General features: G+C 33.2%; 1 protein-coding gene across 1 annotated transcript; it reads left to right on the top strand.

Annotated features, from left to right (window-relative positions):
- The first annotated feature begins 31,218 nt into the window (after window positions 1–31,218).
- Window positions 31,219–71,266, top strand: LOC143067585 (leukotriene-B4 omega-hydroxylase 3-like). Its single transcript, XM_076240933.1, has 11 exons — window positions 31,219–31,446; window positions 48,317–48,464; window positions 49,629–49,810; window positions 58,882–59,006; window positions 63,487–63,549; window positions 64,157–64,280; window positions 64,956–65,085; window positions 67,282–67,408; window positions 68,303–68,581; window positions 68,794–68,859; window positions 71,042–71,266. The coding sequence occupies exons 1-11, from the start codon at window positions 31,264–31,266 to the stop codon at window positions 71,148–71,150; spliced, it is 1,536 nt and encodes a 511-aa protein (XP_076097048.1). The 5' UTR covers window positions 31,219–31,263; the 3' UTR covers window positions 71,151–71,266.
- Window positions 71,267–72,089: the final 823 nt, after the last annotated feature.

Below are 72,089 nucleotides of genomic sequence, written 5' to 3'. Positions count from 1 at the left end.
TTGAATCTGCCCTCCTCATAACTTTGTTGGAGCAAACAAAATTAAAAAAAACACATTCATTGTTTCAGTTCTGTCATCTTTTATTATTAACATAATTAAGATATATCTATTTTTGAAAAAAATGTAGTTTTTATTAATAACAATTTGGTTAAGGCAAAGATTTTGGTTTATCATTCAATATGTGTTGCTTTACATGAATTTGGTTAACGCAATTGTATAGGTCATGTGACACATGTTTTATTGTATATCATTGTAGTCTCTGTTAATTTAATGCTTGACTATTACTATTAAGGTAAGACATTGCTCTGAAATTATAAAGTTTTGTTTATCTAGAGAAAGGGCAAAGTTTTTACTACGATATATATTTCTCATAAATATTAGTTGGTTAACGCAAATAACATTTGTAACATGAACGTTTTAAAAAGTTATATTCAATTATTCGATAGTTTTTTGTAATGTTATAAGTCGTACTTTGTTCTATTTGTCCCAAAGGCATTCCCATTGTGTATTATCCTTATTTGTGTTTTAACTCTCCGATGTATCTACAAATACAGGCTTATTATTCACTAAACATGAAAGCAAGTGGTGCAGCTTCAATAATGTTTATTATTTTTATTATTAATATGATTAAGATACAATTATCTATTTTGAAAACAAAAATGTAGTTTTTATTAATAACAATTTGGTTAAGACAAAGTTTAGTGTTATCATTCAATACTTGTTGGGTAACATGAATTTGGTTAACGCAAACTCATACGTCATACGACACGTGTTTATTGTATATTATTGTAGTCTCTATTCATTATTAGCTTGATTACTAAGGTAAGACATTGCTCTTAGAATATGATATTGTTTTTTCATATTAAGGATAATCTTTGTCAAATATTGTAAATTGAATTAATTTACTTTGCCTATAATAACATTTTGATTTTGATACTGCAATTTTGGTAATTCTCAACGATGAATAGTTTTGTTGTGCAAAGTATGATATTTTCAAAGCTTAGTTTAATTTTAAAAATTTGGTTTTAAATGAAAGATCCTTTTATTCTGTTGGTTGCTTCTTGAATTAAAACTCCACCAGCAGTGGCATCGACCAAGTGGTTGTAATAGACTCATCATAGATATCAGGATTACATTTTGTATTCACGCCAGACGCGCGTTTCGTCTACAAAAGGCTCATCAGTGCCGCTCGAACCCAAAAAAGTTAAAAAGACCAAATAAAGTACGAAACAATATTACTTTATTTTCGAGTATCAGTTGGTTAACGCAATAATATATAAATATGTGCCACGTGATATATTGTAAGCTACTATATAATTTTAACTTTGTCAAATTGACAATAAAGGGAAACATTGATCCTTGTTTTTGTCAGTAGTCCTGTTGATAAGCGGGTGAACTGTGCTGGTCTGGTCTGGAAAGGGAAGAGGATGGATTGTGATCACCTTAAACTCTAACCCAACCACATGTTTCCTGTTTCCGTCTTTGTTTGTATATTGTTGGGGTTTTTTTTTCGGGTAATTTTTAATTAATATAGGTTATGAATATATATTTCTTTAAAAAACTTGACTATAATATTCGTAAATTGTAAAAGCACAGTAACTGCTACATAACTGATGATGAAGTATTTGCTGCATCAGACTAACACGATTGAATATGACATCTTTCGGTTTAAAACACGCGCAGTTGATAATAATTATCTCAAGCTATATCATTTTGGTTTTATCATAAAGTTGGTTAACGCAAAATGTTTCCAATGGTATATATTTATCATAAAGTTGGTTAACGCAAAATTTTTCAAATGGTATATATTTATCATAAAGTTGGTTAACGCAAAGTATTTCCTATGGTATAGATTTATCATAAAGTTGGTTAACGCAAATAGATTTGTCATATGATCATTTCTAAAAAAATATATTTGTGAATTATTCTGGTTTTTTTTTTCTATTGATCAATGACATGATAAAAATAATTCCAAAAATAAAAACCGTCCATATGGTAAAATGGAAATATCTCAGAAACTGCAATTTTGTATTTTTAGTTGATTGTTTTTAATCATATGCAAATGATTAGATTTTTATCAAGACTAAATGAAAACGGGAAGTAAATATATTATGTAGTTCATTGATCACTGAGTTTAAATATAGACAAACAGTTGAATATGTTGGTTAACGCAAATGAAGTATTGAAGAAATATAAGTTTAAATACCCCGCACAAACTGTTTGTTTATAATGAAGATATGCATATTCAAGAGAAGATAAAGAATACATTATATGATAGATTTTTTTTCGTCATGAAACAGCCTGAAAAGAACAAATGCAACACTTAAAATCTAATTTATCTGTATTCATGTTAAATTAATAGTAATTGAAATACTGAAATGCATAGACCATGTAAATGTGTATTATATGGTAACTATCTAATAACAATTTTGAAAGTTAAAGCGGTATGATTATCATTGAATTTTTCTTTTCTCTCTAATCAGGGTACTTTTCTAAATACAACTATTTAAACGTGGATAAAAATTGTTCAACAGCCTGAAAGAGTTATCATTTAAATTAAAACTTAACATTTCTTTTCACGTGGAAATCATTTCTTTTTCATTGTTTTTTTTTCAGGATAAAGATAGAAAATGAACTGGGCTACTGTTTTCATTTTATTATGGATCTTTGCACCGGCATTATTCGTAAGTATAATGTAATACATCCTGTATGTAGTATTCATAGGATACATTTTTTCTTATATCTCTCTCCCTCTCTCTCTTCTCATATAAATACATGGATTCTTCATACGCGTTATAAGTATAAATAAAGGTAACAGTAGTAACTTTATACCGCTGTTCAAATTCATAATCGATTGAGAAATAACAAATCCAGTTACAAACTAAAACTGTGGGAAACACATCAAATATAAGAGAACAACGACACAACAGAAACACTTAAATGCAACACACACAGAAACTTACAATACAATAAGAATATCAATTTCCATGACTATTACATACATAGATTTTCAATCTTTACTCCAGGATAAAACCTTTGCCGAGGAGACTTTTTCCAAATGTCCGTTTGGTAAACAATTTGACATTGAAGCAGAACTGACTTGTCCTGAAAACAAAGAACACTTCCACTGCTTACCTGTACTACCAAACTTCAATGCTGTTATACGTATCTGCAAAAGGCCAAAATGGTTTGTGAAAGGTAAGATAATATAAATTGAATTATTTTCGAAGCTTCAAATGTAGTTCATGCTTCATTAAGTAGTGTTTTATGAAAATGATATACATATTAAATAAATGACAAGAGCAGCTTTCAACAATAACAAAAACACATGTTGAAAAGCAAGTTCAAGTTTAAGATTATGTCTTGGAATCGAAGTCATTCATGGTAATCCATCATTATATGACAGGCCCAGAAGTCGTATTCTCAGTGTTCAATTTGCAATCCGTTCAAACTTTAAAAATTGAGGAATTATGTATAAGTTCATCCGTGAGACTAAAGAAATAGAGTAAACCAAAGAGGGGACAGTCAACATACGTGAGGAGTTAATTGGTGAAAAATATTTTTCCTAGCGAGAAGGATAACTATAGACTAAAATAGAGTCACAATAGCGGCACATTTTTCGTGTCGTGCAAAAAACACAACAAACAAAACAAAGCCACATGGAATACAATTGTTGTACTGGTTTCATATAGTATATGGCAGTACAACAGTAGTTATCTGACAGTCTCGATAACTAGGGTGACATATAAAAGCTGGACATATTTTTCCTATGTGATACTTTTATTAGTGTTGATCTAGTTTTTTGGTCATTTCAGTATGTCGTCATATGTCCTTTTCAAGTTTCAAGTGTCAAACGTTTAAAACATAAAACATTTTAATACCTTTTGTACGTACTAGAACGTAATAAGATTTATCAAAAAGAAGATTGTCACGTAAAATGTGGGAGTATTTAGTATATCATTGAAGAAACCACATAGATGTATGTTGCCATGGACAAAATGTACATCGTCTTAATCTTCGAAAGTCGTCAATGACAAAACGAATAGCAAATGGAAATTTCGTAAACACGTCTTGTGATACTCGATAAGCTAATCATTTAAATTAAAGAAAATTTTCGTATCAATTTTTTCTATTCACACTCCCAGTGTTATATGAGAAAATATGTAGTTATGCAAGAAATAAATAACAGGCCACAACCAAATGAGAATATATTTTTCAATTTGTATCTCACATAATTTACCTGCATATAATCATCATCATCTTTTTAAAGGAACATTCCCTGTGTGGTCTCCGAAATACAAGAAAATTACGTCAGTCCCATGTGCATCCAGAAGGTATCAAGATTATTCCTACAAATCAAACAACATATCCGTATTCAAATGTTCCAGAGAAAAAACCCTTTGCACCGAAAAGGGACAAGTCACTTTTTCGTAACCATTCTACGGAAAACAATCTGTGCTTTTGTATGGATGGTTACGCGTTTCTGAAAGAATCAAAGAATGGCACATACTGTAACCCAGATTTTGAAAACTGCAGTTGCATTTGGATGAGAACATGCAAGTACACTTGTTAGCGTATCTGCTTTAAATTTTGTTAACCCATGTTGATCACAATATCTGTCAACAGCTTACAAACCTACTTAATTGGTTAAAAAAGCTATTCAGATTGTCTTCTGTATAATAAAATATTTGCCTTTGAATCATTTCTGTCAAAAATTAGTATTTGTATTAGTATTTTCCAACACAACCTTATTTGAATTGCATACGTATGAATATCTTTATCAGAGTCATTTTAGTACCTAAATGAAGTATGTATTCTAAATAAACTCAATAATGAAATGAAATAATAACATCTAAAAGATCACAATCATTACGATGATTACAATATGTCTAAGATGGCTGGTCATAATTATTATCTGTGTTTTCAGTTGTCTCTCTTTCATCATGCATAAATGCTATCGTTATACATTTATAGATCAGGGCACTAAAAAAAAATACACATTAAGATCCGTTTCCAAATGTCTGTTCTATACAATCTATAAAGTAGGTGAAACTCGATCATATGCATTCCCCAAGCAAACAATACAGTGAAATGACGTACTAGCAATTCATAATGTGCAGGGGGTCACCATGATGTTCAATCTTCCAATCTAAAAATTACATCTTTGTGAAGTGTTATGATGTAACAATATCTTTTAATGTAAAAAGTATTAGATTTACAAGTAAGATATATTTTAAATCAACTGACTCTTTTTCAGATCAGAAATCAGAAATTACGACAAAAAGTAATTTTCCAAAAAGGGAAACAGAAAAAGGCGCAATCATGTAAGGCATTTTACAGATATAGATTGTATATTATTTTCATAAACCATGTTATTCTGAAAGTAATTTACAATATTTATGTTTATCTTTTTCTCTTCAATTTTATTATACGCGAATGCTCTGTACCGATTGTATTGTTTTGTTTTATTGTGAAATTTTGACTGAGTCTAGAATCTCATTGCGGTTGGGTTTGATGGAATGCGTGTACATTCCAAGCAGACGTTTTATCTGTTTCGTTCATTTTCCAGTTCATGCGATCCACTAACATAAAAAAAAATGCATAATCTTAATTAATTCACGAGATTTTGATATCGGTAAACTATTGTTGCCTATAATTCATTACCGATACGCTTTACTTTACTCATTTTTGTTGATACGCTTTACTTTACTCATTTTTGTTGTAACAGATTTTTGTAAAATATGGTTTTAAAATAATATAGTTTTAATTATCAAAATCGAGAATATTCGGAATCAATATGGGCCTTGTTCCGTTTTTTTTTTTTTGGTTTTTTTTTAATATGTTTAGTTCTTTTCATATGAATAGCAATTGTCACGTATATATTATATAAAACAAGAATGTGTACATAGTAATCCGCAATTATCCGCACAGATCAGAAAACATAATGCCCATAAATGGGGAATAAAAATATTTTGGACACATACTTTTAATCAATTACAAAACACTTGTATATTCCAGTCGAAAGTATAAAGGAGAAGAATCAACTGATAATTTAGGTGAGTCGAATTTAAATAGCATTTGTCTAATGTATCTTTATTTTGAAAAAATAATTCTGATACAAAGGTATGAAGTTAACGTAAAAATTAAATTGGTCAACGTAATACATACTTTCCTCGACGATGAAATGATGGATAACGTATCACCAGTTCTATGCCATCCGGAATTTATTTTCGATAAAGATTATAATAAATTTGAGTCGAATTTTCTAAATGTCTTTCACTACAAAATTTCATTTTGAATTCACATAGGGTTTGTATTTAAAAAGCGTCTGAGCTTTAGTTCAATATCATTCTTATTTGTATATTTACAGAATATAAGCCACAAAGTACTTATAGAAGTGTGTTAGCTGTTCTACTGTGTACCGTTATATTATATTGTAAGTTGAATATCACATGTCATATGATTATTTTCGTGTAGTTTGAACTTGGTGATGTTTTGGTCAATTTCACAGTTGTTCGATTCACATATTTTACAATTTCAAAGAACTTACAAATTAATTAAGTAAAGTGTAACATGTGAAGTCGTTTGAAGGTCATCCATCGTACTGAAAACTAGATATTTATGACTAATTTGGAAAGTGCTTATTGTGTTTTTGTTCTCTGTTCGAAAGTGCTCTCATTGGCAATCATACCACATCATACCATATCTTCTTATTTGTATATCAAACACAAATTTGATTGAACGTTTAAAGGAAATCCAAGTATTATTAAACAAAATGTAATGGATATAATGATGACCGTCTTTATCTAAGAAGCCAATATCCTTTTTTGTGAAATTGTTCATAATCATTTGTTATCCATAAATACATTTATCAAAGAATGAATCTAAAGTATTCAAGCACTTTCAACGTACATATCAATTAATGGGTTAATGCCATCATCGAGTGCCATTGTCGGGCCTTGTGCAGACAAAAAGCTAACCCATACGACTAGTACCGCCTACGATGTTGTAAAGTTGTAGAGTAGAACAAAACAAAAATAGAAATGAAAAAAACACTTTCGCGAGAAATAAAATATTGAGCTGATACATGATTTCGAACGAGAAAACTATCAATTATAGACCAAAAGGAAAGAGATAAATATAAAAAAGGAAGATGTGGTATGCCAATGAAACAACTATTCACAAGAGACCAACCAACGTAGATGTTATCATCAATGGATCATCGTACGTCCTTCAACGATGAGCAAAATTAAACCACAATGTAATGTATAAAATGTCCCGACCTGACCAGATGTTAAACAAACCAAACGATTAAGCAAAAACGACATGTAAAACAATCGTAGTAAGTATTATATTAAAACTGTTATCAAATAAATGAATGCGATTCTACTTTACATTAAAGACGACTGTAGTTCTTTCTCTTTTTCAGCATTGGTTATTTTAATTATAGCAATTTTAAAAGGCTGAAATTTAAAGAAGACATGTATTTGCCACTAGTAAAATGACAAATGGTAATGAGGAATATGGCAGTCTTGATGTAGTCACCTGAACTCAACAAGATAATTCCTTTGCTGTCACAGAAAATATGTGACCCAATCACTCGTCGAAATCAAAGGACAGAACTGTGTTACTAAAGTTAAAGCACACTGATTGTTAAAACCATTAAAAATCAGAACAAAGATAAAGACGTTTTAGTTACTGAAGACTGTGAATTATAATCATAAGTTTAGATGATAAGGCAATACAGTTCATGACCATGCTAAGGGTATTGATAAGTAGAATGATGAGGTAAAGTCCGTGTACACACGAATATAAGATTTAGTAAAAGTACTGGGAAGTCGGCAGGAGTGCTACAGATGATATGGTCTCCTGTTCTACAAAATACATCAAACTGACCTTATATAACATAATGAAATACGCATAACGTGTACAAAATATATAACAAATAATCTTTGTTCATAATTAACGTCAATGAACCAAAATATGTATAACTGCTCTTTGCGTTCACATACACTATCTACAACTATTCTACTTTAAATATATAAAATTGGTACAAATTTGTACTATTACAAATTTGTCCTGGGTCAGGAACAAACTTGTTTTCCTGGCACAATTATGTACCTTACAAGTTGGTCACACAGACTCACACTTGTCCTTGTTCTCTTGGAACTATTTTGCACCTTACAAGTTGGTCACACAGATCCATACTTGTCCTATACATGTTGGTACCCTTCAAGCTACGACTTGTCTTAATGGTACATTGTGGTACCCTACAAGTTGGTCACACAAATCCATACTTGTCCTGTACGGTTAACTTCCTACTTGACAAACTACAGTTGAACAAGTCTAAAGAACAGGCACCAACCTTATTCTTTGTTGCATTACATCATGAATGCAATTCTATATATTAGAGAATATTAACAGGCACCAACTTGTACTTTATTACACTTAGTATTAGATTTTTATAAGAGACAACGATCTCAAATATCCTTTCTCTTATCATTACGTACCGTACATATCATGGCCATCGTCTTCGTAGCATCAGCCGAATGACAAAGAGTTAGGATTCGCTCCTGTTTATATACCCCAATGATAGCCGTACTATTCTAGAATGGGGGGGGGGGGGGGGATTCTACCAAAGTGTCTCGTTACTCATTTGGACAGTTTTCATGGAACACCCCTTCACATTTGACCTGACCCAAAGTTTACCCGCGAAACATCCTATTCTTTTATACGTTTATTAAAGTGTTATACAAATATATAACATAAGGCTTCTGCAGAACAGTAACTAAAATAAACAATCTAGCCTTAGATACAAAATCACCACATACGAATATTTGGTATCGTTTTCTATATAAAATAAGTTCACAATATTTTCACTATTTTGCAAATTACAAGCTTTGAACTATTGGACCGGTAAAAAATTTCCAACTATTTGACCGCAAGCGTCATTATATTTCGCGGAATTTTAAATGCAGCTACCCGATTGGAGGATTTTGAAATTAACGCGGGAGTAACGACGTCGTGTTTTATCTATTGTATCTAGTATAAGGTTGGCGCAAGTGAATGACGTAGCCTTAGCATTTGAACATATCTATGAAGTAAACGTTATAGTTTGGTTTCTTCTTTTTAATATTACGATAGTTAATTTATCACCGCCATTTTTTGTCTGTTGTCTTTTTCGATATAATAAAACACTTACTTACTGGATATTCGTGGAATAGTAAAGTTTATTGTACCTCGGATACAACTATTGCCCTCGGCTACGCCTCGGGACAATAAACTTACTATTCCACTAATACCCAGTCAATAAGTATACATTATGTTGATCTACTAATGAGCAGCATAAGACAATAGTGTACAATGAAATATTTTATGTTTTATTTGTAAGTCGTTCATTGTGTACATGGTAATGTTTTATTTCATGGGGATAATTTATTTTATTATATGAAAGCAATATGTAAAAAATACATTTTGTAGATGGGTATTAATCTTTATGAAACAATTGGAATTTTTGTAATTGATATGGTGGTCTAACTTCGAGCACTTGTTTTATGATTCAGTCTCCTTTCCGAATAGCTGCTCAGGGAAGAACATACGGAATTTTGGTGACAGTCAATTTTGTAATGAACCGTATACCAGCCTTCTCTTAGGTGTTATACCACCAATTACTCCCTAAAATTTAGAACGTATGAAGTAGGCCTTCTCGGACAAAAAATAGTGCATTTGATGTCATTGTTCACCTAAACTAACCAACAAATTTGCAGCAATGAAGCTTTTGTTGAAAGAGAAATATATTAAGACCATTTGAGCCAAATTTTACCTGTCTATGAGTTTGCATTTAAAATTGAGGATTAATGCGCTCCATGGTATACTTATTTAAGATTTCCAGAAAACCAGGGGTTATTTTTAGTGGTACCTCCTTTCGGGAGCTCTTTTCTTTCTTATATGATTTTGAATGTATGTTGAAAATTGGCATGCAGAAAGTTGACACCTGTACAATTCAGGATATACCTAGTTTCTATGAAGTTAAACTTAAGGTAAAATAGTTAGAAAGCTGTGAAAATTGCAAAATTTGGTTGAACAGATAGGGACTTTTAATTGGTGGTGTGACAACTCTTATGGATTACTTGATATACTGAATGTAATGTTTATTAAAATTCACAACTGGTAGTTATAATTGTATTGAATGCTTGATTTTGTAAATGTATATTTTGATATCATGAAATTTAAATTTGTCTTAGACATCACTTTATTTAAAAAGTATCGGCTCAATTTCGCCGTTTCATAATCTAATGCATTCTTGGTAATATTTCCAAAAGCGTACACCAAAACGTTGTGATTGGTTTAAAACGTGATAAACAATAGAAAAGCAACCAATGACGTAACTTTATTTTCATTTTGGTGTACGAACAATGAGATTACCCATAGTCCTCTAGTCTTCACTTCTCTGTATGCGCCAGTGACAGTTTGTAATGAAACATGATTTCCAGGACAAAGGAGAGACTTTTTTTATTGATGCACAGACAACTACATTTAAAATTAAAATAGGACATTAACATGAATAAAGGCAACAGTAGTGTACCGCTGTTCTAAATTGATAAATCGATTTAGGAAAAAACATGAACAATTTATACAATGTTAGTCCCCATCATATGAATTTGGCGTAAACCTTTGTCTCTATCCAAAATATTTAGGAAGTGAAATACCGTTCATCCAAATTTAATAATCAAATCTGACGTGTGTTTCTATGAAATAATTATTAAAAAGACATATAAATCATCTAATTAGCATTGCATTTAAAAAAAAAGGGGAGAAACCATATCGAGAGGTCGATGAAAACGTAGAACAGAATGGTCAACAAAAAAGATTACTGCGATAAGCAGTAAACTCCAATGCTCCTGAAAAATCAGCAGCTCATGATCGTCTAGTTACTACTACCTTGTTAATTAATCATGCAATACAATGATGCTTTCTATTGGCCGTTAATACTTTATAGCATACCAGATTACTCCTTGGTCACGGTCGACACTCGGCTAACCGAGAGATTGGTCGGTTAATCTATATTGAGTATGCGGCTATATCGGCGGTTGGTCTGTTAATCGGGTTGGCTAAAGTCTGTTAATCAGGTGTTATCGAGAAAATTATTGAAAGTTCAGGATGTTTCATTGTATAACTTTTTAAATATATGTTTATCATAAAAATTATTCATGTCTAACAAAACAATTCAATGTACTGAATCCAGTGGTGTAATTATTATTTTTCTAGCTTCGATGCACGATCTATAAAATGAAAAGGCGGGTTACTCATCAATAAATTTATACACATTTTACACCCACAAAATGTACACAAAATGACACGTTGGTTGAGTTTACTTGCATGCAATATTTTGAACATCGAAAAAAGACAGGCATTATGTTTGTTAACCATATTGATATCATTGTGTGAAAAATCTACACGAAAATCTGTCTTTTGGTGACATAAATCAATATTTTTTTAATACCTGGTCTGTTAATGGGTCGGATGTATAAAACCAGGTCTGTTAATTGGTCTGTTAAGAGTTAAGAATGGTAATAAAAGTATAATTTTATTGCAATATGGGGTGTTATCGGAACAAATGGGTAGGCTCAAGACGAGCGGCTAAAATATACGGAAACCACACATGAGCAATGAAACATAAAATATACGGAAACAACACATGAGCAATGAACAAATTAGACAATGGAAATTGAAAATTGATAAAATTGGTTTCAAAAAGTGTAATATGAAAGTAATATTGATTTCATCTAAGAATGGTCGCATATATCATGTGGATTCTGTTTAATTGTCATGGATGACACCAATTTGTCATCTACATTGGTAACCAGTATATAAATCAGAGATAAACGTCGTAATGTAACTAAACATCAGTAAGTAAAATATATTGGGATGCTAAAATATAAAGAATAGAGAAAGAAAAATGAGTAAGAGAAATAAAATGTAGAGAAAAGTTACATAACAATTTAAAGAATACAGAAATAAATAACACCCCAATCCGGACCCTCATGGTATACACGAGAATCTGGATGGAGACGCAGAATATAGAATAATAGATAAGTACAGTAGAGAGTGATGCATTGCTAAAAAAAGAGAGAAAAAAAATTATAATTGTTTAAGAATACTATAGTGTTATGAACTGGCTGTTTCTGTATTAGCACTGATATATTTATTAACTGGCTGTTTCTGTATTAGCACTGGTATATACCAGTGCTAATACAGAAACAGCCAGTTCATAACACTTTTATTAAAATGATTATTATAGTATTAATGAATGGGTGTTTTTATAATGGCCCAGTTATATATCCAAAGTCTGTAATAATGGTCAAGGAAGTCTGTTATGGCCCGAGGCAACGCCGAGGTCATTATTACTGACCGAGGACATATAACAGGGCCATTATAAAAACACCCATTTCTTATATAATTAATACATTTATTAACCAACTGAACAAAAGTGTATGTGTTGCTGCCAACTTGATGTACTCTACTCTTTTAATGACAGTTTAGTTTGAAAAAAAAATGTTTGTGCTTCATCATCATAAAGCTTATAATAACCAAATATCCAAGATATTAAGTTGACAGAAGTTATGTGTTGAAAAACAGGATGAACAGTGATCCCTATATTTGAAAATCGGCGGCCATGTTAAATTTATTATATTTAATATTAACACTGTTTTTCTGTAATGGCCCCGTTTTTCTGTAATGGCCCTCTTTTTTCTGTAATTGCCCTGTTTTTTTGTAATGGCCCTGTTTTTCTGTAATGGCCCTGTATTTATGCCCAGTTTCTCTGTATTAAGCCCAGTTAGGGTTTATAATAAACAGTCTTTTTTGGCAATAATGTACTTAGTTGGTTAATCAAAGAAAATTAAAAACCGTTATCAATACAGGGTCAATACGTTTTTTTTCCCCGCTTTTTTCTGTACTGGCCCTGTTTTAAAAAAAACCGTAATCAATACAGGGCCAATACACTTTGTAGAAAGTAACTAAACGGAATAAAATGAATTAAAACTTAAGATAACCAAATCGCTGCATTCGCTCCTTTCCATTTACCTCTTTAGAATTATTTGTAAACGACAAATGGAAAGTAATGGAAGAAAAGAACCAATTGGATGATGCTGACGAATTAAGGTTTAACGTTCAGTGACCAATATCATGTGTATATGAGAACGACAATATTAGATTATTACATGGCATTTTTCATATCGCATGATTTATCAGCCCTAGGTTTAATATCTGCCCAAGAGCCGCATGGCTCGAGGGCTGATATTGACCGAGGGCTGATAATACATGCGATATGAAAAATGACATGTTATGATCTTTTTATCATATGCTTCAACAATGGATAAAAATAAAAAATAGTTGAGTTTTTGGGGTAGCAGATATTTATATGGGGGCTCTTATATCGTTGTATTCCTTTTGTTTGTGTTAACCAATTGTCGTTCGGAATTATTTTTTATACGTCATTTATTTATCTTGCAATTTCTTGTAATTTAGTTTGCGTCTTATTTCTTTGGTGTCATGTTCACCGTACAGCGTCAACAATTAGCAAAGCCCATACCGCATAGTCGGCTATGAAAGGCCCTGATAAAACAAAGTAAAACAATTCAAACGAGAAAACTAACGGCCTTATTTATATAAAAAAAAATGAACGAAAAACAAATATGTAACACATAAACAAACAACAACCACTGAATAACAGGCTCCTGAATTGGGACAGGCACATACATAAATAATGTGGCGGGGTTAAACATGTTAGCGGGATCTATGTTTGTGTTCGATCATACAGTATAATAAGTCGGTAGTTGCCCGCGAATGGATTTTTTCTTTCTTTGCGTCTTATTTGTTGATTGCAGTTGGTTTTTGTTTTGTGTCATGTGGAGATATGGTGTGATTTTGTTTTTCTTTTGATGTGTTCACTTTGCATCTTAAATTGGGATTGCACCGAGTTATATTTCATGATTTCTTTTGTGCTTTATTTTCGATACATTTTTAGTCTATCTTATAGCATCTTACAATTGTCCGGCGACATGATGTGATACTTTTTTTGTTCGCCAATATTATTCATACGAGTCGATTTGAATTTACTATTTATATCTTTTTCTTTTCTTATTAATTTACCTACAGTCGAAAATTTGCAAGACATTAAGAGTCTTTACTTATTTAACCGTTTTACATTAGACTCAATTTTATTATAGTTTATCACATTAAGACTCGATTGTATTATAGTAATTTACTTGAATATGTATGTTAGTTCTTCACAACTCAGAAACAGAGTTTCACTCTATTTTTCTCATACTTGCTCACTATTACAAGTCAAGTACTATAGAAGTACACCGGTGCACCGGTGCACCCCCCCCCCCCCCCCCCCCGGGGCCTATATTCTTGAAAACGATGTTCTTATACATACTTATCTCCATGTTATTGTCTCAAGTCTTCACCGAACTCTTACAATCAACCAAGTCGTTGCTAAGACGGTGCTTAAAACAGCAGCGGCTTGGGTTAAATTTGTACTTACTAGACAGTCTTTGATAATCTGTTACAGTTTTGTACAAGAGTAATGTTTGGGATGCTTAAACCTTTGGCATATTTTGTAAGTTGAAAAATGAATATACTAAAGACCTTTTTTGGGTGTTAACATTTGCGGTTGACTGGCATATTTTATGTAGAATTTACAACCTGTTTTATTTAAAAAAAAAAAAAAAAGATTCTAAAAGATAACGAAAATTAAGCATATGCTCTTTTAACTGTTCTTGAACAGGGCTCCAATTTAAAAAAAAAAAAAAGAGTTCAGAGTGATCAAGTTCTTTGAAGAAAGAGAAAGGGGAAACCAATAGCACTGCTATGTCATCTCAGAAATTATATAAATTATAATTTACCATTAGTATAACAAGACTATGAAGGATGCATTCACATCTCTTCTGTTATGGAGACGTTTGACAAATTCTGTACAAGATAAGGATAAAGAACTAATAAACGATAGTCCTATAATGTAAGGCTTCAGAGTTTCAAATCTTTAAGATTCAACATGTTTATCGGATTGTTTTTTACTATCAATGTTGAACCGTTAATTTTTATCGTATTTTTTTAACTACCAATGTTGAACCGTTGATAGTTAATAACAAAAATTCGATAAAAAATGTTAAATGTAAATGATATGAACCTCCGGTCTTATATTAAAGGACAATATATAACACTTCTGAGGTTCATATCATTTACATTCAACGGTTTTATCGGATTTTTTTTTACTATGAACCGTTCAACATCAATAGTAAAAAAAATCCGATATAAAAACGTTGAATATAAGTGATATGAACCTCCGAAGTTTATATAATAGCATTACGGTAAATAGAATAATTGAAATTCAGTTAATTTAGTGTGGGAGGCTATTTTAATCCACTTTCTGAGTGTGTATTATATAATGTTACAATGTAACAAACCTATCAAACACACCGTGAAAAATAACATTATCTCCCCTAGATATGCTTAACAACCAGACACAAAAAACTGCTACCTTTTTTTGCTCTATATCACATAATTATGAAAACACATTACATAGATAGGGAATATTGTGCTTGTGTACACGTTTGAATGTGTAGGTGGCACACTCAAAACGATCGTCTCTAGATTTTTTTTTAAATTCGTCCCGGCCTTTCCGGGTTCACGTAGCAACACGTTTCTTTCCTTTCCAGCTATTTCTGATTATCAATTAATCCAAAACATGCATTTATCACAAAGCAACAACTATTAAACAACTCACCTATACCAATGGTGATCGTCTAATTCCTAGCTGATTCCTTTAATCGTACCTTTTTTTGACGACACCCATCGTTGTAGCGTCTACCATTGGAGGTAGCGAAATTACATGATTTGACAGGAGAGCGAAATAAACAAGGGGAGCAATTTTATCGAACCGCATTCCGGACTAAGGGTAAACATTTCGGATCTTTCTAGACAATTTTGTCATTTCATTTGGAAAAAAATAAAACAGTTTAGAATTAAATTTCAAGTTGAGATCGCTCTCAGACGAAACACGCGTCTGGCGTACAAATTGTAAACCTGGTATCTATGATAAGTTTATGTCAAATAAATTAAACTGCATGTTAAATGTCTAGATATACTTGATATGATACAATCTATGTGCATATCCTATTTTTCTGTTACTAAAATTACTAAATTCTATGTCAAGGACGTATACTTTTCAAATATATTATCTATCATAAAATCACTAACAGATATATATCGTTCCAAAAGTTTTAAAAAAAGGCAAATTAAAGGCTACTAAAACGTCTACCATCCAAACCAAACTCTGTGAAAGGACATCATGCTACCAACAGACGCAATATTACTGAGATAGCTAGGATGACTTTTTTTTTTAAAAGCAGATCTAGAATTGTCAGAAAAATAATGGAGACACAAGACACAAGTATTTAGTTCTGAAATATGACTAGTATGTTACATTTTTATAAAAGGAAACGGTGTGGACATACAACAATAATTGCGCTGACAGAAATTCGTTCAACGTAGAAATCTTGTATTATAGCTACATATGGATCTTAAATACATGGATACCTATATTTTTATCCAAATTGAAAAAAATCATATGTATCACATTTTTTTCCCATTTTTTGACCTTGAATAGCTGTCAATGTGGTATTCAATTTGCTTATTGTTGAGAGCCGTACAGTGATCTTTAAATGCTTAAATCCAATTCATTTGGATATTCTTCATTGGCAGTCATTGGATATATAAGGTTGATGATTCTTATTGGCGAATTTTTATAATTAGGTGAACAAAGATCGATTCTGAAGAGTTATTTCAGGAATTCACAAAATACCATATCCGCTAGACAAAGGTTACAACTCAGTCCCCTCCTCAACTGGATCGTAACTTGGCTTGCGAAAATGAAAAAAAAACACATTAACAATGTCGGTCAATTGAATAAGAATTACTGGACATTTACCATGACTGATGTGGTTCTGTAAATATTGTGCATATTGAAATATTGAACAATGAAATATGAATTAAAATGCGAGAAAAATGTGTTTTAACTGAAGAACACCAAAGAGCATTTTTGACAATGTTACTGAATTTGCAATGTATAAATCAAAAGTATGTGTTTGGCCTTTTGAAATTCGTCCAATTTACACTGTTTAAAATTTATTTATTTGGACTGGAACTATTACACTGTCAATTATGTTTTTGAAAGAAAAAAATCACATAGCCTATATATATATAAAAAAAAATCAATTTATAAATGTAGAAGTTTTTATGGAAATATTGAATTACTCAACTGATAGGTTTGTATGCAAAGTAGGATACTCCAATGAGTGAAATTGATTGTACATGAATATTTTTGTAACATATTCTTCGTTCTCATTGCTTGTTTTCCTAATGATTAAATTGCCTCAATCCGTATTAAAAGGTATTCAACATGTTTGAACCAGGAGAATTCCACGGAAGAAAAATATATTTAGTTACCATAATAAGACATGTTAAACCCCGCCACAAGTAACGCGTGTGCAAGTCCAAAGTTAGGAGTAAGGAATTCAGTGGTTGTCATGGGTTTCTGTCTGTGATATTTGTTTTTAGTAAGAAAATGTATTTGTCATAATGTCATGCTGTTTATTTTTCTGGTTTGGATTTTTACATTTTGTGTTGTAAAGTGATTTATATAAATATAGGAATATATGGTATGAGTGCCAATGAAACAACTCTCCATCTAAATAACAATTTATAAAAGTAAACCATTATAAGTCAAGGTACGGCCTTCAGTACGGAGCCTTGGCTCACACCGAACAACAAGCTATAAAGGGCAAAAAAATGCTTGAATAAAAAAGCAAAAGATGGCATATAAAATATGAAATTGAAAAGCATTGACGATACAAAATTTAAGAAAGGTTTTGCAAAATATATAGTAGGTTAGGGCGCCTACTCTTTGCAACAATGGATTTAGTATATCAAACGAAGATATCAAGACATTCACACAAGATACATGAGTCGGCAGGCAACTGGATGCCTATTCCGTGGCAACAACACTACTAGGGAATTCACAAACGAATACCTTCGGAAAACAGTGTAAATTATATCAATCAAGTTACATTGAACCGTTCAGCTAGAGTAAGGAGACACAATCTCAAAAACGATTACACTCCGGAAATAGAAATATTATCTATACGCAAACGACGGAAACGAGAACTTAAATCGAGTTCTACAAAACGGAGAGACATGCAACGACTGCATTGCTTTAAAGGGAGAAAACATTTCGTTTCAGTTTTATCTTTCAACGAAATTAGTAACAATGAGCTTAGAAACATTTATCCCTCGAAATTTTACCAGACCTTGGAAATTCAAAGGAACAAACAAGAAAATATTAACCTAAAACAACTAATCAAAGACAAGAAAAAGGATACAGACATGAAAGACTTGGAAGTCAAACGAATCACGAATGAGCTGCTGCCGCATAAAGAAATCGTGAATCAATATAAAGTTTATGCTTCGGACATGGACAAATTTACTTCCAGCTTAATACAGGAACAAAATCAAGAACTATTTTTTCCTTCGGAACATTCTCCATACCAAAATCAGCAGATTCAAAATGAGCAAGAGACTTTAAAAATTGAACTTAATGATTCTAATCGTATGAACAACTATAGGGAAGATCAAACACACATAAATTTTAGGGAATGCAATGAAAAGTACGCTGAAATAGATGGATTAGAACAACAAATAAAACAATTACAGAGGGACAATTTTGGATTGATCAATAACCTGATTGGTTGATATCTTTGGCGGAAGTACATGTGATACATTCTCATTCTTTCAATATCCAAGTTGTGGGAAGGTCGTGCTCCACGTGTTGTCGGCAAAGTAACTATATTCTTTAACTTTTACTTACATTTGCCATGGTGGCAATATAGCCTTGGTGTCTTTAAGACCTTGGTGGTCATTTATATATGCCTTGGTGGCAATAGACCTAGGTGGTCATTTATATATGCCTTGGTGGCAAAATGTTCTAGGATTTAGACCTTTGGTATTTATTATCAACCCAGGTGGTCAGATATTTGTTATACCGTGTGCCGGTTGAAGGCAGGGCAAAGTGCTATCGCTATATAAAATATACGTGGAAGTGGGGGCTCTGGCCATTTTGGAAACCTGTAGTTGAATGGAAAATTATAAATTGTTTATAGGGTAAATAGTTTCTTTTGTTACTTTTGAGTGTTGTGGACTTTTCATTGAGTATTACATCGTACTTACTGATGCTCTTTAAAGACTTTGTTAGAAAAGAAAAGAATTATTGAGAAAGTGGAATAATTAAGTGTGACATGTCACTTGATATTAATGTTGTTTACCGGAGTGATGTGTATTGAATTATAAGGTGTCTTCGTCGAAGTCCGCGTTCTGCGGTCTGTTTGATTGTACATATAATTGAATAGTATGTTTTTGTTTTCAGATGGTGTTACCTACAGCTTGGACAGGCTGATGAATGAAGGAGAAGAAAAATGACATTGCACGATTATTCATGTCAATAGAGTTCAAACAAAATTAAAAAAAATTAAAAAAAAAATCTGTGATGGAAGCAGCTTTATGTTCAAATGAACCTATTTAAAAGTAATTCTAATAATTTGTCCGTAATTTCATGAGGTTTACTATTGGATGTGTATATAATTTCATAGATCTGTTGAAATATGTAATAAAAATCTTTTGGTTTTGGGAGATTAAATAATGGTTACAATATTTTTGTTTTGATTCATTTAATAAATAAAATGTTGAATGATTTTGTATACTAGTACAAATGTATACTTAAAGTTTATGTATGGTTAAATTGTTTAATTTAAATTTCTTTATCTACAGTTCGAGGGACACTGATTCCCTAGTGGTTTTCCACGTGGATTGTAGGCAAAGGGATTTTTCCTTTTCAAAGTGTGACTAATGCTGTCTTAAGTACAAATAAACAATTTGTTATCGGTTATTATATTTTCAGCAGACATGTGAAGAATCAAGTGGAAATACAACTATCAATGTTCCTGATTAGGAAGTAAAGAGTGTGTTTGATTCAACAACGTAAAGAAAGAGACAAGCCAGCATAGTTTACACTTGGAGGTGAAGTCCCTTTGCTTACAAGCTTAACCTCATTGGTTGATATCTTTGCCGGAAGTACATGTGATACATTCTCATTCTTTCAATAGCCAAGTGGTGGTTGGTTTAAGGGCTATGTTTGGTCAGGCAATATTAGGTTCTTGATAAGTTCCCCCTCTCCCACCCATAAGTACCAAAATGTGGACATGTTTTTATATTTATATTTTAATATTGGTATTACATGTATGCAAACGTTATTGGATTCAATGACTATATGGTGCGTCAACAATAAAATGACAGTGAATGGAAACAAGTCAAATGTCTTACATTTCCGTCTTCTTCACCAAGATCTGCAGCAAATTTTAAATGTGGAAATATAACTTTCAAAACAGTCAATAAGTATACATATCTTGGACTCGTATTAACAGAACATTTGGACTACCAGATCATGGCTAAACATGTTGCAGCTGCCGCCAACAGAGCTTTAGGACTTTTAATTTCGAAACATAAATCGTTTGGAGGTTTTCTGTTTCGAACATTTTCTAAACTATACGATTCAACAGTTTGGAGCACTATCAGCTATGGAGCAGCAGTATGGGGAGACAAAAACTTTTCCTGTGTAAACGCGGTTCAGAATAAAGCGATTCGCTTTTTTATGGGTGTTGGACGATATACACCAAACACGGCGATAATCGGTGACTCGGGATGGATACCAGCTAATATAAAACAATGGAACAGTGTCAATAACCAGTGGTGTAGGCTAAAAAACATGGACCGTAATAGACTTAACTACAAAATGTTTAAGTGGTCAGAAGTTTGTAGCTTGAACGGACGTAAATGTAAAAACTGGAACTATAGAATCCGTCAACAATTTTTATCAGCAGACATGATGATCCTGTATAACACCGAAAATGTGGATAAAGCCTTGGTTAAGAATGTACTGTATGACAAACTTTTATCTCAATTGTACAATGAATGGTCAAACAATCTCAATAAAACTGTATCTCAAAGGAATGGTAACGGTGGAAATAAGTTGAGGACATTTAGAACTTTTAAAACGTCATTACACACCGAGGAATACATGCACAAAGTTATAGTTCCATCGCATAGAAGAGCATACGCGCAGTTTCGATGTAGTGTTGCACCGACCCGCCTAGAGACTGGACGATTTGAGAGGCTACCTGTGCAACAACGGACTTGCGAAACTTGTAAAACCATTGTTGAAACTGAGGAACATGTCTTGTTAGAGTGTCCGTTGTACGATGATCTGCGAAATGAACTTTTTAAAATCATTTTGTCAGAACACTCAAACTTTTTAAATTTTTCCAAGCTGGATAAATTGTCTATTGTTCTAGCCAGTAACTGTGATAGTATTATTATTTATAGTGCCAAAATCTGCAAATTTATTTTAGATAGAAGACGTCGATTTTTATATCGTTAAACCTCTTTTTTTTCCCTTTTTTTAACTGTAAATAAAAATATTTAAAGGAAAATTTTTAATCTAGCTGTACAGTCGTCTGTGATATTTATAATTATTAATTTTCAATATATATACATATATATATTTTAATCCCGTCTGTCATAATTCTTTTTAGAATGGCATTAATATTTTATATTATTGTATGTATTCGTGTATTATGTTATGTATTGTAATATTAATGGTGAGACGTAAATAAACTACTGTATTGTATATCAATCACTGAGGATATGTGTATACTATAAGGGAAATTGAAAACAAAATCAGATGACATTACAACAGCAAAGACATACCAATCACAGAACTTTTTACACTAGAAACAGACAATCTCGGCGATATTGAACATTTATTAGTAATTGTTGTTTGACCTCCAATTCAATGCTGTTGTGTTTTTTTAAGTTCGGGACGAATTTTCTTAAAAAAGGGAATAGTTGTCACACATAACTTTGGTACTAAATTTTATATTTCAAACTGTCTAATTATATTGACTTCTTTTGTGTACATTTCGTATGCAGCAGGCATATTTAATTTATTCAATACTAATAATGATCTCAAAATTCTCTATGAATTCACATGTCCGAAATATTTGTTTACATCTGAAACATGTAAGATTATAAATTTCTATTTGTCAATAACCTTTTAAACTCTAAGCTAATGTAAGTATTTTACAAGTTCGTTATGCAACTTTTTATTCGGTCATATCAAATACACACATAATTCAATTGATTGATGGATTGATCACCTATCGTAATTCTCTTTGATAAATTAAATCAAATTATTATATAATTTCTGTTTACAACATGACCCCAACAAACTGTGTTGTTATAGCAACTTTATTTGGTATTTAAAGAAAGATAAATTTATATTCAGGAACTCCGTTTGGATATGCCAACGAGAGCACATGAACTGCGTTCGGATTTTCCATCGCAATCATATATATTGTTTTTGGTTGAAAATAACTAATTTGTAACACTGATATTTTATATTTGGACTTTATTAAATGAATTTGGACTTTACCAATTTGTTTATGTTTACTGTATTGAACTGCCGACTTGTGTGTGAATAAAGAGCTAGTACCCCGCATTGTGAATCGTTCCCAAAGACGGAATCCCACTCAAAGCCATTTGGCAATATTTATACGGAAAGTACAAAATCTTTCTTCATAGTGAACTAAATATTCATATTTGGTCTTTATATACGTGCATAAATGTAACATTTAAATTGACCACAAATTTCTTGATCAACGTTAACAAACTTTCGCGACGTACCAAAGGGGTCATATGCACTTTTAACGAGTCGCACATTTCATGTGGCAGGATAACAAATCAAAAGATCGGGCATTTAAAATTTAAAATTTTGAAGATGCAATTAACCGTTTCATTTTAACTTTTAGAATATATATATTTGCATTTTGCAAGTTGTATTTATGCACTTTGCAATTTGAAAAAATCAGAGCTGTGTGTTTCTTTTTTTTAACAGTATAGTTGTAAATTTGTTTGTCTTTATTACCATCCAGTGTATGTCCCCTGCCTTCACTGGAAGGGGCATTAAGTGTTACCTTTGCCCGTCCGTACGTCCCACAATTTGTAAATCCATTCTGTAACTTTATGTTGCTTCAACCAAATGTTATGACATTAATACACAATGTTTTTTTTTAGCATAACACAATGAGCAAATTAGAATTCGGGTGGCGTCATTTTTATCGTTCTCGAGTTATGCCCTTTGTAATATTAAATGCTAGCGGAGGCATCATCTGTGTCCCATTGACACATTCTCCATTTATTTACGATTAAACTCATATATTTTAATACGCATTAAGATAAGTTATTAATTTAATTAAAATTCAATTATAATAAAACATTTATGATGACCTTTGTATTTCTTCCGTTGCAGCACATAATTGATTTAATAAAAACTGCTATGTAATATTGTCCTATTGGATGACACTGTAAAATTATATTCACTTATAAGGCAAAATTTCATGGCAATGGATTCTACTTCGTCAAAATTATCTCCCCATTACACCAGTTCATTTTTACAGTCATAGAAATGGAAGCCATTGTAGGGATGACGCGCGGCCAATTTAGCTCGTGCAAACCGATAAATTTATCCACATAGCACCATTACGATCCTTATATGTCAGTTGTATTTTAAAAGACAAATGTATCTACTAGCTAATGAGCATCAGTTAATGTTCTTGTCTGCATTGGGTCAACTTAAAATTATTGTCTGATCGGTTGCCAGCTGGAATTTTCAAAAATTCATAAACATTTAAAAAAAAAAATATAATTAAATATTTCGTGGAAGGACAGACTAAATGTTTTCCGTGGAAGAAGACTATAAACCATAATCATCACACACAAACAAAACAAAAAATTTCTCGAAAATATGCATTTTTAAGATCCAACTTAAAGACTGTCGTCCAGTACTTTTAGTAAAAATTTGCTATTCGAACACACTTACTCTATTTTTGTGATTCATTAGAAGGGATCCATCTTTTAGTACTGTGAATTTCTTATGTTATAAAGTGAACCTGTAGCCTTGATATATAAAAATGCAGGGCCGTAAATTGCCTGCCCTGTAAGGGGAGGCAGTTTATTATCGCCGAGCGGAGAGAGGCAAAAAAAATTTTTGGACCCATTCCATGCAGAAAAGGATATTTTTTCAGGCCTTTTCCTTGTATGCAATGTACCTCCCAAGAATACACGACTTGTCAATTTTTTGTTACATTTCAATAAATATGCGCCTGGAATATATTAAAAATAGTTATAAACCAGAGTTAGATTACGTGTCCCGGTAGAGTAAGATTTGTTTTCGCTTTATCCTGCTTTATGACTCTTTACAAGCTATTTTTACTTAAGTTTAGGGAAAATTTTGCAAAGACTTAAAATGAAAGCCCTCTGAAGTTGGTCATTTTTTGTAGTTTATCCGGCTTATTTGGCTGTCCAATTTTAATTTCATAAATTAAAAACCTACCTGACATATGTCCGTTAGGATTTCTTTCTCTCGTTGGTATTTAACTCGCTCCCCACCGGAAGTTAAAAACTAGTACTCAGGTGTACTGTTATGACTTCCGGTCCAGGTAAACGAGATCAGTTTTCTTTCTCGGCGCTTGAAAGACGGTCGTGTTTTTCAGCGTGGTATAAAAACTTTTGTAAACTGTAGTTATAATGAATAGCGACAGTACTAGTGAGCACGTGGATGAACCACGAGATGAGAGCAGTGTTAATGGCGCGGGAACCGCCATTGGCATTAGAAAAACCACTTCTTCAAGTTCAAAGACGAAGAAAAAGCGGAGAAGCAGATATGACATTCTTGAAGAGAAAATGAACAGTAAGTTGGACAATATTAATGATAAATTTGATACTTTGATAACATTGTTTCAAGCCAAGAATTGTGCCGAAAATGGCGACAAAAATTCTGAGGCAAAAGGTTTGTCACAAAGACAACCTGAAGGTCGTGAGCGTGAGCAAACACAAAGTTTGCGCCGGGAATTGTCAGAAAATGAAAATTCTGATGACAATGTTTCAATCAGACCAAGGGACGATGAAATATTAGGTGAAAGTGACAATGAGTGGGACACAAAGTCCTCTGATGAAGAACACTTGTCCGTAGAGACAAAAAAGTGTTTGTTTGATCTCTTTGGGGATGATGCCTTGACAAAAAAGTCTGAAAAGAAAATGGGCATTGAAATTGACGAGGCACAAATGCAGGTTTTGTTAAATAGTTGGAGAGCTGAACATCCTAATTTAGTCTCTGCTTTTGCTGAAGAAAGCAAAGATGATTTTCCAGTAAATGAAGATACTGAAAAATTTTTACTCGTTCCTACTATTGATGATTTGATAAGTAGATGTTTGATTAAAAAACATGGCAAGAAAGCTTCAGTTACAAAAGGTGGTAAATGTTTATTCAGTCAACCTAGTAAAATGATTGAAAAAATAGCTTACAGAGGTCAACAAGCTGCCTACATGGGTATTGTTATGCATATGTACATGCAACAAGGTTTGGGTGCGCTAATGCAAACTTTACAGTCAGACAATGTAGATTCTGATAAATACAACAGGTTAGAGATGTATTTGCCATGTCCACTAAAAGCTTAGATCAAGTGGGGCGTACAGGTACTTTTCATCACATTGTACGAAGGCAAGTAGCTATGACTGATACAGGTTTATATGAAATTGATGAGGCTAGAGACTTGTCTGATTTACCATTATCAGCAGATGGTGTCTTTGGATCTGACTTTGAAAAATTTCTCAAGACTCGTAAAGAGAAAAATAAAGCTCTGGACGACTTACTACCAGACATTAGTGTTAAAAAATCCTATTTGGGTAAGAGAAAGACTGTGTCTTCTTCAGAAGCCTCTGGTTCTAAGAAACCTTATGTGGCAAAGGACAAAACAGAGTCATCAGATCGTTCTGGTTATTCAAATAAGCCAAATTTTAATAGTAGACAGTTTGAGAAAAAAGTTGGGCATAGTGAGACTAAAAATGAAGTTCCACATTTTTGGATCCCTAAGTTTAAAAGAGGGGCTAGTAACAGTAGAGGAGGAAAAACCTCAGGATACTCTAGATGACAAGGTGAGAAAAGTGAAGTTTCCGAAGATACACATACCGGTCGGGGGGCGGTTAACACATTTTTTACAAGAATGGGAGCAGATAACTTAGGATCAGTGGGTTCTGTCAATAATCAAAGACGGTTACAAACTGGAGTTTCTGCAAAAACCTCCTTTTCAGGGATTAAAAAAGACAGTAGTCAGTACAAAAAATTTGGATATTTTAAATTTAGAAATAAATTCTCTTTTGGAAAAAAGGGGCTATAGAAAAAGTACCAGTCAAAGAACGAATGACAGGTTTTTACAGTACATTATTCCTGGTTCCAAAAAAGAATGGACAAATGAGACCGGTTATAAATTTGAAACCACTAAATCAGTATCTTCGGAAGCAACACTTCAAAATGGACACAATTTCAAAGGTGTTAAACTTAGTAAAACAAGGAGATTGGGCAATGAGTCTGAACTTAAAAGACGCTTATTTTCATATAAAAGTATTCAAAAATCACAGGAAATACCTCAGATTTTCTGTTCAAGGTCAAGTTTACCAGTTCAAAGCCCTTTGTTTTGGCCCAACATCATCACCACGAGTTTTTACGAAGGTGGTGTCAGTAGTTGCTGCCCATTTAAGAAAACAAAACATACGTCTAGCAGTATATCTAGACGATTGGATGTGTGTCAATCAGTTTCAACAAAAACTTGTAATAGATCGAGAAATAATGTTGAATCTCCTTGTTCGACTAGGCTTTTTAATCAATCACGAAAAGTCCAGTTTAATACCAAATCAAACAATCACTTATTTGGGAGCGGTGTTCAAGTTCGATCAAGGTTTGGTATTACCAACTCAGGACAGGATACAGAGTCTATTTTTATCAGTACAAAAAGTAATGAATGGCATGGTAACAGCCAGACATTACATGGAAGTATTGGGGAAAATGGCATCTTGTCTAGAGTTGATTCCGAATGCCAGGTTATTTATGAGGCCTGTCCAATTACATTTACTGCGAAATTGGACCCCATCAAAAATGAGTTTAGATTTTCAAATTCAATGTACTCCAAATCTAAAAATTCATTTGAAATGGTGGTTGTCTTTAGCAAACATTATGCAGGGAAGATCTTTAAAACAAAATCAGACCTCAGTTACAATCACGACGGATGCCTCCAAGTCGGGTTGGGTGGTCACATGAACAATCTAACAGCTCAGGGTCTTTGGACAGAGGAGCAAAAACTGTTACATATAAACAATCTAGAATTTGAAGCCGTTTTTCTGACTGAGAAGAAATTTCAGAAATTTTTGAAAAACAAACTAGTTTTGATTCGGTCAGACAATGTTACGGTAGTCCAATACATAAACAAGCAAGGAGGGACTCGGTCACTTCAGCTATGTCAAAGGACTTGGGATTTATGGATGTTTGCCCTAGAAAACAAAATTTATCTGAAAGCAGCACACATTGCAGGAGTAAACAATGTGTTAGCAGATCAATTGAGTCGGATAAAAATTCAGGCAACAGAGTGGGAATTAGACAATTCAGTTGTGCATCAAATTTTTCAAAATTGGGGGCATCCAACAATCGATCTTTTTGCGACAAACGAAAACAAAAAAGCAGTTGTGTTTTGCTCATGGATGAATCACCCACAAGCATTAGCAGTGGATGCTCTATCCATAGAATGGAACAACATGTTTGCCTATGCATTTCCCCCCTTTGCACTTATTCCAAAAATTTTACAGCACATGCAAAAATTTCAGTGCGAGATAATACTGATAGCTCCACATTGGCCAAGACAACATTGGTATCCCCAGTTGTTACAACTACTAGTAGCTTGTCCTCTAAAACTTCCACTAGTAGAAAATCTGCTGGTTCAGGGCAAGAGAAAAGTGGCACATCCGAACCCAGAAGTGTTTCAGTTAACTGCATGGCTACTATCGAGCAGCAGCTCAAAACAAAAGGTTTTTCTGAAAACGCTAGGAAACTCTTGTCAGCATCTTGGCGGGCAGGTACTCAAAAGGATTACAAAGCTAAATTTAGAAAATACAATAGCTGGTGTTCTGAACGGGATATCGATCCCTATACAGCTTCTTTAGAAAATTGTGCAAATTTTTTAACACATTTATTTGACAAAGGTTTACAGTATAGGACAATTGCAGGTTACAGGTCTATGCTGTCTTCAGTATTATCTCCTATTGAAAAAATCCCTGTTGGTCAACATCCTTACATTATAAGATTACTGAAAGGGGTTTTTAATACGAGACCGCCTAAACGAAAACTTGTACCCGAGTGGGATTTACCTTTAGTCTTAGACTTACTAAAGAAAGAACCTTATGAACCAATGAAAAAAGCTAGTTTGAAATATATAACTTGGAAAACAATTTTTCTTATTGCAATTACTACTTTTAGAAGATGTGGGGATTTGCAATCTTTGAGAATTGGTGAAGGTTCAGTTAATGTTCAGAAAAAAGGGGTAACTTTTTTACGTCATGGTTTGTCAAAACAAGATAGAATTTCTCATCAAAGTCCAACTATTTTTGTTCCAGCTTTTGAGAACAACAGATTGTTAGATCCTAAGAGGGCTTTGACACATTATTTGAGGAATACAAAGGATTTAAGAGACAAGAATGGCAAAGATGAACTGAAATTGTTTTTAACTGTAAATAAACCACATAGACCAGTGTCTTCACAAACTATTTCAAGTTGGTTAGTTAAGGTGATTAAGCATGCCTATAAGAAACAGAAGAAAGATATTCCTTCAGTGAAAGGACATTCTACTAGGTCAATTGGACCTTCCTGGGCTCTTTTCAAAGGAGCAAAAATGAAAGACATTTTAGATAGTGCAGATTGGAGTCAAGCCAACACTTTTGTGAATTTTTACTTAAAAGATGTACAGGTGGATTTTTTAAACATTTGAATACTTTCCCGACGAGTTTGGTGGAGAGAATGTTTTTAGTTTGGTGTGTAAATATTGACAGTGGTATATTTTAACTGTATATAGAAAATACTTATAACTTGAAGTTGTGGGAAACATTTTTATAAAAAATGCAGAAAAATATTTAAAAAAATCATAAAACTTTAAAAACTACAAAAAGATGTTTGTACATATATATATATATAAAATGAACTGATGTGAAGAAGAGGAAAATGATTCTAGATCTATAGAGGCAAACTTCTATTTATCCACATCCAGAAAGGGATTGCTTTGGAATCAGAGATAATCCTAACGGACATATGTCAGGTAGGTTTTTAATTTATGAAATTAAAATTCAAAAATTTGTAAACAAGTTAAAATTTTATGAATAAATTATACCTACCCGACATATGTCAGACCACCCTACCTCCCCGTAAATGAGAAGTTTGATACGAGGTGTCTTTCAAGCGCCGAGTGAAAACTGATCTCGTTTACCTGGACCGGAAGTCATAACAGTACACCTGAGTACTAGTTTTTAACTTCCGGTGGGGAGCGAGTTAAATACCAACGAGAGAAAGAAATCCTAACGGACATATGTCAGGTAGGTATAATTTATTCATAAAATTTTAAATTGTTTACAAATTTTTGAAATTGAACTAATTTTGACTTCGTTTCATAGAGACAATTTTCAAACCTTAAAATGAAAATGTATACTCAATAACTCATAATTTTTAGTCTATCAAGTTCAAATTATTAAAACGCAACAATGTTTGTATACACCAAAAATTTTTATTCTGGCTTTGTCAAAATTTATGCTAAGGTAATTTTTTTCTGACTGGACGAATCCCATCTTTTTAGCACTTCTATGCATTCAATATTACCAACATTGTCACTTCTATGTATGCATATGCAATAGTATTTGGTGGGAAAATTGTATGTGTGCAAAGGAGTTGAGTTGGGTACCCACCGTTCAGATCCAAATATTGAATACACCTGCATGCCATTATGATTAACCACCTTGTTGTTTTAACTTACAACCAGTGCTATAAAAATAATGCATGATTTTAACCATTTTTTTCTGTTCAGTGTTTTTTTTTTTTCTTCATTTTTTTTTTTTTTTTGTCAGCCCGCAATAGAAGGCAACTGCCTACATGCCCCTATGTAATTTACGGCCCTGATTAATGATCGAATCTGAAGCGAGACGCGTAACTCTTGCTTTAGACGTTTTCAAGACAAAATATCTAACTCAAGCACGTCCTAACATAAAGAGGTACACTCGATTTTCTCTTTTTGATGCAACTGTTACCCTTATTTTTTGAATTTTTTCTTGAGTCACATAATATAAGGGCAGGCACAAAAAATACTGAACTAATAGATTTATATGTTCTCCGTTTTTTTTTTCAAATCGGAGGTTATGCATTTTCTACATCCAACTTGATAGATAGTACCCATGTTGTCGACTTGATATCTAATTGTTCTACTTAACTTTGTAATAGATAAATTAAAAACTTATGCAAAATAGTGTTGTTAAAATAAAATACTTCGTAATTGAGCAGAAAATTGCCATTTAATTTTTATTTGTTTCTCATGTTTCTATCGACTTTTAAAAATGTTGTTACTATAGTAAACATGACAGTAAACATTTATCGCCTTCTCCAACAAAGAGCTTCTATTCTTTTGTTCTATTTCAACCGGGTTTCCGACTGTATTTAATTGTTCAGCTCTGTGAAATAATGTCAAGGACACTTAAACAATAATAAACATGTCATGCAAAAATATGAAAAACAAACAAACAAACAAAGATTAATAAAGAAAGTAAAACAACTGATAAATAGTAAAGAGTTTTGTACATGTATATAATCAAGTTGTACAGTAATGCTGTTATCGCAGGTCAACATTACTGACAGTGATGAAGGTCAAATATAGGGTACATCAATTACCAGTATATCCAACGGCAAGACTTTGTAAAGTAAGACCATAATTAAACAAAAGATAATTAAGAAGAATCTATGAGTAATCACGCAAATTCATTCACAAATAAATATACTGTTTATTTGATAATCATTATGGATTAATGACCCTCATGATCAGTAATGACCACGCATTATTGAAATTCTACATAAAGCACTGAGCGTTAAATTGTAATGTTATTTTTAACTTATCACACTGTGGGAAACTACCTATAATGAGGTCGCACTAACCTTGGTATACACTTAAACTGAACATGGCGAACATAAGCTTTTTGTCAGGATCTATTTATTCAACAGCCTTTTTTGGAATTACTGTGTACATTTTCTTTGTTGTGATTCGATATTTAATAAAATTTCAACGAATGCGACATTTTTTCGATGCTTTGCCTGGATACAGCACGAAACAAAAACATTGGATCCGTGGTAACCTTCATCTGGTATGTAAACATGTATATCTCCGATAAGTTGAGCCCTGGTCACAACGAACCCACGACACATCTATGCAGCGCCACGACATAAAATTTGGTCAAATAGCGGGTCATCTGTGATCATCGTACGACAGTCGCACGATATTTTCAGCATCGTGGCGTTGTCGTGTGTCGTGGGACGAAAATTGAACATGCAACTTTTTTGCTCTACGATTTTTTATCGTGTCAATGTCTAGTGGCTGTCGTGAGAGTGTTTTACCACAGTCATGCGACTGCGATAAACACATTGTCGTGGGTACCAAAATAAACCATTTTGATAAAAAAAAGAATCGTTCCATTGTTGCACAAGTCACAACTATCGTACGACAATCTCACGACTGTGGTAAGACACTCTCATGACAGCCACAAGACAGTGACACGATAAAAAGACGCTCGCACAACATTGATTGTCTGTCGTAAGACAGTGGTACGTTCGTCATGCAACACATTTTTGTTTTATATAGAAAAATACAATTCGGCGGGAATGTCCGTAATCTCCTCCCCGTCCCCCGTCACACTGACGATATTATCAGCAGGGTCGTCTCCAGCTGTTTCCGAATCGTCATTTGTCTCAGCTTGTGGTAGGGGGTCCTTTGTCTGGTCAACATCATCCACGTTTTCTGCTACCACCTATCTTTTGTTATTATTTTTTTTCTGGGGCATCCTGGTTTGAATTCGCTGAACAATTATAATATAAACTAATACGAAAAAGTCGTTTATTTGGACCGAACTTATAATGACACTGAACAATATTGTAAGCAAATGGCAAATGGCACGCAACAAATCGGGCCTTTTTTATATACTAGTAGTTCGGAGTCCAACGCGCGAGTGACCCACGACTGTTGTGCAACACTTTTTTACAGTCTTGCGACAGTCGTTCGACAGTGGCACGACAATAACACGCGCATCCCATGACATGAAAACCTAAAAAAAAAAAATGGCCCCAAACAACTGAAGACTGTCGTACTACTGTTGCACGACTATCGCACGACTCACTTGAGACAAACCCACGACAGTACAATTACATTTATTTTCTTCCTTACTGTACCTGTCGTGGAACCATCGTGGACATGTCGTAGCTGATGTGACCATTCGAAATATTTTTTTGATATTTTGCACGACAACTATTTTATAGATTTTCCACGACTTTGTCGTACGATCTGTTGTGACCGGGGCTTTATATGTCAAGGTTATTGATAGTGTTAAATAAAGTATGCTATACTGCCGGTGTGTTACATGATTGAATATGTTATTTAAAAAAAAATGTCGAATTTTCACTACACCTATGTTATCTTTTAAGCTTACCTTTCCTGAAAGAAAATTTAAGCTTTTTCCATCATTTGGCTTCCGTCGTCGTCCGTCCAGTGTCAACTATTTGAGATATCTTCTCCGCCAATTCTAACCACATTTAAGCAGAATGATCCTTTTGATATTTAGAAAAAAGTTTGTATTTTATTTTCTGTTTCATCAACAACAACTAAAAAAGCCGCCATGGCTAAAAATAGAAGATAGAGTGAGATGTAGTTTTTTAAGATCAGATCTAAAGAAGGGTAAACATGTTCATAAGGTCAAGCTCTATCAGCCGTGAAAGCAGATGATACTAACAACCTGTTGTTGGATTGCTGCCAATGATTGGTAATTTTAAGGAAATGAATAATTTCCCGCCAAATTCTAAATGGCTTATATATCTCTCGAAAGCGCACTGACCCTTCATCTTTTTCTGCTTATTTAGATCCTTTATTTGTATACTAAAAAGCTTGTTATTTTGAAAGAGAGTACTTAGCGAACATCCTTAAGGAAAGTGTACAGTTTTCGGTAAGTATCTTGAATATTATTATAGATAAAGATAAGCTTTAAACAGAAAAATTGCTAAGCAAAGTAAGATATACGAAAAGACCAAAATTGTCAGTTGACCCCTTAAGGACTTATTGCCCCTTAAAGACAATTTACACAATTTGTAACATTTAAAAACTTGTCCTCTGAAACAATTCGAAGTTTTGATCCATCAACAAACATGGCCACCATGGCTAAAAATAGAACATAGGGGACCAAATCATTTTTTTTTTTTTTTTGCCTAAATCTAAAAAAAACCTACAGCAGTTAGAGCAAAATTGAGAGGGAATTGAAGTGATAAATGGGTCATGGTCAATCTGTTATAAATTTTAAGACAAGTTCGACAACCCATTGTTGGGCTACTGTTGGGAATAGTTTATTTTTATTAAATTTAACTGTTTTTGGCTATTTCTTTAATATTATAGATAGAGGAGGAAGTATAAATGGCAATAAATGTTCAGTTAAGTAAGATCTATTATAAACTAGTATCTCAATTGTTTGTAAAACAATTGAAAGGTCTTTCCTGTAAAAGTGATGTTTTCGTAATGTACTTTGTACGACCTTTCGTTTGATATACGACAAGCATACCTTCTGAAACTTTTCGCTTTTAACCCTTAATGACCTCATCCGCCTACATTTTTGAGATCGGAATTACAATATATGGAACATAGAGTAGATTGCGACAACGCCATATTCTAGAAAGTTTGATTTTTGCACTTAATAACCCTATCCAACTAATTTTTGGAGGTCGGGAATTTGATATTTCAAATGTACACATCATGACCTTTCATTTGATATACAACAACCATATCTTAAAAGAAAATTTATTTTTTGCACTCAATAACCCCATCCAACCCATTTTTGGGAGACGTCAATTTGAAATTTGAAATGTACGCTTTATGTTCTTTCATTTGATATGCGACAACCTTACCATCTGAGAAATCTGAATTTTGCACTAAATGACCCCACCCGTCCCCCTGTGATGAAAAGGGGGTTTAAAATTTTCCTTTTTAAGTAGACTTTATTAAGACCTTCAATTTGATATATCAGATGACCCCATTTGACAAAGTGCAAATAATGATGCAATATCAACTATATAAATAGAAGTTATGAAACTTACAAAGTCAATGCAAAACTTGAAAATTTCAAATTGAATTTTTGGCGTTATTTTCCATGGAATGTTTTTTTTGTATTTGGGCAAACATATAACTATATTAACCTCTTCAATTTCTAAAACATTTTAAGTGGTAAGCTGTTGTTGATTCAGAAATACATGCCTCCGCTCGCAAAACTTCAAACTGCATTATCTCTTAAACGACAATAGATATCTCAAATCTGTTAAATGATAAATCATCTACAGTTGAAGGACAACATTATAGACAAAGAATTGGGACAATTTTAAAGTTCACCAAGGTCACAATTAATCATCAAATATATGATGCAATACTAAACTTAAGAACCGGAAGTCGTAGAGACATGGGACTATCACCATTCAACTCAGGACCACCTAACCTTTCAACTATCACAAGGTCAAGGTCATTGTATACTGTGAAGGTCAAGGTGAAATTTCATCATGACCTGACATTGACCTCAAATTGAATGTCTTGAATTACTGATCATCTTTGCACTTTATAGTAGGTTGATATCTGTTACATTTAAAAAGATATACACACAATACTTTACTTTTGAGAATCATCCCGTTGTAACTTTTGAACAGACGGTCGGACATTTTTGGGCTTATTGTATACAATGTAGAGCTCGTCGAGAAGAACATTTTATGCACTGTATGTATGCAGCAAAGTCTTATCGTTTTCCTAATATGTAAGCTTGAAATTGCAGCGTAATTTTTTGCACTCGGTGACCTTTGACCTTAGGTGCATATTAAAGGTCATATGAATTTAAGAATATTGGTGAAGGTTCCAAATCTCTATGACTTCTGGTTCTCGAAATAGAACTTTTCAAAAAATATTTATAATTTTTAAAGGGAAATAACTCCTTATAAGGCTTAGTAACAAATTAATTGTTTATGTTTATAAACATTGCCATCTGTTCTTGTATATGCTGCCATTTTCAAATCGATTCTATCTCTAATACTTTTAAAGAAAAATACAAATAAAAGAAATTGCTTCAAGGGGATATAACTCTCAAAGGGGATGATGAAATCCTATGCAGCCTCATATGGTAATAAATCATGATAATATCTACCTATTGTCTAAATAAGGTCATGATATCTTTTAAAACATTTAGGGGGGACCATGTTGAAAAAAATCAATAAAAGGGAGATAACTTCTAAAGGGGATGATGAAATCCTACAAAAGTTCATCTGGTAAAAGTTCATGATGAGGTCTATCGATGGTTCAAATTTGGTAATGATAACTCCAATAGAAGCGGTAGGAGGGCGTGCCAACCAAATGCTGGAAGGAAAAAAAAAGAAAAAAAAACACTAGTATCTCAATTGTTTGTAAAACAATTGAAAGGTCTTTCCTGTAAAAGTGATGTTTTCGTAATGTTCTTTGTACGACCTTTCGTTTGATATACGACAAGCATACCTTTTGAAACTTTTCGCTCTTTATACTTAATGACCTCATCCGCCTACATTTTTGAGATCGGAAGTATGATATATGTAACACAGGGTAGATGAGCTTTCATTTGATATGCGACAACGCCATGTTCTAAAAAGTTTGATTTTTGCACTTAATAGCCCCATCCAACCAATTTTTGAAGGTTGGGAATTTGATATTTCAAATGTACACATCATGACCTTTCATTTGATATACAACAACCCTTTCGTAAAAGAAATTTGTTTTTTGCACTCAATAACCCCATCCAACCAATTTTTGGGGGACGTCAATTTGAAATTTGAAATGTACGCTTTATGTTCTTTCATTTGATATGCGACAACCTTACCATCTGAGAAATCTGAATTTTGCACTAAATGACCCCACCCTTCCACCTGGGATGAAAAAGAGGTTTAAAATTTTCATTTTTAAGTAGAGTTTATTGAGACCTTCAATTTGATATATCAGATGACCCCATTTGACAAAGTGCCAAAAATGATGCAATATCAACGTTATAAATAGAAGTTATGAAACTTACAAAGTCAATGCAAAACATGAAAATTTCAAATTGATTTTTTTGGTGTTTTTTTCAATGGAATGTTTTTGATATTTGTTCAAACATATAACTATGTTAACCTCTTTAATTTCTTAAACATTTTAAGTGGTAAGCTGTTGTTAATTCAGAAATACATGCCGCCGCTCGCAAAATTTCAAACTGCATTATCTCTAAAACGACAATAGATATCTCAAATCTATTAAATGGTAAATGATCTACAGTTAAAGGACAACATTATAGAAAAAGAATTGGGACAATTTTAAAGTTCACCAAGGTCACAATTAATCATCAAATATATGATGCAATACCAAACTTGAGAACCGGAAGTCGTTGAGACATGGGACTATCACCATTCAACTCAGGACCACTTGACCTTTCAAATATCACAAGGTCAAGGTCACAGCATAATGTGAAGGTCAAGGTGAAATTTCATCATGACCTGACATTGACCTCAAATTGAAGGTCTGGAATTACTGATCATCTTTGCAGTTTATAGTAGGTTGATATCTGTAACTTTAAAAAGATATACACACAATACTTTACTTTTAAGAATCATCCCGTTGTAACTTTTGAACAGACGGTCGGACATTTTTGGGCTTATTGTATAAAATGTAGAGCTCGTCGAGAAGAACATTTTATACGCTGTATGTATGCAGGAAAGTCTTATCGTTTTCCTAATATGTAAGCTTGAAATTGCACTCGGTGACCTTTGACCTTGGGTGCATATTAAAGGTCATATGAATTTAAGATTATTGGTGAAGGTTACAAGTCTCTATGACTTTCGATTCTCGAATATAAATTTTTGAAAAAATATTTTTAATTTTTAAAGGGAAATAACTCCTAATAAGGGTTAATAACAAATTAATTGTTTATGTTTATAAACATTGTCATCTGTTCTAATACATGCTGTCACTTTCAATTCAATTCTATCTCTAATACTTTTTGAAAAAAATGCAAATGAAAGAAATTGCTTCAAGGGGATATAACTCTCAAAGTAGATGATGAAATCCTATGCAGCCTCATATGGTAATACATCATGATGAGATCTACCTATTGTTAAAATAAAGTCATGATATCTTTTAACACATTTTGGGGGGACCATGTTGAAAAAAATCAATAAAAGGGAGATTACTTCTTAAGGGGAAGGTGAAATCCTACAAAAGTTCATCTGGTAAAAGTTCATGTTGAGCTCTATCGATGGTTTAATTTTGGTATTGATAACTCCAATAGAAGCGGTAGGAGGGCGAGCCAAACAAATGCTGGAAGAAAAAAAAGAAAAACTAGTATCTCAATTGTTTGTAAAACAATTGAAAGGTCTTTCCTGTAAAAATGATGTTTTCGTATTGTACTTTGTAAGACCTTTCGTTTGATATACGACAAGTATACCTTCTGAAACTTTTCGTTTTTTACACTTAATGACCTCACCCGCCTACATTCTTGAGATCGGAATTATATGAAATATGGAACAGAGAAGATGAGCTTTCATTTGATATGCGACAACACCATGTGCTAGAAAGTTTGATTTTTGCACTTAATTACCCTATCCAACTAATTTTTGGAGGTCGGGAATTTGATATTTCAAATGTACACATCATGACCTTTCATTTGATATACAACAACCCTACCTTAAAAGAACATTTATTTTTTGCACTCAATGACCCCATCCAACCCATTTTTGGAAGATGTCAATTTGAAATTTGAAATGTACGCTTTATGTTCTTTCATTTGATATGCGACAACCTTACCATCTGAGAAATTTGAATTTTTGCACTAAATGACCCCACCCATCCCCCTGGGATGAAAAGGGGGTTTAAAATTTTCATTTTTAAGTAGAGTTTATTAAGACCTTCAATTTGATATATCAGATGACCCCATTTGCCAAAGTGCAAATAATGATGCAATATCAACTATATAAATAGAAGTTATGAAACTTACAAAGTCAATGCAAAACTTGAAAATTTCAAATTGATTTTTTGGTGTTTTTTTCCATGGAATGTTTTTGGTATTTGGTCAAACATATAACTATGTCAACCTCTTCAATTTCTATAACATTTTAAGTGGTAAGCTCTTGATGATTCAGAAATACATGCCTCCGCTCGCAAAACTTCAAACTGCATTATCTCTAAAACGACAATAGATATCTCAAATCTGTTAAATGATAAATGATCTACAGTTGAAAGACAACATTATAGAAAAAGAATTGGGACAATTTCAAAGTTCACCAAGGTCACAATTAATCATCAAATATATGATGCAATACAAAACTTGAGAATCGGAAGTCGTAGAGACATAGCACTATCACCATTCAACTCAGGACCACTTGACCTTTTAAATATCACAAGGTCAAGGTCATAGTATAATGTGAAGGTCAAGGTGAAATTTCATCATGACCCGACATTGACCTCAAATTGAAGGTCTTAAACTACTGATCATCTTTACAGTTTATAGTAGGTTGATATCTGTTACCTTTAAAAAGATATACACACAATACTATACTTTTAAGAATCATCACCTCGTAACTTTTGAACAGACAGTCGGACACTTTTGAGCTCAGTGTATTAAATGTAGAGCTGGTCGAGAGGAACATTTTATACGCTGTAAGTATGCAGCAAACTCTTATCGTTTTCTTAATTTGAAAGCTTGAAATTGCAGCGTAATTTTTTTTTTGAACTCGGTGACCTTTGACCTTGGGTGCAAATTAAAGGTCACATGAACTTAAGATTATTGGTGTAGGTCCCAAGTCTTCGCGACTTCCGGTTCTCGAGATACAATTTTTCAAAAATTGTGTATATTTTTTCAAGGGGAATAACTCCTTATAAGGGTTAACAACAAAATGATTGTATATGTAAATTAACATTGCCATCTGGTCTTGTACATGTTGCCGTTTTCAAATGGATTCTATCTTGAATACTTTTTGAGAAAAATGTAAATGAAAGAAATTGCTTTAAGGGGACATAACTCTCATAGAGAATGATGAAATCCTTAGCAGCCTCATATGGTAACACATCATGATGAGATTTAACTATTGTCTAAATAAGGTCATGATATCTTCAAAAACAACGAGGGGGGACCATGTCGAAAAAACCCAATAAAAGGGAGATAACTTCTAAAGGGGATGATGAAATCCTACACAGCCTCATCTAGTAATACTTCATGATGAGGTCTACCAATGGTCCATATTTGGTCTTGATAACTCCAATAGAAACAAGGGGAGGCCATGTTAAACAAATGCTGGATGAAAAAAAAAAAAAAAAAAAAAAAAAAAACAGGAGAAAAACAATAAGGTCTTTCCCATGTAGGGGAAAGACCTTAAAAAAACATTAGAAAAACAATAAGGTCTTTCCTCGGGAAGAGGAAAGACCTTAATAAGTCAAGCTTTTATCTAACATTTTTGTAAAAGTCTAATTACTTTTTTATCAAATATCTAATACTCAAAACCTTTAATAGAAAGTTCCATAGGGTATCAAATGTATAATTGGTTGTATTTCATCCAATTAAAAACATAGCGACAGTTTCTAAAAATAGACCATAGGGGTCAAATGAAGGTTTTGGCTTTCATCTCAAACAGCTAAAGCAGTGTAAAACTGACATAGGTTAAAGTGTTATAACTGTTTTTGCTCGTTTTATGTAGTCTTTTATTTTTATATTTATCAAAATTTCCAAGGTGTTATTAACCCAGGCCAGTAGAGGGAAACTTGGATCATGCCAATTTTTCCTGGTGAAAAACTTGATTAATCCAGTCCACCCGAAAATTTTGGCATTGAGAAAAAGGACTAAAGGACACCGATATCACTGGGGTAAAGCTGATGACCGTAACTGCATTCACGGTCATCCCAAGATGTCGGATGAAAAATTAGGTCATTTTCTGTATTGTCTGTTAAAGTGTTTCTATATCATTTTCTTTACAAATCATACATTGAAACGATGTAAATTTATAAAAGAATCACTCGGAAATCACTAATTACTTCCGAGAAATGTGCATGAAACGGGAAATTCGATTTGAAAAAATCGCCAAGATGACCGTAAATCACAATCGAGATGACCGTAACAGAATCAGAGATTCATAACAAGGCTAACCGTAACTGCTTTTAAGATGACCGTAATTTGTAAATGATGACCGTAACTTTTAAAGGATGACCCTCAATTCTAAGAAATATCCGTATTTATACAACTATCTTTTTATATCAAATGATTAATCGTGTTGGTATACACATATAAATATGAGAGTTTTATCCTATAGGTAGAAGAAAATAAGACGTGCTTCAAATGCAAAGATTACCATATGTATCTTTTTTACAGTAGAGGGTTTAATTTTTAAAATGAATTTGACAAAAGACATTCAAATGAACAGGAAGGGAAAAAATGCTACAAAAGCGCGATAAAATGACACCTTACAAGCATAATGAAAAAAATGCGGTGCACAGCCTTCAACTGCTCGACAAAAGATTTTTTTTTTTGTTTCTGGGATTCCTTTAAAAGACATATAATAAATACACATTTTTAAAAATGCCAAAAATTGGCATGTACAACCATTGATATTATATCGTGTTTCATTTTGTCATGCAAATAAAATAACAGAAACATTTTGAAAATATCATTCGAATAAACTAGTGAAGGTGAGCTCCAGCAAAGTAGATCCTTAAAATAGTATTGTACGAAAAGCGTATCACAAGGCGGAATGTTGTCAATACTCTTGCTTTGTACGTTTTAAAGACAAAATATACACCCCAAACATGCCCTAACATAAAAAGGTGCACTCGATTTTTCTCGTTTCGATACAATCGTTACCTGTTTTGGGGAATTTTTTCTTTATTCACATAATGGAAGGACAGACACGAAAATTTCTGAACTAAAAGATTGATATGTTCTCCGTCCGTGATAAAAAAAAATCGGAGGTTATGCATTTTCTACATCCAACTTATAGATACTATATATAAAAAAGAAGATGTGTTATTATTTGCAATGAGACAACTATCCAGAAAAGACCAAAATGACACAAACATTAACAACTATAGGTAACCGTAAGGCCTTCAACAATGAGCAAAGTCCATACTGCATAGTCAGCTATAAAAGGCCCCGATAAGAACCATGTCGTCGACTTGATATCTTATTGTTTTGCATTACTATGTAATAGATACATTGAAAACTTATGCAAATGGTGTTTTTAAAATAAGAAAATTGTCGTTTTATTTGTTTCTATTAACTTTTTAAAATTTTGTTACTATATCAAACATTACAGTTAACATTTATCGCTTTCTCGATAAACACAGAGCTTCGATTCTTTTGTTCTATTTCAAAAGTGTTTCCGCCTGCATATATCAAGACAAATTAAGATTTTAATCTGCTTCCTCTGGAACCATACACATGGGCTCGATTACCAAATATTCGTATGTATTATTAATGTTTTTAATGCTCCATTTATTGGCAATATGTTTTTCTGGTCTGTGCGTACGTTCGTCCGTTCGTCTGTTTGTTTGTCCGTTTGTCCAGCTTCAAGTTAAATAAAATTGAAACTTAGTACACATTTTCCCCTATGGTATGATCTTTTTAATTCTAATGCCAAATTACAGTTTTATCCCATTTTCATAGTCCACTAAACATAGAAAATGATAGTGTAGATGAGGCATCCGTGTACTAGGGACACATTCATGTTTCTTCAAATTTTCGTCGTATCGCTGTCAATTTGTGTTAAAATTTTAACGTCGATATCAATAAATATTTCATTGTTTACGAGTAAAATGCAATTTACGGTCATCCTTTACAAGTTACGGTCATCTTTTTACCAATCACGGTCATCCTTGTTTTATGTTACGGTCATCTTGAAAATATTTGGATTATGATTTACGGTCATCTTAACGATTTTTTTAAATCGATTTTCCCGTTTCATGCACATTTCTCGGAAGTAATTAGTGATTTTCGAGTGATTCTTTTATAAATTTACATCGTTTCAGTGTATGATTTGTAAAGAAAATGGTATAGAAACACTTTAACAGACAATACAGAAACTGACCTAATTTTTCATCCGACATCTTGGGATGACCGTGAATGCAGTTACGGTCATCAGCTTTACCCCAGTGGATATAAACCAATGAAAGAAAAAGAAGCATAATCTAACTCCGCTGATATGTATTAAACCGACAACACAAACCTTAAACACCTCGAATTAAATTACTAGTATTTAGACCCTGTTCACTTGTTGTATGTTGGAACCGTAATTTGTAGTTTAAAAAGGTTGTAGATTTTGCTCAGGATATACAGCCCATTAAAAAAATATGGAGATATATATAGTCTACAACAAAGAATAAAAAATGTGACTACATGTTCCTGGCTTGGATAAGTCACATAAAGATTGGGCGGGGCTTACATTAGTGACATCCCTTAACCTTGGGCATTGGTACCAATTATACACCATACAAACCTAAGACGATCGATGGTGTAAAAACAAACTGTAAAATTTAATTTGGAAAGGACTAGAGACTCATCAGATCAGAATTTTACGTTAGTGCCGACATATACAATATTCCAAATAAATATCTTCAAGTTACAACTACAAACGTCAAAACAAATATTTGTATCTATAATTATATATTTGGTAAAAGTAAATGTTTAAATAGTTGGAAATAATGAATCTCCCGACTTCACAATTGTTCAGTGATCATACAGGTTAAATTCAATGAAATGTCAAACATTAGACACATACATGTATACCATACCAGTTGCACGGAAATGTGCACGTCTAAAAACCGAATATCACAAAGGAAAATTAACAGTGGAGTACAATGTCCGTCTCTCTTGTAAAATCTAATGACGTTGCACACGATTTTGGTACCAATTCCATTTTGCTATAGATTAGCATAAAATGAAAAAGAGGAACAGAAATTTAAAATACCTGGAATTATAACACTTAATATATATTATCCCATTTTTACGCAAACACGTAATGTCCAACGTTTCATTTTGTTTCCTACGGTTTTTTTTCTCCGATCATCGTAGAACTTCACAAGAATATTGCTATTGTTATAGTTGTTCGCGTGTTAAAGCAAAATCAGTATAGCTGAAACCGTAATCCTGAAAATGTTATTTTTGTAAATGATCTGTAAAATGTCCAAGCATATGCAAGGTAAGTGTATTTAGGGTTTGGGCATTTATACCGTGAAATTGAAAAAGCTGAGAGGAAAAATATTTATTATATTTTGATAGTTTTATTACTTTTCTCCTGGTTCGTGACTTCAAAAAGTATGGCCATCTTGTCCCATCGAAAAAAACGCTGTATTTTCTTTAAAATTATAGTTTTTAACCAGCTGTCTATCAAATAAGCATAGTTAGATCATAGAAAATAAAACTCGGCGGTAAAGGATTTTATAGAAAGGAAACGGAAACGGGAAGAAATGCAACAAATGTTTAAGGAGTATGTACAAATGTATACATAATTATGCAAAAAATAGGAGAATATGAATTCCAAATCTAATTTATATCAAAATTAAATCTGTGTACATTTGGGAATTAATGTATCGGATTCATTCAGAATACGAACTGCTGCCGAAAGGAAAATTATCAATTATGGCCTCGAAAGACTGGCAACTTCTGTAAATGAATATTCATTATTAAAACTATCTATACGACCACTTTGAGCTTTATTTGTAAAACTATATATTTATTAAGGGGCCAGCTGAAGGACGCCTCCGGTGCGGGAATTTCTCGCTGTATTGAAGACCTATTGGTGACCTTCTGCTGTTGTCTGTTCTATGGTCGGGTTGTTGTCTCTTTGACACATTCCCCGTTTCCATTCTTAATTATATACATTTTTTTCAGACAAATCGAAATCGGTTATTAAATTCACAACAGCAAATTGACCTCATCAATCATATGCTTCATCGCCTGAAACTTTCTTTGAAATCGTCGAAATCGCCTTATTTTGAGGAACGTCGTGAAACGCTAAGTAGTACCAACATCGTGCGCAACGTCATTATAATACTTTCTATGTTAATCGATATATCTAAACCAAGAAATATGAGAGATAGTGATGCTAACATTACTTACTTACTTAGTCCTTGTTATGCCTTTTGGCACATAGGGCAAGGACAAGTTGCCGCCACTCCTCTCTGTTTTCTGCTTTTTTCTCAATAGTTCCCCAGGTGTAACCTCTCTCTTTCATCTCTGTTTCTATTGTTCTACGCCATGTTGTTTTTGGTCGTCCTCTTTTCCTTTTTCCCTCTGGTGTCCATCTTAATGCAACTTTGGTCATGTCTCCTTGTGGTTTTCTTAGGACATGACCAAGCCATCTCCATCTTTTCTGTAGCAGAGTGGTTTCAATATCTTGGCTTTTTGTTTTCTTATGAAGATCTTCATTTGTTATTTTGTTTGGCCAGTATATCTTCATGATTCTACGTAGGCAGGTGTTATGAAAGCTGGATAACCTGTTAATGTCTTTTTCGGTCATTCTCCAGCATTCAGCTCCGTAAAGTAAAACTGATGTTACACAGCTGTTATAGATTTTCAGTTTGGTCTTTTTTCTGATTGATGGTGTTTTCCAGATGTTTCTTAGTCTGTGAAAGGCTGATCTTGCCTTGCCAATTCTAGTTTTGATGTCCTGTTCAGCTCCACCTTCTGATGTTACAACACTACCTAGGTAAGTGAAGGACTGTACCAATTCCAGTTGTTCTCCATTTACTTTGATGTCTGGTGTATTAAGCATGTTTACTGTCATTATTTGTGTTTTCTTAGAGTTGATTTTCAGACCAATCATTCTGGCATTCTGTTCTAATCTCTCCGTTTTTTCTTTCATTTGATTTTCAGTATGGGATACTAATGCTAGATCATCTGCATAGTCTATATCCTCTAGGTTTGAAGTGAGTGTCCACCTTATTCCGTTGTTGGTATTTGCATTGACATTGTTGATTTCATCACCCAGTCGACTGCAATGATAAACAAGAGAGATGACATCACACATCCTTGTCTCACTCCAGATTTTACCAAAAAACTAGTGTCTTGGTCAGAGTCTACAGTGCATTTAAAGTTGTCGTAGAAGGCTTTGATGAGTTGTATTATTTTTTCAGGAATTCCATAGCTTTTTAAGATGGTCCATAATCCCTGTCTGTGTAAGCTGTCAAAAGCCTTTTCAAAATCTACAAAGTTGATGATTATTTTTCTTTGCCATTCTGTACATTGTTCCAGGATGTTTCTGAGGACAAATATGTGGTCTATACAGCTTCGTCCTTGTCTAAAACCTGCCTGTTCCTGTCGCAGTGTTCTGTCTATAGCTGTTTTAATTCGTGAAATTAGGATTTTGCAAAATACTTTGCTAGGAATAGAGAGAAGAGTGATACCTCTCCAGTTATTGCAATTGGTAAGATCACCTTTCTTTGGTATCCTTATGATGTCACCTTCGGACCAGTTGTCTGGTATGATGTTGCTCTCCCAAATTTCTTTAAAAACTGGGTAAAGGATATCTGATGTTTGCTTAACATCAGCTTTAAAGAGTTCAGCATTTAATTGGTCAATGCCTGGTGCCTTTCTATTCCTTAAACTTTTTAGTGCTCTCTGGATTTCTAGTTTGGTTGGCGCATAAAGATCTATATCTAATTCTAATGGTGTTTCTGTGATATCGATGCTAACTGTATTTTCTGGTTCTTTTCTATTGAGAACTTCTTGAAAATGTTCTTTCCATCTTTCCTTTTGTTCTTTTTCGGATGATAATGTGTTGTTTTGTTTGTCTTTAATTGGCATGCTCTTATTAGTTTTCTTGTTGCATAGCTGTTTTACAACTTGGTAAACCTGTCCCATTCTCTGGTTGGATGCAGCATCTTCTGCTTCTTTTGCAAGGTCTTCTGTATACTTTCTTTTGTCACTTCGTGTTGCTTTCTTCACTTTCTTATTGCATTCTGAGTATTCCTTCCTCAGCTTATCTTTTATTCTTTCTGAATAAGTCTGACAGAGTTTGTTGTTTATTTCTTTTCTTTCATCAATCAATTTCCATGTTCCTTGTGTAATCCATTCTTTATGTATTTGTCTTTTATAGCCAAGAACTTTTTCACTGGTTTCTTTGTATATTTCTTCTACTTTTAGCCATTTGTTGTTTATCGATGCTGGTTCTGATGTTTCTTCTATTGTGTCTTCTAGGACCTGAAATCTGTTCTTTATCTGCAGGTTAAATTCTTGTTTTACTTTGGTGTCTTGCAATTTATTTATATCAAATTTTCTTTTAATGGTTGTTGGTGAAGACATCTTTTTAAGTTTCAACTTTATGTTGGCTGTTATTAGAAAGCGATCACTTGCAATGTCAGCTCCTCTCTTTACTCTGACATCTTGTAAGGATCTTTTCCATTTTCCATTGATCATAATGTGTTCTATTTGATTTTTGTCTCTTCCATTTGGTGAGTTCCAAGTTAGCTTGTGAATGTCTTTGTGTGGGAAGATGGTTCCACCAATTACTAAGTTGTTAATTCCACAAAAGTCAACCAGAAGTTCTCCATTTTCATTCATTTGCCCACATCCATATTTACCCATTACTCTTTCATTTCCTGTATTATCGTTGCCAACCTTTGCATTTAAATCGCCCATTACAATTGTCAAATCATGTGTTGGTACTTTTCTGATCTCAGCTTGCAAGGTGTTATAGAATTCAGTTTTTACTTCCTCTTCCGCTTCATTTGTTGGTGCATAGCACTGAATAAAAGTTACTTTGCCTTTCTTTGCATGGAAACGGGCTCTTATAATTCTTTCATTTACAGGATTGTACTCAATAAGTGATTTTGTTGTTTGTTTGTTCATAATTATAGCAACACCTTGTTGATGCTTGTTGTCTGTCCTTCCAGAATGTATGATTGTTTCTCCTGATCTTGCTATAGACTTTCCACAACCTGTCTATCTACATTCACTAATGCCTAGTAAGTGGAGCTTATAATTTTTCATTTCATTTAAAATTTGTGCTTGTTTTCCTGTTTCATACATTGTACGAACATTCCAACATCCTACCTTCAGTTTTGTTCTCGTGTTCAGAATACCATTCCTGCTGCTAGCTTCCTCTTGGCTTTCACTGGCACCATTCATACTTGCATGTGATTGCTGGTATTCCGAGTGTCCGAGACGAGTTAAGTTTCTTGTCCTTGTTTCCGTAACTGTTTGTTTTTTTGCGAGACGAGATAGTTGGTCTTGTGCTCAACCCCCAACCTGGAGGACCAGGAGATTTTCTTTCCAGGTTCTCTTCCTTTAGATCAGTTGTCGTCCCCGACTATGAGTCATGATCTACCCATGTTTCAATTCAGAGTTGTCTCTCCTAGATAGATAGTCATCCCTGACTACGACCTCTATCTGACCGTTTACTTTCCCATAACTGGGGCAAGGTTGATGAGTGCTAGGGCGTATCCACACACCGATGGGCCTACACACTGCATCTCTAGGGTCCTTGCTACTCCGAGATCTCCAACAGATTAGCCTGACTAACTAAGTAATCAGTATCCATGTGTTACCGCGAGGAGGATTCTGCTGGAGTCTTGATAATACAGAGGCTATGTACTGGCAGGAAAGGCTTACACACTCGGCTTTCTTTTCACAATAAATTGCTAGCCAGCGGCATAAGACATCCATAAGGGACAGTCCCATACACTAGACGCATGATATTACCCTGTGGTATACACCACCAACACACTGATGCTAACATTACATCTGTTTAAAGTATATACCCGTTGATGGATAAAACCCCTTCCGTTTGATAAGATTATACGAAAAGGTAGAGGTATACTGAGCAACAGCTCTCATATTCGCTTTAGGAGATACTAACTCACTTCACTTTATATAAAATTAATATGCCATAATGATCATATATAATATACTGATGATATTTAATAATTTATTTCTGTCAAAAGGTAATATGTTTTTCTTTTCTTTATAACAGTATGTCAAAAATGATAGCGTAGACGTTAATCAGATAAATACTCTGACACGAAGATTTCCGAAGTTCTACCGTGTGTGGTTTGGACCATTTACACCAGTTGTATCATTGGTACATCCAGATTCGGTAAAGGTATTGCTTAAGACCGCAGGTATGTATGATTCTTTGTACTTTTATCTGCTTTTTTTTATTATATTCTCGTATTCCTAATATATGTATTCTAATTTTGTTATGCCTGAGAAAACAATTGCACGGGCAAGATAAATCGAGCCTACATTCCATGAGCGTCGTAAATATTTACGATTGTCACAGTGGTTTAAGGTTTTCCAGTTACCATTCGCTTTCTTAAACTCTATGGAAATTTTCAAAATAAGGGAAGCTTTTTACGGATAAAGACACAGCATCCATAGCAGAACACCAATTAAAATTAAGAATGGACACGGGGAATGTGTCAAAAGGACAACAACCCGACCATAGAGCAGTTAAACAGCCGGATTTTCGAACTGAAAGATTGCAATATCTCCATTCTTTTCTTGAAAATCATATTTCATCATTGGTTTTCTTTTTTGGGGGATAGTGCTATTTTATTCCGTTGTACGATATGTTGTATTCCTATTATTTTTGTATTTATTTCTTTCAGCAACGGTCTGGTCTTTTCGGAGAAAATTGTTTTTATTTAAAATTTTCTAATTATAAATTGCATATCTTAATTAATCGCATGGAGAGAAAAAAAAATGATAAATAAGAAAAGAGCACAACTTTTTAGAGCAAAATGAATGAGTTGAAACACATGAATAAAAAAATATGTGAGATATATGTCACAAGTTCATATAGATAATACAGTATAACACAGTAGATTTGGATATATTTTGGACTATTGTTCTTCTAAAAGGAAGATACATTTCAATGACAGCTTATACCTTTAATTGTGCATGAGTCTTGTATCTTTTACTAAAAATATCAAATAACAAGGAGAAAAGTTACCTACAGGAGCATTCAAAAACCATAAGATTAGAGCAGACAACACCAAGACTATAGTAACAAAACGAACAGACAAACTTCAGTTAACTATACACTACACAGACAAACTCAAGATTGAACAACACGAACCTTGCCAACAACAAAAAACCAGAAATAAACTATGGAAATTTCAAACTTTATTAATCAAATAAAAACAAAAAATCATGCATATTTTCATTGTTATAGCATTATTTTGTCGATAAAAAATTTTCACAGTTGATTACTCTGGACGAGACATTTTTAGGAATGCATGTTCTGTTTTGTATACCAGTTAAACTGTTTTAATATTATTAAGAACCAAAACCTGTTGGTCACGGACCAACATACAGAACTCTGATTCCATGGCTTGGTGAAGGCTTGCTAATAGCAGGAGGGTCCAAATGGGCAAGATCACGTCGACTTCTTACACCGGCTTTCCATTTCGAAATTTTGAAAGGATACCAGACAATCAACAATCAGTGCGTAGACATACTAATAGTAAGTCTTTATTTACTAAAAGTATAAAACAAAAATGTATGTCTGTGTACTAAATAACTTCTAAGTGTAAGATCTCGTGTTTTACTTGTGTATACATAACATGTTTAAAAGGGATTCTTTCAAATAGTCGAGCATATCTAAACGTAAAAGTCAAATGTTTACGAATAAAATGTCGATATTGATTACCGATAATCAGGTTTTGCACAAGGACGTAGATCTACGTTTTTTCTGATCGTTATGATGTCTTGACGCTAAGTCCGTTGAATGTACTGCTTGATACTTTAGTCTTGGGAGAAAAGGTTTTTTTTATTAGTTATAATTTGCTTTGATCTTTACTTCAGTAAAAAGTAGTAAAATAACAAAAATACGGAACTTCAAGGAAAATGCAAAACGGAGAATCCCTTAAAACCCAGTCCCACTAGACCACGTCGGATCACACCACGCTCACCGCGATATAAAATAAATTCAGATCGTGGTGAGGTCGCGGTATGAGCGGCATGAACATTTAAATTTTCCTTGCTTTCACGATGCTACTACGTCCTCATTACGCTACTACAACAATCCCGTTAGGATTATATCACGTTCTCACCACGCTTTTTCTACGATTATCATGATCTTACTACGCTCAGTACGTTCTCACTATGACCATAACACGAGTTATCCGATCTTACCACACTTCTCCTGCGCTTATAGCGCTTATAGCACGTTCTTACCACGATTATACTACGTTCATACCGCGATCTTACTACGTTCTCAGAAATAACATCAACATCGCATTCCATATAAATACTGTCCCATTCCTTATATTTCTGATTAATACGTAGATTTATCGGAAACAGCAGTCATGCCACCAAAATCTACCAGAACACGTGGGCGTGGTGGTAGGAGTAGACGTTGAGGCAAAGGGAGCTCTGATAGTAACAAATCCTGATCTAGCAGAGATGTCGGACCGACCAATGCAACCTGAATCACAACCTATTGGTGGTCCATCAAGCTCAAATGACGATGTTTTAGTGAACGATAGCAGGGATGACACAGATGTTTCCAGCATGATTATGATTGAGCCGTTGGATAAAATGACAAGAGGTTCAAAATTCGTACAAACAAAATCTGTAGAGCTTTTATATATTTCATGTGAAAATGACAATGAGCATGATGGTCGTATAGTATGAACGTAGTAAATTATAAAAGCTCCCAAGGTTTAGTTTGTTTGTTTCTAATTTGGACTTCTTCCCTTCCGGAACACCTGAGTTCATCCCAGGTTTTTGTTGGGTTATGTGTTGCTAAGTTTTTAGTTTTCTATGTTATGTAAACCGCTGTTTGTCTTCTCGTCGGTTTTCGTTTTTTGCTATGGCTTGTTCCTTTGGTGTCTTTTGACTCTCTTTTAAAAAGTTACATCTCCTTGCAAAAGTAAAGACACGTACCGTACATAGAGGCCGAATTTTTGAACAGTTAAATATGATGTTGCGAATATATTTTTGCGGAGGCAGAGATAAGAGAGTTAATCAGATCTGCACACAATTTTAGAGAATCGTGTAGCAGTCATGTGTTCTCGTGTATGGGCGAGTAGAGATAAAAGAGTGGTCGAATGTGGTCGCGAAGGGATCGGGTATTGATCGAGTTGGTCTGGGATAAAATAAATATAGAAGTCGCAGTGATCTTGAAGCGATCGGACATTGGTCGAGTTAATCTAGAAATGATCGGACATTAGTCGAGCAAAGGTCGAAATGATCGAGTACTGATCGGTAAAATTAATGTATTCCGACCAGACTCGATCTCTACACGATCCTTTCCCGATTAATTCAACTGCTACTCGACGAATTCTCGATCTCTTCTCGAGTGACTTTTTTCTCGGTTCTAACTCGATTGTTTTTGACATGTCAAAAACTCTCGGGTAGAAAGTCAGATCGATGACGAGTAGGGTAGACTATCCCGAACATCCTTGTCGATTGAGTCCGACCAGTATCTCGATCACGTAATTTGTCTTGATCGGGCTTGATTGAGTTGATCTGATCGGCAGTGTGAACCTAGCTGTATGCAACAAGGTTTTTATATCGTATTAAAAAGTATAGCTGGTTTGTCCCAACGTTCGCAAAACGTAATTGATTTTTTTTTTATTTTATAAAGTAATTATTTGTTTCCAGTTTAATTCGAACTTAAGGAACATTGTCTCGCTGCAAGTTTTAAATCGTCAAAAGAAACATGTATATTTGTTTGTTTGTTTATAAAATAAAATAGAGAACACCCATTGCTGGCAATTATAACAAATATAAATCCCGAATTGTTAACTTCCTAAATATTTTGCTACAAAGAAAGCAATGGGAAATGATAAAATATAGAAAGGAAACGGAAGCGGGAAGAAATGCAACAACATGAGTATGTACAAATGTATATTTAATATGCCAACAATTGGAGAATATTAATTCAAAATCTAATTTATATTAAAAATAAATCTGTGTAAATTTGGAAACAATGTATCGGATTCATTTAAGCGAAGTGCTGCCGAAAGGAAAATAATCAAATGACTGATGAATATTAATTAAAAAAATATCTATACGACCACTTTGAGTTTTATTTAAAAAACTATGCATTTTTTCAGACAAACCGAAATCGGTTACCAAATTCACAATAGTGAATTGACCTCATCAGTTATAATATGCTTGAACGCCTGACACTTTATTTGAAATCGTCGAAATCGACTTATTTTAATCGTCGTTTACCAACATCGTGCGCAACGTCATTATAATCGGGGTAAGAACGTGCTATAATCGCAGTAGAAGCGTGGTAAGATCGAGTTGCAATAGGATAACTCGTGGTATGGTCGTAGTAAGAACGTGATGAGCGTAGTAGGAACATGGTAATCGTAGAAAGAGCGTTTTGAGAACGTGGTTTAATCGTAGCGGGATCGTTGTAGAAGCGTTATGAGGACGTAGTATCATCGTGAAAACAACAAAAATTAACATTTTCATGCCGCTCATACCGCGACCTCACCACGATCTGAATAAATTTAAGAACGCGGTGATCATGGTGCGATCGTGGTCTAGTGGGACTTAGGCTCAAATAGCAAAATTAAAAGCTCAAACACATTACACGAATTGAAAACAACTGCCACTTTCCTGAATTGATACAGGCATTTCCTTATGTAAAAATGGTAAACTGCGAGAACTCTTTTTTTGTACTTTGTGTCTTTTGTTCTTATGTTCTTAGTTTTTGTGCCTAGTAGTTATACATTCCGATACCCAAATTGCATCTTTTGTTACAGTTTGTTCTTATATTGTGCTTTTACATCTCTATCCCAAGGTAAGGGGAGGGTTGAGCGCATATAAGCATGTTTAACCCCTCCATATTTCATGTGTGCCAGTCACAAGTTAGAAGCCTGTAATTCAGTGGTTGTTATTATTTCATGTCTGTTATATTTGTTTTTCGTAGATTGCTTTGTTATAAATCAAAACGTTAGTTTGTCATCGTTTGAATTGATTCGCTTTATCATGTCTGGGCCTTTGTAGCCGACTATATGGTATGGGTTTTCCTCATTGTTATTTATATGCATGGGACTCGGAAGTTAAAAATAATAATTATTGTTAAGGCAAAGGATGGTGAAACAAGTTTTCAGTGCTTCTTTTTGGAGTATATTCAAAATGACAATTTGGCCATAATGTTTTGATAACGGTAGTAAAGGAACGAATTCTATTCATACTTTAGTATGTGTATACATTTACTAAGTTAATAAGATCTGGGGCCGTGTCAATGTCAACGAAGCTGTTCTAGGACTAAGACATGTCTTAGGATGGTCTTAGGACACGTCTTAGTCCTAAGTCGGGTTAACGAAAGTCTCCTTAAATAAGATATGTCCTAAATTTGGTCCTAAAGTTAGGATATACAATTAGGTGTCTTAGGATAGTCCTAAAGGTTACATCGTCCTAAAACGTAATATAAACAACAAATATGGCATAAACTCAATACTAACAAGAAGTAATTGTAACAGGATGCTGTTACGAAGTCTCCCAAACAAAGCTCTCATAACTCGCCATTCATATGGTCCCATATTCATTTGATTTGATTTTTTGTCCCATACAAGAATATATATGGCTTAGGGGTGGGGATCTCCACCATTTACAAGTATTTAAACAGGAAGGGGTGGTGGTGACTCCCAGGTACTTTACGTACATTTCATTTGATTTGTTTTATTGTCCCATACAAGAATATATATGGTTTAGGGTTGATGATGTTAACCGTTTACAAGTTTTCAAACAAAAAGGGGTGGGGTGACCCCCTCAGGACTTCCCTTTTATTTCATTTCATTTGTTTTATTGTCCCCTACAAACAAATATATGGTTTAGGGATGGGGATGTTGACCGTTTACAAGTTTTCAAACAAGAGGGGGTGGGGTGACCCCCTCGGGACTTCCCTTTTATTTTATTTGTTTTATTGTCCCCTACAAGAATATATATGGTTTAGGGGTGGGGATCTGGACTGTTTACAAGATAATAGCACATTCTCAAATTGAACGGGGTAAGGGTGACCCCCAGGAACTCCCTTTTAATTTCATTTGATTAGTTTTATTGTTCTATACAAGAATATATATGGTTTAGGGGTGGGGATGTTGACCGTTTACAAGTTTTCAAACAAGAGGGGATGGGCTGACCACCTAGGAACTTTCCTTTTATATCATTTCATTTGTTTTTTTTTGTCCCCTACAAGAATATATATGGTTTAGGGGTGGGGATCTGGACCGTTTACAAGATAATAGCACATTCTCAAATTGAACGGGGTGGGAATGACCCCCGGGGACTTCCCTTTAATTTCATTTGATTTGTTTTATCGTTCCATTCAAGAATATATATGGTTAAGGGGTGGGGATGTTGACCGTTTACAAGTTTTCAAACAAGAGGGGGTGGGGTGACCCCCCTAGGAATTTCCCTTTTATATAATTTCATTTGTTTTATTGTCCCCTACAAAAATATATATTGTTTAGGGGTGGGGATCTGGACCGTTTACAAGATAATAGCACATTCTCAAATTGAACGGGGTGGGGATGACCCCCGGGGACTTTCCTTTAATTTCATTTGATTTGTTTTATCGTCCCATTCAAGAATATATATGATTTAGGGGTGGGGATCTGTACCGTTTACAAGATAATAGCACATTCTCAAATTGAACGGGGTGGTGATGACCCCCGGGGACTTTCCTTTAATTTCATTTGATTTGTTTTATCGTCCCATTCAAGAATATATATGGTTTAGGGGTGGGGATCTGTACCGTTTACAAGATAATAGCACATTCTCAAATTGAACGGGGTGGGGATGACCCCCGGGGACTTTCCTTTAATTTCATTTGATTTGTTTTATCGTCCCATTCAAGCAAGAATATATATGGTTTAGGGGTGGGGATCTGGACCGTTTACAAGATAAAAGCATATTCTCAAATTGAAGGGGGTGGGGATGACCCCCTAGGGACTACCCCTATATTTCATGTGATTTGTTTTATTGTCCTATAATCATTTCTGAAGACTGCATGTGTCTATCACTTACAGTTTTCAAGTTATATTCATTTGAAAATTTTAGAAAATAAAATCCCATAGAGTTCTATAGTAAACCCCTCCTTCCTTTCTACCTCCCAAAATACCCCTTAATAGACCCCAATGCACAAACGAAAGATTGATGGCTCACCTAGACATATAAGTCTACCATTCTATGAAACCCTAAGTAAATCTGACAAGCGGTTTTAGAGAAACGCTGCGGACAAGTTCATTTTTAAAAGTGGCGGAAGAAAAAGAAGAAAAAGAAGAAGAAGAAGAAGAATAATAAAAATAATAAGAACTGAGCAAAAGCAATAAGTCTCCAAACTTTGTTTGGGAGACTTAAAAATACTAATATTAAACTATCATTAGATAAAATTAATAAAAACAAATATTGTTTAATGTTTGTTAAAGATTTAATTGTATTATATTAAATTATTTCGTGCTGCCGTTTTTGAAGCCTAAACAATACTATCATCACAAGCAACATATTTTAAATAATTCAAATATGGGAAAAAGTTTACTTCTTTTTTTTACCTAATCCTGATTCGATACATGTAATGAAATCGAGTGGACCTAAGGACAAAACTAGTTTATGTACTAAAATTGCAGCACGAATATCACAAAGTTTTGTTACCATTTACTTTTGTTTTCGTATTAAATTCATTTATATCTTTTATCATATTTAATAACGTATTTATTAGTATTCCGTAAAAACTTTTACTTTTATTTTGCGTTAATTGTTTTCTATGTAAGAGTCATCCTCCCTCTCTTTACATATAGGTTTTAAAATACAATTCAATCTATGTCATAGAAGTCTCTACATATCTTTTCAATTAAATAAATGTGTTAGGATGGTCTTAGGACCATCGTAGTTAGGACTGTCCTAAGAAAGCTTTGTTTTACATCCTAAGACAGGTCTCAGACACGTCCTAAGACCGTCCTAAATAATGTCCTAAGACCTATCTTAGGACATGTCCTAGGATACTTTCATTGACACGGCTGCAGATATATACAAATACCGAATAATAATAATCGTGGTCTTTGAGAAAATTCAGTTATTTATAAGAATGAATTTAAAAACACTCATGCATATGTAATAAGGATTCTGCCTGATTAATGTCTAAAGTTAGCCAATTTTAAAGGCATGTCATCAACGAAGTAGGGCTAATTCTACAAGAATGTATGTATACCAATATAAAAAAAGAAGCTGTGGTATGATTGCTAATGAGACAACTCTTCAAAAAGAGACCAAATGACACAGAAATTAACAGCTATTATATTTCACCATACGGCCTTCAACACTGAGCAGCGCCCATACCGCATATTGAGCTATTAAAGACCCCTTAATCAATCATTTTAACAATTCAAACGAGAAAATTTACGGCCTAATTTAAGAACAAAAAATTCACGAAAAACAAAGATGTAACACAACAACAAACGAAAACCACTGAATTACAGGCTCTTTACTTGGGACAATCAAATATATACAGAATGTTGCGGGGTTAAACATGTTAGCGAGATCCCAACCCTCCCCTAACATGGGACAGTGGTGTAACAGTACAACATATAATAAAGAACTATAAATATCAAAAAGGCTTAACTCATCAGATGGATACAAATAAAAATACATCTAACAAAACACATAGACACTAAGTACTGATCTGAAAGTATTTGCAGTCACCGACAGCTAGTTCAAAGACAATAACAACTAATAAAACAAAATCCAGGGGCCGGTTTCACGAAGCTATCCTAAGACATGTCATAAGACATATATTAGGACATGTCTTATGATCCTCTTATGACTATCCTAGGACATATCTCAGACCTCGTCTCGAAGCTGTCTTAGGATCATCTTAGCTAAGACAACCTAAACCTGTCGCAAGTTCTTTAAATTTTCAAATATAAATATGATCTACGGAAAAAAATCATGTAAATGTAGTATGTCTTACCATAAATTATTCTAAACGTATTGATTAATATAATGACATAATTTGCAAAATGAATATAAAAAAATAAAAGTAATTTATATATAAATTATCTTTAAACAATACATCAATATAAATATGAAATTTTCAATGCAAAATTAAGAAAAAAGAATATAAAATTATGACATTGTTTTGGTACAAGTGAGTTGAATTCAATTTCGACTTTATTGGTTATAAAAGGTTGAGATAAAATCGTGCAATTTTTATATCAATACATCGAATTTTCATTGTTGACAAATCCTGATAATCCGTCAATGTATTATATATGTTTTAAGCAGGAACAGGAGAATAGATTATTAGATAATAATAAGATATTTTTTTTTCAAAATTAATGTAAAAAATGAGTGTAATTTATATAAATAAACGTATAACTATCCTAAGACCATCATAAGACACCTCTCGCGTTGTCCTAACTTTATGACCAACTTTAAGAGATGTCCTAATTTAGGACCGCTTTGTGAAACCCACTTAGGACTAAGATATGTCGTAAGACCATCCTAAGACATGTCTTAGTCCTAAGACAGCTTCGTGAAACTGGGCCCTGTATCTTAAAATAAATCCAGTTTGGGCAAATGAAGTTTCCAATTAAAAGATGAATTTATCAAATTATGTTGTTTTAAAATTGAGACTGAAAATAGGATGAATTATACTGCAGTTTCAAATTTCACTTTTGCAGTGGTTATTTGATTTTATCCTGCAATTGGGTGTTCTACTATACAGATACAGCCCTACAGATATCGCTATGCTGTATCTGTATACTATACAGATATCGCTTTAAAGCGCCGCCCACTGCCGGACTGAGTATTGTTTGAACCTACGTGACCTCAGAATGTGTATTCCAGTTGCATTCCAATGACGATGACAATTGTCGATTTCAAAACTTGAATGTGTATGATTGTGTTACAAAATCAACCATGTCAATTTCAGCATGCAAGTTTAGTGAATGTCAAGTCTGAAGCGTAGGACAACTCGTACACTTCTGTTTCAAATTTGACAATGTTTTGTTATTTGTTTTTACTGTTGAAATTATTTTTTATGTTAAAATAGACAATTATTCCCCCTTAGCGATGTATTATTGTTGACCATTCGAGATTCTTTTTTTGCGAACCCGTCTCCAGCGTGATAAGTGATTTTGATATTACTACGCGGGCCTCAAGGGATTACAAATCGAAAATAAATGCTAAATATGTTAGTTTTTGTGTCTTTCAAAACACAAACAATATACATAATTAATTGCAGGATAAAAACAATAACTGTTTAGTGTCTTTAAATATCAGCTGTATTTGTACTCGGCTCGAAACAGGTGTAGTAGCTCGCTAAAAGCTCGCATACACCTTGTTTCCTAGCCTCGTACAAATACAGCTGATATTTAAAGACACTGAACAGTTATTGTCTATAACATTTTTTCACTTTACTGTTTGTAGTAAAAAAAGAATATGAACCGTACACATATATCGATAAAGAGAACAATGTTCTTTTGGGGAAAAAAGGGGGTGGCGTGCGAGTGATTTTGTATCATGCATGGTTAGTATAAATACGTAATTTATCTTCTACCTCTCTTACAGAATATACTGGAGAAGTATGCAGATACAGGAGAAAGTTTTGATTTGTTTCAACTCATTAGTAACTGTACCCTAGATATTATTCTACAGTCAGCATTTTCATATAAAACAAATTGCCAGCACGATAGGTAACATAATTTTACTGATTTTGTGTTTCAGAGCTTGAAGGTCCACTCTATCTGGAATTTACTATAACTTCAAATTATTTATTTTCCTGACTAATTCGATATTCCAGGTCTTGGTCCTGTCTTTTTTATTTCCTTGATTGAAGGCTTGTCACTGACAATGAAGTGTTTAAACCAACTGAAGGTTCTTTAAAGTATACTCTCTTGTGCAAACAGTTGTTAAACATTCACCTTCAGTTTACTAGTGTTTGTGTCAACGAGGATAAAATCGATAAACCCTTTCAATCAGTCAAACAACAAATATCTATAATACTAAAATAACGAGGTTCAATTTGTCAGCCGTCATGGGGTAAAAACGATAAATCAAAGAATTCAACTTTATATATAGCTAATATAGGACAATGGTGTAGATTAAAAATTACACCACTCCAGACCCTTTTGTTTTTCACATAATTAATATTGCCAATAATTAACAAGTTCCGGGTCAAATCCGATACCGATACCAAAAGTATATCCACCTGTTACCTATTACCTTATCTGTACGTTCCGCATCTGACAGGCGCACCACCGAACGGTGTATTTAGGATTTTGCTTTATACACGGGTCATAATCACAGGGTTGACACTTTTAAATTCAATAATTGTCAAATTGTTCCCTATTGCAGTATTTTAATCAGTAAGACTTTCTAAGATACAATACGAATACAAAAAATCAAATCAGGGGCCGTGTCAATGAAAGTATCCTAGGACATGTCCTAAGATAGGTCTTAGGACATTATTTAGGATGGTCTTAGGACGTGTCTGAGACATGTCTTAGGATGTAAAACAAAGCTGTCTTAGGACAGTCCTAACTACGATGGTCCTAGGACCATCCTAACACATTTATTTAATTGAAAATATATGTAGAGATTTGTACAACATAGATTGAATTGTATTTTAAAACCTATATGTAAAGAGAGGGAGGATGACTCTTATATAGAAAACAATTAACTCAAAATAAAAGTTAAAGTTTTTACGGAATACTAATGAATACGTTATTAAATATGATAAAAGATATAAATGAATTTAATACGAAAAAAAAAGTTAATGGTCACAAAACTTTGTGATATTCGTGCGGCTGCAATTTTAGTACATAAACTAGTTTTGTCCTTAGGTCCACTCGATTTCATTACATGTATCGAATCAGGATTAGGTAAAAAAGAAGTAAACTTTTCCCCATATTTGAAAATATGTTGCTTATGATGATAGTATTGTTTAGGCTTCAAAAAAGGCATCACGAAATAATTTAATATAATACAATTAAATCTTAAACAAACATTAAACAATAATTTTTTTTATTAATTTTATCTTATGATAGATTAATATTGTATTAGGCAGCAACCATTTGATTTTCTGGGGGGGGGGGGGGGGGCTATGGTTTTTTTTGGAAAAAAAAGTTTGTTTCCAGTTTTTGGAGAAAAAAATAATTTGTTTTTGATTCTGAGAAAAAAAAATTGTTTGTTTCACCCTCAGCTGCCACTATATGTAATGCTAAAATTGAAAGAAAAAAATTGTTTTCGACTTGTCGCGAAAAAAATAGATTGTTTTTCGCCACAGGCGAAAAAAAAAGTTTGCACAGAAAAAAAAACCATAGCCCCCCCCCAGAAAATCAAATGGTTGCTGCCTTAGTATTTTTTGTATTGAGTTTATGCCATATTTGTTGTTTTTATTACGTTTTAGGACGATGTAACCTTTAGGACTATCCTAAGACACCTAATTGTATATCCTAACTTTAGGACCAAATTTAGGACATATCTTACTTTAGGAGACTTTCGTTAACCCGACTTAGGACTAAGACGTGTCCTAAGACCATCCTAAGACATGTCTTAGTCCTAGGACAGCTTCGTTGACACGGCCCCAGGCGTTTAGGTACAGTTTTCAATTTGTTAGCGTGCATGACGTAAAACAGCGAATCAAAGAATTCAACTTTATTTATAACTAATATAGGACAATGCTGTTGATTAAAAAATACTCCATTCTAGGACCTTTTGTTTTCCAAATATTACCAATAATTGATAAGTTCCAGGTCGACGGGTTCAAACAGAAAGATTTGAAGGCATAGAAAACTATCTTATAATCGGCATTTGAGTCATGACAATACCAATACTAAAATGAGGCTTATGCATAGTTATATACTTTAATTTAGTCGCGGACTCGCGATATCACGGATGTGTTCTGCTTGTATGAATAAAAAAAATATAGATTAATTATTTACGCTCAAATTTTTCAGTTAAACTTATACTTCTAGGTCGTAAATCTAAATTGTTTTGCATCCCTATTTTTATACGACCGCAAAAATTGAAATTTTTTTGGTCATACATTGGTATCACGTTGGCGGCGTCGTCGTCGGCGGCGGCGTCGGCGTCCGAAGACTTTTGGTTTTCGCACTATAACTTTAGTATAAGTGAATAGAAATCTATGAAATTTAAACACAAGGTTTATGACCATAAAAGGAAGGTTGGGATTGATTTTGGAAGTTTTGGTCCCAACAGTTTGGGAATTAGGGGCCAAAAAAGGGCCCAAATAAGCATTATTCTTGATTTTCGCACAATAACTTTAGTATAAGTAAATAAAAATCAATAAAATTTAAACACAAGGTTTATGAACACAAAAGGAAGGTTTGGCTTGATTTTTGGAGTTGAGGTCCCAACAGAATTAGGGGCCAAAAAGGGCTCCGAATAAGCATTTTGCTTGGTTTTCGAACCATAACTTAAGTATAAGTAAATAGAAATCTTTGAAATTTAAACACAAGGTTTTTTACCATAAAAGGAAGGTTGGGATTGATTTTGGGAGTTTTGTCCCAACAGTTTAGGAATAAGGGGCCCAAAGGGTCCAAAATTAAACTTTGTTTGAATTCATCAAAAGTTGAATAAGTGGTGTTCTTTAATATTCCGAATCTAACTGTGTATGTAGATTCTTAATTTTTGGTCCCATTTTCAAATTGTTCTACATTTAGGTCCAAAGGGTCCAAAATTAAACTAAGTTTGATTTTAACAAAAATTGAATTCTTGGGGTTCTTTGATATGCTGAATCTAGACATGTACTTATATTTTTTATTATGGACCCAGTTTTCAAGTTGGTCCAAATCGTGGTCCAAAATCAAACTTTGTTTGATTTCAATAAAAATTGAATTCGTGGGGTTTTTTGATATGCTGAATCTTAACATGTACTTAGATTTTTTTTTATTATGGGCCCAGTTTTCAAGTTGGTCCAAATCGTGGTCCAAAATTAAACTTTGTTTGATATCCACAAAAATTGAATCCTTGGGGTTCTTTGATATGCTGAATCTAAACATGTACTTATAATTTTTATTATGGGCCCAGTTTTCAAGTTTGTCCAAATCGTGGTCAAAAATTAAACTTTGTTTGATATCCACAAAAATTGAATTCTTGGGGTTCTTTGGTATGCTGAATCTAAAAACATGTACTTATAATTTTTATTATGGGCCCAGTTTTCAAGTTGGTCCAAATCGTGGTCCAAAATTAATCTTTGTTTGATATCCACAAAAATTGAATTCTTGGGGTTCTTTGATATGCTGAATCTAAACCTGTATTTAGATTATTGATTATAGGCCCAGTTTTCAAGTTGGTCCAAATTGCGGTCCAAAATTGAATTTTGATGTACAGTAGTTGTCGTTTGTTTATGTAATTTATACGTGCTTCTCGTTTCTCGGTTTTTTATATAGATTAGACCGTTGGTTTTCCCGTTTGAATGGTTTTACACTAGTAATTTTGGGGCCCTTTATAGCTTGTTGTTCGGTGTGAACCAAGGCTCCGTCTGGAAGGCCGTAAATTGACCTATAATGGTTTACTTTTTTTTAAATTGTTATTTGGATGGAGAGTTTTCTCATTGGCACTCACACCACATCTTCCTATATCTATTTGTTTGATTTCAACAAAAATTGTATATATGGGGTTCTTTGATATATGCTTAATCTAACCATGTATTTAGATTTTTTATGTTTGGGCCCGGTTATCAGATTGGTCTACATTGAGGTCTAAAGGGTCCAAAATTGAACTTTATTTGATTTCATCAAAAATTGAATTCTTGGGGTTCTTTGATATGCTGAATCTAACCATGTATTTAGATTTTGGATATTGGACCATAATAGGTAATGTCCAATTTAAAATTTAAAGTTTTTAAGTTTAAGTTCTTAGACCACATTCATTATGTGTCAGAAACCTGTGTTGTGTCAACTTTTTAATCACAATCCAAATTCAGAGCTGTATCAAGCTTGAATGTTGTGTCCATACTTGCCCCAATGTTCAGGGTTCGAACTCTGCGGAGCATCTGGTTATCATCGCGAGTACAAGCTTAACCCTGTTTAAGACTACATCTTTGTAAACGTTTTAAACACATCCCTAAATCGAATCACGAAAAGGTTGGAATCAAATTGCATTATTTTGTAAAAATAGATTCACAAATAAATATATTGTTATTTGCAGACTACAGCACTCCTACTGTAAGGCGATTACAGAGGTTACAAAACTTGCTAGTCGAAGAAACAGGTACATTAACCCACGTCTCCTTTTTATTCACACTTTTTAATGTCATATTCATTCTTTTCTTTTGAACGAATGTGTTTGCCTTACATGTATCTCAAGTTATTTTTAACTGTTACAAGCATTTTAAGGACGGTAAATGATTTCGTAGAAATTTTATACGATTTAATGAATCTCCTCTTATTGTTTGTTTACAACTACTTATTTTAATACATTTCATTTCAATTTCCAGTAGCAAGCACGAAAAAACAAATGTATGAAGAAATTATTATTGTATTTTCTTCAAATTGTAACGTTTTGTACACACTTGGTTCATTTACGGAATATGATCAAATATGCAATGTGATGTATTTGCTATTGTTGAATTCTTGAAAAAGCTTTTAGTAACTGCGAGTACGCTTAGATCTAAATGTCTTGTCTTTTTTGTTTTTATGAAGGTTGTTTTTTTTTAAATATAAAAACCAAAGCCAAGGATGTACTTGAAAACGTAAGAAACAATATTATCTAAAGTCCCTAATAAGCATAGCCAAATCAATCTTAGAACAATAATGCCATAGATTTGAACCTTTATAAAAGCAAACTTTTGTAATTTAAAGTTAGTTGTTATTGACAGAAATCCATTGATGATGTTTGATATCATCTATAATATGACTTCAGACGGGAAATTATTTAAACAGAATTGCGACTATATTCATAGTGTCGCAGATAGTGTGATTGATAGTAGAAAGAAAATACTGGTAAGTAGGATCTTACTGATATTCCTTTCGATGTAAATGTATATTTTTTACAATGAGTTCATAATTCCAGTTACAATAATGACAATAGCATAATCGAAATCTTACAGGCTACTGTACATATAAATAAATTATTATAATCATTAAATCCTTTTGTGTTCCTCTTGGAAATGCAAAGTTGTTTGTTAAATCGTATTTTCATCAAATAAATTAAAAGAAAACGATATTCGAACTTTAAACTTTCAAATTAAACTTAAACAAGGTCTGCATTAAACTCCTGTGCTCAATAACACGGTATTTTCTCACTTTCCAATTTGGTCGAATTCTTTTATTCATATGCATCTGCTTTGCCAATGAATGTGATTGCCAATGAATGTCATTGCCAATGAATGTTATTGCCAATGAATGTTATTGCCAATGAATGATTTTGCTAATGAATGTTATTCATGCCAATCAATGATATTCATTGAATAATTTAACACTTTTTCCTATTTATTGTATTTTATGATAAATTGGAGTTCAAACTTGTGTATCGTTACTTTTGTTGACTAGTGTAGATTGCCTTTTCTTCTCTTCTATATATTTTTTTTATATAGGAAACATAAATCAAGATTTCACCTTCTATTTTAGAGAAAAGCAGATGCATACAATCCTTGTATATCTTAGTCTTATTTACAGGACAATGGACAAAAAGACGTTAAGAAGTATTTAGACTTTTTAGATATTCTCCTTTCTGCTAAAGATGAAAATGGAATTGGAATGAGTAAAACTGATATAAGAGCTGAAGTTGACACGTTTATGTTTGAAGGTAAATGATTTCATATTTATTTTTTAATTGTGGACAGGGTATTCCAAAAAAAACCACTTTATCGTCGCCAGGATAATTGGGTACCTTTGTCGGATCGACATCAAGTCGAACAAAGTCATGTTTGTTTGTTTTACGTTAAATTGGTCACTCATTTATGTGTTACTTTTCTAATTGATATCGGTCGCTTAAATTTGTTGTACTTTATTTCGATTTTTATGGTTCGTTTTACTTATATCGTTCGTTTAGGTGTTATTTTATATAAGTCGCTGAAGTTTTATTTACTTTAAGTCTGTCACTGAGGGTGCCTTATATATTGGTTGCTGAGGTTTAATTAACTTAATGTCGGTCACTGAGGTACCTTATATATTGGTTGCTGAGGTTTGATTAACTTTATGTCGGACACTGAGGTACCTTATATATTGGTTGCTGAGGTTTGATTAACTTAATGTCGGTCACTGAGGTACCTTATATATTGGTTGCTGAGGTTTGATTAACTTAATGTCGGTCACTGAGGTACCTTATATATTGGTTGCTGAGGTTTGATTAACTTTATGTCGGTCACTGAGGTACCTTATATATTGGTTGCTGAGGTTTGATTAACTTAATGTTGGTCACTGAGGTACCTTATATATTGGTTGCTGATGTTTAATTAACTTTATGTTGGTCACTGAGGTACATTATATATTGGTTGCTGAGGTTTAATGAACTTTATGTTGGTCTTTTAGGTACCTAACATATTGGTTGTTGAGGTTTGATCAACTTTATGTTGGTCACTGAGGTACATTATATATTGGTTGCTGAGGTTTAATTAACTTTATGTGGGCACTGGTGTACTTACATATTGGTTGCTGAGGTTTGATCAACTTTATGTTGGTCACTGAGGTACCTAATATATTGATTGCTGAGGTTTGATCAACTTTATATTGGTCAACGAGGTACCTTATACATTGGTTGCTGAGGTTTGATCATCTTTATGTCGGTTACTTAGGCACCTTATATTTTAGTTGCTGAGGTTTGATCAACTTTTATCGGTTACTTTAATAGACACATAAATATTGGTTGGTGAGGTTTAATAAATTTTATGCCGGTCACTTAGGTACCGTTTATTGGTTACAGAGGTTTGATCAACTTTATGTCGGTCACTTAGGTATTTTTTGAAATTTATGTCGGTCACTTAGATATTTTTTTAATTTATGTTGGTCCCTGAAGTACTGTATATACATATAGATCACTTGTTTTACTACTTTGTCAGTCGCTTAGTTATGTTTTACTTCGTATATCGGTCGGTAAACGTGTTTTACTTTATGTCAAAATCGTTTAAGGTTTGTTTTACTTCATATTGGTCGATGATGGCTGTTTTTACTTAATTTCGGTCACTGATGTTGGTTTGTGTTAGTTTTGTTTCGGTCGCCGGTCGCACATCGAGCATAAATTAAACACTATTGAGCGTAAAGTGCACGAAAGGACACCCCAGTTCAAACACGTCATGAAATAAACAATATCCTTCGTCAGGAATGGTTGCTGCTACCTTAGCAACAAATTAGTCGACTATTGGCAGGAATCAGAAGACGATAAGATGCGGTTATCCGTTTGAGTGGAGGCTTAGCACAAAGCACTAATTATTTGGCGTATGATGTGAACAATCATCTAAAGAGGAATGTTGAAATGTCTGACATTGTAAAGTTCAATTACAGTAAAAGTTGTAAAATGCATTTTTTTTACAAAAACACTTCATTTTGTTATAAAAAATTTGGTTAGATAAAACATTTTTGTTCATACATTTTTTGTTCGTTTTAATGTCAATGTTACCATTAACTACGTTTCAATATTATGTTACAAATATTTTATCCTATTCCATCCAAAATAAGAGGCTGATTTTCAAGTTTTAAAATATCAATGTGTTGCAATACTTTTTTTCCATGTGTATATGTGAAAGGGCGTTTTATACCCTTTTATTCGATACAAGAAATGTTTTTTTTTTCTCATGATATTAAATAAATTTTAAAATCAAGATATTAACTGAAAGACTTTATTTTGTTAAATTCTCGTGAAGACATTCAAAGTCACTTAAATTTATTTCACTTTCTTTTCACATTAAAATTCATTTGAGGTGAAATTGAAGTGCCTGAAATTTCGCTATGTATTTCATTGAAATAAATACAAATATATACTAATCAACATATATTATAATATCAGGACATGACACTACAACCAGTGCTATATCTTGGATACTGTATGATTTAGCAAAACATCCAGAATATCAGAAAATGTGTCAGAATGAAGTTGACAAAGCACTTGAAAATAATCCTGGTTTTGTAAAATGGTACGTATAATATATGAAAAGTTAAACGTGTGTTTAATTGTCAAAGTTTATCAGACATGACCTCAATAATACAATAATCAACACAGAATCATGGAGCGCGTGTGATATGATAGACATGGAATAGAGCATATTAATTTCATTTTTTTTTAAATATTTTTTAGAGTTTAATTTTGTTAGTTTAACTTTGCCTCGACATTTTTTATATAATTTGATGTATTAAATCTTTTAATTCATTTAATTCCTGGAAATATGATCAGTTTTAAGATAAATGTGTGGTATATTATAATTTACCCATAACAAAATTTGTACACTTTGTAATCACATTTAGAATCTAATTTTCCGAAGAGAAGATATGTTACCGCACGAAAAATCTTTATCTCTAAGGATGCGTGTAACGTTCTTTTTCAATGTCAACAAAAATATTTATGTTTTACCTTGATAATAATGTCATAATCGCAAGGGTTTGACTTTTACAGATTAAAAAGAGACAAAAATAGCAAGATTTCAGAATGGACAACAAAAGTCAGAAGTTGAAAAAAAACGACCGGCAAATTACGAGGAGAAGAAAACAACCGCCCATAAAACAAGACATAGAATCTAAACACCAAAACTTCCAGCCGAATCATTTGTTTATTATTAAAGCATGATTTACAATATTTTTTTGTCTGAAAAATTAGAGAAAGATGTCTTACATACCTAACGTCATTTTATTAATCAAGGGATATTTCGATACTGCATTTGGTCTGCCCAAAAACAAATGCTAAATTAACTACTTAAGTTATATGTTTTAAGAATGATGAAATGTGCCTGCCTGCTGTCTAACAAATGGTTAAAATTTCATATAATATGTATATCATTGTGCTTCTTCATAAGAAAATAATAATTCATTTTCAGGGAAGATTTAGGAAAATTCGAATTTCTAACACAATGTATAAAAGAAGGAATGAGGCTTCATTCACCAGTTCCCTTAATTTCAAGACAATCCACAAAAGAGTTCACTCTCGAAGGAATTACTTTTCCTCCGGGTACTTTTTTCGGTATCAACATATATGGTCTCCATCACAACCCTGCTGTTTGGACAGATCCAACAAAATTTGATCCAGATCGCTTCTCAAAGGACAATGCTACAAAGATGGACTCTTTTGCATTTACTCCATTTTCTGCCGGACCAAGGTATAGTTAATCTATTACACACACACACTTTATCATGATTAATATAAACACATATTTGATACAAACAAATATAATATGTATAATATAAGCAGATAGCAAATCTTTCTTAGGGGATTAATATAATTTTATTTCAGTTTCACTCTCCTTCTGCACCTCCTAGTGACTCAACTTGAAATATAATTCAATCAATTGCCATATCTTTTACTTTATAGGAATTGTATTGGACAACATTTTGCAATGAACGAAGAAAAGACTCTTATAACGAGAATACTTAAAAGGTAATATTTAATTTTTCATTATGTTTATGAAATGTATTTGATTTTTTTGTTATACACACTGTTTATTTTCGAACCCAACACCAGACTAACGGCAATCTAAATTAAATTAAATCAAATCAAAGTTTTATTTATTGTAGATACATAGTAAATAAATTTACACAAGCTCTAGTGAGCTTTTAAAATCGACATTATAATAAATAACACACAAGCAAATGACATTTAACAAAACACACATATTAAGATAAACATACATACATTACAGCAAGATACTACGGGTGCGGGAATTCTCGCTACATTGAAGACCCATTGGTTGCCTTCGGCTGTTGTTTGCTCTATGGTCGGGTGGTTGTCGCTTTGACATATTCACCATTTCCTTTCTCAATTTTATGACATAAGCAGATAGAATAATACTGTTCATGCAGATAAAATATAAAATCATAGCTAGCTCATTTTAGTATAAAAAAAGGAAAAAAGCAAAGCTAAGCTCAAATCACAAAGCTTTAATGGCATGCATTACATTGGCATGAGCTGCCATTCCAGGTCTGTATTAGATTGGAAAATTGAGTTAGAGAATTGTCCTGTCTTATGTGGTATGGCAGCTCATTCATAATTGTGCAGCACTGAAACGAAATGATTTTAACCCAATATCTCGTAGCTTTAACTCTCGGTATGTCAGCTGTATCCTTAGATCTAAAATTATAACGTTGATTTTTCATATTTATTAGGTCATGAAGATAACTGGGATTTTTCTTGTACTATTTTAAATGTTTCAATTCCAATTGTTCTAAATAAAGGCAACAGTAGTATACCGCTGTTTAAAACTCATAAACCCATGGAGAAAAAACAAAAACGGGGTAACAAACTAAAACTGAGGGAAACGCATTAAATATAAGAGAACACCGACACAACATTAAGACGTAACACACACACACACACACACACAGAGAAACGGACTAAGCATTAAACAAAATCTTTTGTGAATAGCAATTAACATCAAAACCAAATTCATGAATTTGGGATAGATAAGTACAGTGACACGTCTTATATTAATGTGAATTCACACTCAAAAATCAAGAGAAAACAAACGTCACAACGGAAACACAACGTTAAAATGTAACACACACAGAAACGAACTATAATATAACAATGGCCATATTCCTGAATTGGTACAGGACATTTTTAAGGGAAAAAAAGTTCTAAGACTGCGAATATTGAAAGATGTGGAAGTTTAGAAATCAAAAGTAAATTTTCATAGCTGCTTATATAGTCTTCATATATGAAGCAGAGTGGTCTTTCCTGTAGTTTTTCAATTTTGTGCTTATTTCTGTCACTATAGAAATGCTAAATTACCGGACAATGATTATTTTAGAAAGAATGAAATAGTAGTAGTTTAGAAGCTTTTTTATAAATTTGTGAGATATGTTTACCAAAATTTAGTTCACAGTCTATCGTTACACCAAGGAGTATAACATCTTCATTACATGAAATTTTATTGCCTTCTAAACTAAAAGTAAAATTAGTCTAACATTGTTAATCAAAGTCTGATGAGTTAAACTTAACACATGAACCTATCATATTTCTGTAACAACCATCATATACACTCGGGACGAAATGCTTGAGAAATCACCAATTACATACGATTGGGAGCAGTCCGAATGAACGGCTTACAGATCTCATTCGTCAGCAAGGTCGATATCTACTGATATATAGCTTCGTCACCTGTAATGTCACATCCAATAGCAAATGTTGATTTCAAGAAACTTAAAAGGACTGAAATAAAAACTATGATGGACATTTGAGTTCATCATAGTATGAATCATTTTTCATAGTACCATATTATATATCGTCTAAAAGTAAAATAACAAACATACCAACTCCTAGGAAAATCCAAAACGAAAAGTTTTAAAATGTTAAATCAATAAATGAAATTTATTGACTTTTTAGTCCTACCTTTAGCTTGTCGCCTTAATATCATCATTCGTTATACCAGGGAGGTATTCTTTGACAGTCATTATTATGTACATATCTGAGTCTGCACTAAGTATTATAGACAAATCAAGATTTTTTATCAAGGTGTTGTTAACAAAGCGAAAGGAGCACGTCATATTAGAATGTAAACTTTCTCTTTGACATACCCTAATTAATTTTGATGTGTCGAATTCTAACTATATTATAATTTTAGATTTACATTAGAACCTGATCCTGACCATACAGTTTCTCCACATATGGCAGCTGTTATGCGGTCTAGAAATGGAATCAAATGCATTGCAAAACGCAGAAAGGAACAATAATAAGATAATTTCACAACTGATTTAACGATCAATAAAGAATCTTTCAATACAAGTTAATGTATTCAACTCAACACTTTAGTTAAACAGTCAATAAAATTGAGAATGGATAATAAGAATAGCTTTTTTGAGTAATTTTAAATCTTTTGTTCACAATTTTTTATTGAACAAACAAAAATGTATTGCGGTGACAGCTAAACGAGGAATGGATATACAAATAAGAAGATATGGCAATATCCACCAAAAAAACAAATGACCTTGAGGTCAATTATAGGTCACCATACAACCTTCGAAATTGAGAAACCCAGCATAGTAAACTATTAAAAGGCCCTGAAATGACAAATATAAAACTTTTCAAACAAGAAAACTGACGGCCTGATGTATATACAAAGTAAAGAACAAAACATAAAATACGATGTACAGCAAACAACTACAAAATTTAATTATAGCCTTCTTAATAAGATAGGCACATATATACATAATATGGTAGGATTGAATATGATTGCTTCCGCGATCCGCTCATAACCCGGGGCAGTGGTGTAGCAATACAATATAATACCAAACTATAAAAATCAGTCAAAAAGGAAAGGTCAAAAAGGAAAGGTCAAAAGAAAGCACATAAAACCTTATCAAAACATAAACGACAACATATCTGAGACTATTTGCAGTTACTGAAAGCAGGTTTCAAGGAAATATCAATTTAGATTTGAATTGGCGACAATGTATCAGACATTGAATACATGATTTTATCCAATACAATATTCATTAAAAATTGATAAAAATCTTTGTTGTTACATCGAACAAACTGTAATATAAATTGTTTATAAAGATGGTATGGAAAGCCACAGTGAACCCCCCCCCCCCCCGATTATTATCATTTTTCCTTTAAAAATACATGGATACAAATAAATCTTCGGCTTTTACAATCCAGCCGACTATTAT

This window comes from Mytilus galloprovincialis, chromosome 3 (genome assembly GCF_965363235.1).
Source record: "Mytilus galloprovincialis chromosome 3, xbMytGall1.hap1.1, whole genome shotgun sequence".
Taxonomy (NCBI): domain Eukaryota; kingdom Metazoa; phylum Mollusca; class Bivalvia; order Mytilida; family Mytilidae; genus Mytilus; species Mytilus galloprovincialis.
This window is presented reverse-complemented; position numbering and strand designations above follow the sequence as displayed.

Excerpts from the sequence above, each read along its gene's own strand:
- LOC143067585 (XM_076240933.1), top strand. The coding sequence starts at position 31,264 with ATGGCGAACATAAGCTTTTTGTCAGGATCTATTTATTCAACAGCCTTT. Across the intron at positions 31,447-48,316 it reads TCCGTGGTAACCTTCATCTG|TATGTCAAAAATGATAGCGT; the intron begins GTATGTAAACAT and ends TCTTTATAACAG. Across the intron at positions 63,550-64,156 it reads CTTGCTAGTCGAAGAAACAG|AAATCCATTGATGATGTTTG; the intron begins GTACATTAACCC and ends TGTTATTGACAG.